This window comes from Aedes albopictus, chromosome 2 (genome assembly GCF_035046485.1).
Source record: "Aedes albopictus strain Foshan chromosome 2, AalbF5, whole genome shotgun sequence".
Taxonomy (NCBI): domain Eukaryota; kingdom Metazoa; phylum Arthropoda; class Insecta; order Diptera; family Culicidae; genus Aedes; species Aedes albopictus.
Window position 1 is genome coordinate 190,466,479 of NC_085137.1, and position 72,089 is coordinate 190,538,567.

A 72,089-nucleotide genomic window follows, 5' to 3' on the forward strand; every position below is an offset into this window, starting at 1 on the left:
ATCATCAATATCTTTTGAACGGAATGACGTAGCACCATTCTCAGTACACGAAAATGTGCGTTTTTTAAAGCTCTAAAACTGTTTCTTAGACAACTTTGATGAGAAATTTGAAAAATAAAAGATAAAGGGTTTAAACTGTTTTGAAAAAATTTGGAGCATTTTCCCATAGTTTTCATAGGGTGACACTAGAACAAACCGTTTTATTTCATCCTATGTGCTCACTCGCAGTGATTGTGATGATACTTTTTTAGCTACGTTACTGCAGAATTATCAGTTTTTTATCACTTCAAAAACATGAGGCAAACAATCATTGAAAATCAAAAAGTCAATGATTTGTTTGAAAGCTCAGTGATGCATCATGACACCTTAAGGACAAGGTATTTGGAGTACATAGCTCAAAATTTCTAGAGCACCGTTTTTAGAACCGTTGAACGGATTTGGATTAAAATGCATCACGCTGTTGACAACCACTGAACAATTAGCGTGATGAATTCTCATCCAAATCCGTTCAACGGTTCTAAAAACGGTGCTCTAGAAATTTTGAGCTATGTACTCCAAATACCTTGTCCTTAAGTGAATGTAACTCTTTGGAAGTGAGTGTTCATGCCGTTGCAACGATTATTTCCGTTCTCTCTATTATCCTGCTTACTCATTTCAAACAAAAAATAATAATGAGAACAATAAGCAACAACAATAATAAGAACAAAACAAGCAGCATTTTAATCTTTGTTTTGAATAGGATGTAATTAGAAACACCTTGTTGAACAGATAGAGTCTGTTCCGTTGCGCCTTTACTGCCTTCTGGAAATACATATATTGTCAATACTATTTTTGGGTTCTCACGAGTCTTGATCTTGGCATGTATGCGATTTAATTTTGCACAAGAGCATTGTACATTCCAGGAATTCTTCATCACAATTGCATACCAATTGTTATACAAAGTATGCATTCAGTGGAATTCAAATTTCCCTGGAAAACGGGAATTCCTTACCAATTCAAAAGTTCCAAGCACATGCGCACATTCAAACGGCATACCACGGCATGTGATGAAGAAACCATCTGTCAATCGGATAATTCCACCCGTGGTCTTCCGCAAACGGCTTCCGGTGTATCAGTAGCAGAAATTCGCCAACGCCGGCTTTCTTTGTTAGGATTATGTAATCTGCGGAATTGAGAAACTGAAAATGGAAAATTCTTTCCGAACAATAAAAGCAATCGGGATGAAGATCTGCACTATCATTAGTTTAATTAGCATATGCTGAAACTTTATCTACCGCAAAAGAAGAACCCACTCTTATTGAGAACAAGTTCCGGCTCCCCAAATCCTTTATCCTATTGTTAGGTGCTGCGGTTTCGTGCTTCAACCATATGCTACTCGCAACCGGGAACCATCTCATCACGCGTTAAGAATGATAGCGCTTCTATACGGCAATTCGCCACACGCTATGTCTGAACGAGCAGATTATAAAAATTGAATGTACATCGGGTTTCTTTCCACCAAACATCAGTATTCAAGCTATATTTTCATTTACAGAAGGTTTTAAAATATTCTATCGGTGAAAATTTTTCCATACATTTTGTATGGGAGCGAAATTGGCCGAAAATGAGACTTTCATGTAAATTTGTATGAAAAACAGCTAAAAAGATGTAAAAATCAAAATTTCCCCGATAAAATATTTTAAAACCTTCTGCAAACGAATATATAGCTTGAATACTGATGTTTGGTGGAAAGAAACCCGATGTACATTCAATTTTTATAATCTGCTGGTTCAGACATAGCGTGCGCCATACACTTTGCATGACTTAGAAGTGTATCAGGATGTGGTAAAAGCAAAAGGAAGGCCATTGCACTGCTGCATTTTGCGATGCATAGTTAGAAGCTTGGGAAAATTCCATACAATCACGAGAATCTACCGAGATTGGCTGGAAATACTGAAAAGATTGATTTTGAGTGGTCTTTAAATATTATTCGGTACTTTTCTTTATAATTGAAGGGCCATAGAGACTCGGGTATGCAACTGAAATAGGTTGCTATAGTGCGGAAAAATATGCCGTAGAAATGGAAAATTAAAAGTGGATTTTATAGTGCAAAGTTGCAATAAAGCCTGAAATTGCAAAATTTTACGTGTCAAGGACTCCACAAATAAGCCATGGTTAGATAGAACAAACGATAAGTATTGCAATCTGTAAAAATAAAATCATACCATATTTTAATAATCGCATGCACATATAATCTTGTTCTTTGAAATGTATATAAATCATAAGAAACTAATGGGCACAACTATAGAAGCTTTGAATGGAGACACCCACTTCTACACAGAAGAACTACACTAAGTCGTCTTTTCGCAGCCTAAAAACGTAATCATTTTGTATAATTTAGCTGAGCATGCACAAACATCAATAACTAAAATGTCCATTTTTGCTCTCATACATAGAATTATTAACATTTGTGCTTTCTTAATTAACTAGTTGGCTACACACACTCCACTCTATAATCATAATCATTTAGAAAAGTTCGATAAAAATAATCTCAAAAACCTTAAATTTCAAAAGCCCGGGTTTCCAGTTATCCCCGATTCAATTGAAATATCGCTTATCTATCTATAACATCAATGGTACAATTTAATAAACACTCACCCGAGGAATCGAGAAGGATATACAATCTAACGAATCATAAATCGATGACGACTCGGAAAGGTACTACACAGGGGTTAAGATGGGTGGGTGACGAAACGTTCAACGTGTCATAAAAGGTAACGATAATTATTAAGTGATAAAGTGAAAGCAGAACCTTTTCAGCTCTCTATCTCTCATTCGAGGGTCAATCGTTGGTGACCGATGGGGATTCGATATCCTTTCTATCATCCTGCCGATGGACGGGTCCTTTTTTCCTTTTCGTAAGCGCACGCCATTCGGAGCATAGAGCTCTCCGCATCCGCATCGGTGAGGATATGTTTAAATCTGTTTAGATTTATCGAAATCGAAGGAAAAGGACGGATTCTGTGACAGTGACGACAGGACATACGGGGTCAGTATGACGGGCAGCTTGTTGTAAGTCTTCAGCTCCGGTAGCGGAATGTTGAGCTGAAAGTGAAGAGGCGGATAAGTGGGGAAAGAGAAACATCAGCTTAAGAGGTTGATGAGGAACGAAGATTGACATTTGGAAGCGGTGTGCACTACTTTCGTTGTGATTGATTGCAATGGAGCAGGGGCAGTAGCGTGCTGTCGTCGCCTTGGTTGATACTTACAAGCTGCTCGGTCGATGATGCTGATGGCTCTTTTTCGTTGGTAAGCGGATCGTTGGACCAGATAGGATCGATCCAATATGGGATGTTCTGGGAAAAGATTAAAAGGGTGAAATATGGTGAATAAAGCAGGCAACAGTTGGAAGGTAATTGAATGTTTGAGCTGCCAGTTATTATACAAAAATTAAAGTTTATCCGATATATACAGTGTATCAAACAATTGTAGGTACAGCATTTTTTTTTTTGTCAAAATAATGTTTCCATCAAATGTTTATAACTTTTTTATACGTCAATCAAAACCGCTGAAGTTTTGACCAATCATGAATCATATATTACTGCTCTATTGGTAAAATTTTGAGCGAGATCGAATAAGTTTTCTGAAAGTTAAAGAACTTTCACTAAAACATATAAGATTTTTGAACACATTTTTAAAACATTATATCTCAATATATAGTCGATGAAACTTTTTCAATCTTTTTTGTGTTACAGCTTATACCTAAGGCTTTCATATGCAGCTTCGTTTGAGGTTTTATATTCACTACAAAAAATGAAAAATTTGCTTATGTAGTTGACGGTATTTAATAAAATACCATATTTTCATTTTCATTTTCATTTTGCAGCATTTGGTGGGGCAATGAGAGCGCAAGTCAGTCCAAAGCCGATGATAAGGAGGGGTAATGGCTGAATAGTCTTTGCTGACCACATAAACGCCATGGGATAGGAAAAGGGTATTTTGGCGTGGGATTAGGGTGTTGGTACAGACTTGACAATATCAATGCTATTCAGATGCAAAATAATTTTAAGGCTCAATAGTGAATCGCATAGCTTCCAAAACCAAAAAAAAAACAATAATCCACAAAATACCAAGCAAGTCAAAGAAAGAAAAAGCGCCCGATTGTCAATTATAACAATTATAACAAACGGAAACTTCTACCCTCTCCGACTCGCCAGTCATCCCGGAAAAAATGTCCCTTCAGTTCTGGAAAATACATTATCCCCAATTAAGCCTTTAATCGAATTGTCCGCGTGGTCTTGTAGTACCCCTGCTAGGTAAGAACCAGTCATTGCCATACATATTAAATGCTAGACATGACCCCATGGATAGCATTTGCATATGTAAAAGCTTTGCTGATATGACTTTCCTATTAGGCAATTCTCTCATCTCATGTTTGTCTTCAAAACCTTGTCAAGCTTAGAAAATTGGAGTTAATAAACAATACATTACAAGGTTCGAATTCCCATAGAATGAGATCATTCATTCGCACTACAACACCATAGGAGATAATATCACATTGGCTGACTACAGTACAAATGCGAAAAATCTCCCTTTTCCCCCTATCCGCAACCCGGGGACGCGCCCTGTTGGATTTCGAAAGCCTCGGAGAATATTACAAACCTTCAATGGCATTCCCATACACTAACCCACATTGCCCATTCAGGGGTCTGACTGGGCCTATTACCCTCCCTCAGTTTGTAATATTCTCACCAACTTGGAATTATATTTTCCCGGCACATAAATGACTTCGACAAATGTTCGATATACTATGCAGTAGCATGATCAGTATAACTATATCAGATGACTTGAAGATCTGATTTTTACAGAATTGCTTGCCATTGATTATACATTTAGCTATTCCAATCATTACTGCAAAGCACATCGACTACATGCCTGAAATCGAAGCTTCCTGGAAGATATAATCCAAGCCCAGGGAATAAAATACCATATTTTGAACATATAATCTGCCAAACGTTTTCTACCAATAAAAGTGCATTAACTGAACGAAAAATGCATAGGACCTACTCTTCACATGTTGTTTAGTAGGTCCTGTATAAAAATATTACATGAAGAGAGATTAAAAACGTTGAAAACACTTGGAACTTTTATTGATTAAAATATGATAAATTTCCAAATGACACTCTGAACATATATATATTTTTCATATTTATCGTAGTGAATATAAAACCTCAAACGAAGCTGCATATGAAAGCCTTAGGTCGCAAAAAATGGAAAAAGTTTCATCGAGTACATATTGAGATATAATGTTTTAAGTGTTTTAATCTTATAAGTTTTACTAAAAGTTCTATAATTTTCAGAAAACTTATTCGATCTCACTCAAAACTTTACCAATGAAGCTTTAATATATGGTCTATGATTGATCAAAATTTCAGCATATTAGATTGGCGTATGAAAAAGTTATGATCACTTGAATGAAACATTATTTTGACCAAAAAATTGCTGTACGGACTGTATGCACTGTACGGACACTGTATGTCGTCATATACTTCGAAAAAGGCAGTTGTAGTACTATGTCTTGCTCTAAACCCAGATTGAAATTCTGTCAATAAGTTGAAGTTTGATAGATGTCTCTGAATTTGTGATTTGAGGATTTTTAAAATACTTTTGATAAACTACTTAGAATACTTATGGGTCTATAAGCCTTAGACTCTAAGGTTGTCGAGAGAATTTCCTGATGCTTTTTTTCCGAATTGGGATTACTTTGGACGATTTCCAACCACGAGGATATTTTGATGTAGAAATAATTAAGTTGAAGATAGATCTAATTTGAGAAACTATTGAAGGAAGAATCAGTCGAATAAACTGGATTGGAATATTATGTATGCCAATTGCATTAGATTTTATAGATTCAATCGCTAAAATGACATCATGATCACTCATCGGTGAAAACTGAAATCCATGAGTATTTTCAGGAGGAATCTGTAAGGTACTATTATCATCAGTGAAATTTGAAGCAAAATATTCATTGATTTCCGCGTTTGTGTTATCAAAATTTCTATTACATGTTTTAGTTTGTTCCATTAGTCCTTAGAAGAGTTAGAAGAGTCGATCCTTTGGGTCACAAGATCGAATTTGGCGTTATGGATAAGTTGTGTAACCTTATTTCGTAACCGTTTATATTGGTTATGATTTACTGTCGACCTATCTAAAACCCATAAACGATATCTACGCAATGTTACGTTCAACCATAGCCCTTTGAATTTCACTATTGAACCAAGGATTACGTTTAGGCTTGGAATGACGCAGTGGAACGAAAGAATCATGTAGATCACTCAATATTGTATTGAAACATCAACTGCTATGTCGGAGTCAGTAATACTGTCAAAAGTGGGCCAATCAATTGAGTTGATGGCCCGTGTCAACCCTCCGAAGTCTACGTTCTTATAAACTCTGTACATGAAATGGTCAGGGATTGATTTTCGTAACAATAAATAATAAAACCTCGTCATTTTATCGAACGGGTGAGGCCTATTAACTTTTTTCACGAACGTCGCATCGGTTTGCTGTCTTCGGAGGTCTGATTCCTTGTAAAATTTTCTACAGAAATCATTCATCGACTTATTTTTAGGGATCTAGGGGTGAGTCCTAGTGATTTTTCTTTGCAGGAGTAAAATTTCCCCATAGTAAATCGTATGAAAAACTAAGAAAGGCGGGCGCTAAAATATAGTTTTTCAGATCGATTTGAAATTTGGCACAGTTTATGTAGGACCAAAGTGGAACTTGTATAGTATACATGAGCTTGAGTTTTACCATTTTTTGTACTTTCCCATATAAACCGTGTACCAGGCTACAACTTATGTTTGGTTTTGAATATTTCGTTTTGATACGCTGCAATCACTAGGCATTGTTAAAAGTAACAAAAAAATCTCAAAACTCACCCTCGACGGCGGCGTGTCCGGTTTTGGTGGCTCGTAGAATTCCGACAAAAGTCCGTATCCAAAACTGTTACAATTCAGGTATTGTAAATCCAATGTGGTAGTGGTAGCCTTTTGTTGTCTGCGTTCGAATATTTTGTTTGTGGAGCTCTGCGAGACACCGGTTTCGGCTGCGGACGCCATCAAGCCGGTGCCACCTGTGGACGATGCCGTAGCCTGTCCAACTGTGGTAACGGGGTTCGTGGTTATGGTTGCAGCTCCAGATAAACCACCCATGCTCATCCCGAACGAAGCGTACTGCTGCTTGGTTTGGGAAGCAAGAAGCTGCTGTTGTTGTTGTTGTTGTTGCTGCAGTTGGCGTTGTTGCAGCATCTGTTGAATCTGCTGCTGCTGAAGTGCCATGCCACCGTAGCCATGATAAAGATTTTCCTTGTTCTGGGCTTTCATAATCATGGTTTGATTATGAGTGGTCGCCATTATTTCGGTGGTCATGGTGGCCGCAGCAGACGATAAGGCCGTAGCCGCGGAGGAAGAGAAACCAGCCAGCCCTCCATAGTTACTATTCAACACCGGGTTGTTGAAACGATTATTCGGGTAGAAGGAAGCTGGCAGTTGTTGGTTTATCTGTTGAGACTGCTGCAGCGGTTGGAGCGGTTTCTGGAACTGCTGTTGATATTGTTGCTGTTGCTGTTGTTGTTGCTGTTGCTGGCGTTGCAACAAATGATGTTGAGCAATGGCTTCTTGGCGACTGTAGAATAAGTTTCTAAAATCATTAGTCATTGACGCGTGGGAAAATTTATTATCGTCCGCTTGCACTTTGGCCTTCACGGGGGTGGTGTTGGCGTTGGTGGTGGTCGTCGAAATGGCCGCCGGGGTAGCATTTTCCTCGGTACTGAAGCAAGCCTTGCTTACTGAAAGGAGATGAAAAATTACAGAGCGGAGATGAGCCGACTCAATTAATAATGGATTGATGTTTTCTGTTAGGGTATTTGCTTACAAATGCAGTCACGGTTCAGCTCGATGTCGGCTCGCTCGTGGAAATAGCTGTTGGTGATGAAAATATCCGGAAAAGCACCGATGAGTGAGGAAACATTCGGATAACCTGTTGATGGGATTGGGAAGGGAAGAGCATCAATCAGCTAATTAATTTATTTGCAATCAATTGGATTGGGCTTCAGAATGAAAAGTTTTGCCTGCAAAAACTTCTCAAAAATAAATGCAATTGAAAATATAGCTGCGAGCCACAGCAACAAATCATTCGCAGTGAGAGGTTTTCATCCAATCCAATTTTAAAAGTGTGGACAGTTGCCTCGAATGAGATAGCTGGAGTATAGTGGAGCAAGAGTGGGGTAGTTTGGCGCTGTATACAGACTAAAGTATTTTTCTGGATTCAACCCAAGTTAAAAATTAATGTGACATAAAAAAAATAGCTGTTTCAGCTGAGACAGACTCATCTGTTTTGATTTTTTTTATCTGTTATGTTTCTTATCTCTTTGGAGATCAAATTAAAAAAGCACAAGTAAACTTTTTTTGAAACACCACCTAATACATGTTGTTGATAATGGTAACCGGCAGCATAACCGGGAGTCGATAAGGAGAGCGTCCAACATAGCTCTGGGGCCCTCCGGCGAGACAGGAGTGTTGGCATAGGCTAAATAGCCCGCAACCCGTAAAAATCCACATTGCGAATAACAAGGAGAAAATACGATTCAATGGCAAAGACACTCGCGGCGAAAAAAGGACTGCGATTGGAAACTTGGAACATTGTAATTGTAATTGTAATTGTAATTGCTCAGTCCACACCCAGGCCGACAACTGTCAGCCCATCTGCTTGTAGGCAGATGTGGACCTACTAAGCCTCCCCCGTTAACATGTCCTACACCGAATTAGCACACCGGGATCTTCCACAGGCAGGCGCTGGCGTTACCAGTCCCAACAAGTGTCAGATACATTAAATAGATGGGGTAGAGGATATAGGAAGATGTGGGAATAGGATGGGCAGAGGTAGAAAATGAAGAGATAGTAGAGAGGTTTCGATTGTGTTGCTGAAACGAGAAAAAGAAAGAATGATAAAGAACATTAGCGATATGTTCATAGATTATGATTTGGTCGATAATTTCTCATCTATTTTGTTTCCATATCGTTGCATCGGTGACCATTTTCATCGCCTTTCTAGTTTTTGTTAGGGCCATCTCGCGTTTTTTCGTCATGTCCTCTTTGCCGGTTGGTGACGTTCGGGATGTAAGTAGAAAAGCATGCATATAATATGATTAGTACGACAGTAATTGTGATTGCTCAGTACTTCCAGCCCATTTGTCCGCAGTACATATCAGGCATCCCGTTTTAACAAGTCCTACACAGAATTCGAAACCCGGATCTCCCACAGACAGTCCTAACTAGTGTCAGATAAGTTCAATTGAGGATAGGAAGCGGCAAAATGAGAAGACAGTAGAAAAGGTTTGGTACATTGGTAGCTGTGTTCATGTGATGTTTGTCTGACATTGAAAAACTATTTTCCGTAGGTGTTTAACTCTCTATCCCAAATTTAATACCGGAAAAATATCTGATCAGATGTATAGTTTGGCAATTCTATGTCCATACATCTTTTATCAAGAAGGAATAATGTTGTTTACTGTTATAAAATAATTCAGTTAAAGGGCAGCTAATGCATTGCAATCCAGAATAAACCTACAGTAAATGTCCCAATAAAAAGTTAACACTAGTTCAACTAACTATACAAACTAAAAAGTGTTATTATATTTTACCAATGATTTCATCCTTATCTTGACCCTAACATAGTTATGCGCTTAGTGGACAATGACCAAAAATAGTGTTGTTTCGACAATAGTCACATACTATGCCCTACGACATTGACGATTCTATTGTCTATGGCTCACCTATTTAGCGCCACCCAGCAGGGACTTGGTCTGGTACCCAATTCAGTATATCCGCTCCACGTAATGTACCGCACCTCTTTCGATTTGTGATATATTACGCGGAACATTACTCTCTTCATTCGGATAGCGGCTATGTAACCCATTGGATTAAAAAACCTCCATCAAACATGAAGCGATTAATCGGAGACTGAAGACTCTATACCAAATTTGGCTCAGAGACAGGTAATCAGTGAAGTAAGTTTTTCTCGTTTGTCAGAGACGATTGATACGTATTAAGACAAACTTTCCACTGCATCTGCCAGCAATAATCGGTGATCGATCAACATTTCGAGTACCTACCCCAATTTACACAAGAATGCCAAGGATCACCGATCATGCTTTACAATACAGTTGGAAAAACTAGAGCAACACCTGGCCACAATGATGCATAAAGCACTAAAGCGGACCGGAAGTGTCGGTGAGCCAGCCCCACCAACTGCGATTGGAAACTTGGAACATGCACGCAAAAAAATCCGTTCTGATAAACGTGAACAAACAAACGCAAATATGAGAACAAGCAAATATACACCGTGAACTGGAACTAGTTCCAGCTGTCAATATGGGCGTTCTAGAAACCGTTACATCTAGTTCACGGTGTACACAGCAAAAATATTCTTGTGATATCACATCATTTTTGCTGCACATCAGTCGCGTTGTAAAAATGATGTACAAATTACGTCCAGTCCACGCCGCAAAATAGCCGCCGCAGCTTGGAAGTGGGTCTAGCAATCGCTAGAACCGAACCGTCAGACAAGTCATATGAAAGTAAAATATTGGCACGGATTCGTACACTGATCCGATGATTGTGAGGCATATCCCTTGCCTCTCAGCTATTTCACCGAGTTGGAAGGTAGATGATGAATATGATACTGGTTCTAGGTATCTGCTGGAACGGGTTTGTTGACACTTTCCGGTGCCATCCAGGGGTACATAGTACGTGTGATAATTGTTGGAAAACGATGTAACCGGGTGAAATTACGTCGAAAAATGATATTACGCGTTGCAAGAAAAATTTGGATTGCTGGAAAATTCAAAACCGCACGGACGGATATTTTCCTCAACAACCATCATAGCTACCCATGCGCGATAAGTGTTGTTTTGTCATTTGACAGAACCTTATCTGAACGAACGAATTTCAAACGTTGGGTGTGAAGGAAATGAAAACCCACAAAAACTCCAGATATTAGCAAGGGTTTCGCAGATTGGTAGTGTTTGGAATCAAGGTTTTTGGGTCATGACTTCATGCATGCATACATTATGTCTAAATGCGACATAGCTGTGGGTGGGTACAGAACACCTAAGCCCAGTAGTTTTGCGACGGATGGTTGATCATATCTATATATATAAAAATGAGTTTGAAGTTCCTTTTAGGCAACAAAACTCAAGAACGGGTGGACTGATCAGCATGAGTCTTGCATGGTTCGATTCGTATTTGTGGTGGCTGTGTTTATATGTACAAAAAGTTACGAAAATCCACTGGAAAAGTAAACAAAATAATAAAGTACTGATTTTTTATGAGCCGGGAACAAATTCAGCGTGATCAAAATTAAATCAATCTAGAGTGCGGTGCTATTTTGAGCTCAACAGTTGTCAAACCACCACAAGACGGCAAAACAAAGTTTGCCGGGACAGCTAGTCTATATATATATAAATGAGTTTAAAGTCCCTTTGAGGCAACAAAACTAACGAACGGCTGAACCGATCAGGATGACTTTTGCATGGTTTGATTCGTATTCATGGTGACTGTGTTTATAAGTTAAAAATAGTTTCAAAAATGAGCCTTAAAGTAAGAAAATTGATAAAGTACTGATTTTTCATGAGTTGGGAAGGAAATCAACACGATTGAAATGAAACCAATCTAGAGTGCGGTGATGTTATGACCTCAACAGTTGTCATACCACCACAGCTTGGCAAGACCAAGTTTGCCGGGACAGCTAGTCTATATATATAAAAATGAATTTGAAGTTCCTTTGAGGCAACATAACTCACGAACGGGTGAACCGATCAGTATGACTCTTGCATGGTTCGATTCGTATTCATGGTGGCTGTGTTTATATGTACAAAAAGTTACGAAAATCAGCTAGAAAAGTAACAAAATTGAAAAATTACTGATTTTCCATGAGCTGGGAAGGAAATCAACACGATCGAAATGAAATCAATCTAGAGTGCGGTGATGTTATGAGCTTAACAGTTGTCAAAGTTCCACAAGACGGCAAGATAAGGTTTGCCGGGCCAGCTAGTATCCTATAAAGGAGTCAACGGTAGGCAGTCCTGAAACTCTTGAAGGCGCTCTCCAGCTTGATAAATTGTGGCACAACTCTGTTGCTGCTGGTTTATAGTAAAGAAATGACCAAGTATATTGTCTTGATAAGATCCGAATGTGTCCTTCTTCAGAAATGGCCACGATTGACGCCTTTGATAACAATTAACAACCCAAAGGATTATTCGCACTTCATCGAGCCAGGACCGGATCGAGCCCTAGACATATATTTGTTTTCCACACCGATCCATAAGGCAGAAAAGCAGTTAAGTAGCAGCACGTTGAGACAAAATCGATGATCAGGGCCAGGCCGGGGCTTGGCTGATTTTGGTCTGATCTGCCGTGTGTAGCATAGTTGTCCCATGTTCTATGGGAATCCCTAATAACATGGGACAATCATGCTACACACGGCAGTAATGCAATTAGAATATGTTTGATACAGTTCAACCACGTTCAACACCACCATGCATATGTTCCTCAATTAAGTGCAACAGTGACAACAGTGCACGCTTCATCGGAGACCTTATCACCAAGCAAACATTGAATAAACGCATACTATGCTCGTTTTCTTCTACGCGGTGATAGCCCTGTGCGCGTTATTTCCGCACCAGAATCCATTTTTTTAAATATTCGCGTAATACATCACCAGAAATTACGCGCCTGGATCTTGGAATAGTAGTTTACGCAACAAGATGCAGAATGAAGATTTTTACAGCACGAGTCGTACATTTATCCAACGAGGCTTGCCGAGTTGGATAATTACGACGAGTGCTGTAAAAATCGAGTTCTGCATCGAGTTGCGTACAACGTTTTTTGCTACTTCATAAATTACCACTTGAGGATAGTTTTATGCGCCTTTACAGCAGCCCAGGTAACCAATAAGTAGTTAAAATGGCATTAATTCGGCACTATATGCGCCTTTACAGCAGGCCATTAAATGCTAATTTGCCCTATATGCGCCATAAGTGCTACTTAAATGCAGGTTTTGGCCCAATTTACGGCTGATTAAATGCTTAAATTTCCTATCCCCCAGATTGTCAAAAATAAAAACAAAATATTACCCCTGCCCATTTTACGGCCCTTTCTCTTCTATTTTTATCGTCACTCTCTTGTGCAAGTTTTGAGGCTTGGGGGCACGTTTTGAAATGCTGTTGATGTTTTTTTTTGCTGATATCGGCGAAATTGGGACTTGATCCATCGATCCTCGGGTTGGCGATGGTGCTGAACCGCGCTACGATGTAAGCTATAGATGATTAAATAATGTGCGTTGGTTTATTGATCAATTTAAAGCTTGAATATTACACCGGCAGTTGATTCGTCAGATATGCTGATAATTAAATTAATGATGTGCTGATGTCAGATGTGCTGATAATTAAATCGAGCATTGGAAAGTAGCCAAATCCAAGGAATTTATTTGTCAAAGTATTTTTTTGAGTTGCTACTCTATAAATGACAGGACAAGCGAATGATAATGGTATCTACAGACGGGGCACGTAAATTAAAAAAAGTGGAAATGTGCTATGGGTTTAGCATCCCTCATCCCACTTAGCAGTTTTATGGCACTAATGCAGCAGTTGCGATACTTGTTGACCAAAACATACCGTGCATCTGAAATGCTACATAACTGCTGTCAGATTTTAAGAAGCACTTCAATTGCTTATATAGGGCAGTTTAGCAGTCGAATTGCTATCATACGGCAGTAAGCAGGTCTAATGCAGATATAAAACAGAAATACGGCTTATTCAAATGCTCATTGGTTACCTGGGAGGTCATTAAATGCTAATCTGCCGTATATCCGCCATTAGTGCTAATTAAATGCAGGTTTTGGCCCAATATACGGCTGATTAAATGCTTATCCCTCCTATCCCCCAGATTGTCAAAAATGAAAACAAATATTTTCCCCTGCCCATTTTACGGCTTTCCTTTCTCTTCTTTTTTCTCACTCTCATATGGAACTTTTGATGCTTGGGGCACGTCCTGAACTGGTGTTGCTGTATTTTTTTGCTGCTTTCGGCCAAGTTGGAATTCGATCCCTCGATCCTCGGGTTGACGATGGTGCTGAACTGCGCTACAGGGTAAGCTATAGATGATCAGATAAAGCGCGTTGGATTTTTGATCTATTTGAGGCATGAGTATTACACCGGCAGTTGCTTCGTTAAATTATGAGCTCGGCAGGTGCTGATAATAAAATCGATCATTGGAAACACAACATGGAATTGATTTGCCAAAGCATTTGCCTTCATTTTCCCATTGATTTTCTTCGTCGTTACCTATGTTTGACTGGACATGCGAATGATGATGGCTTCTACAGCAGTGGCACGTAAATAAGAAAGTGAAAATGTGATGTGGTTTTAGCATCACTCATCTCTCTTAGCAGTTTCATGGCAATAAAGTAGCAGTTATGCTGCGTGTTGACCAAAACATACCGTGCATTTGAAATGCTACGAAAATGCTGTCAGATTTTGAGTAGCATTTGAATTGTTAATATAGGACAGTTTTGCAGTCGAACTGCTATGATACGGCAGTAAGCAGGCCGAATGCAGTTATAAAACAGAAATACGGCTTATTCAAATGCTTATTGGTTACCTGGGAAGTCTGATCATAGCAGGTTATACTGTGGAGTTGTCACAATTTCTCAACCTGCGTCCAGAAAGCATGATCAAAACTGAAAAGTGCTGTAATGGTTCATTACGCAACGCAAATCAGTGCTATAATGAAACATTACAGCACTGTTAATTTGGTGTGGGAAAGTAGGCCTTTTCCCGTCAGATTTGCGGGAGTAAAATGGCCTATTACGATGAGAAGTTGCAAAAAATTGATTTCAATACTCTTTTATCATGTTAAAAGACAGTCAGTATGTGATTTGAACATAAAGAATGTTATATTCAACATATTAGATTGAAAAACTGCATGTCGCAAACATCAGTGCTCTGTTTTCACCATTGTGAAATATTGCCAAGCAGCACCTGCAACATTATACAAAATGTGGCTTTCTATGCTTTGGTCTAAAAGAGTTGCAATAAAAGCACACGCAACTTCAATCTTGTCAGTAGAATTGCATTTAAACTCCAAATATCTTTAAGTTGCAGCTTTGTTTCATAGGAATTACAAAAAAAAACATCGTATTTGACATCGATTTCCCAAGCAGCACCTGCAACATCATCCAGAATGTGGCTTTTTATGCTTTGATCTAAATGAGTTGCACTAGAAGCACACAAAACTTCCATCTTGTCAGTTGAGTTGCATTTAAACCACGAAATTCGTAAAGTTGCGACTTTGTTTCATAGAAATCACAAATTACCACGTGTTTGTGTTTGACATCGGTTCGTGGAGGCGGAGCTTACATATTGATCGCAAGTGATAATACAGTCAGCTTACATTAAATGTGTTATGTAACATGCATGAAACATCTAACTCTGGTTTGTTGGTTCAGATTAGGTTCCAAATGCGTTGCAGAAAACTTGAGCGTCTTTTCATTTTGACGGTTCTCTAACTTGTGACAAAGAAGGTGCAATAAAGTAACAAGTATCTTCAGTAGCTTTTATGGTGCGTTGAGCATCGATTCTCTCACAGAGCTCTTGGTGTAGTATGTAAGGTGAGTTGATAATACTCCTGGTGTCCATGGTTCGAGTCTGGGCACAATCTTTTTTTAATTTTTTATCATTCCCGCTCGTTTATGTTGCATAAGAATTCAGAATCTGCGCTTTTTGGGTTTCAAAGAAGAAGCAATTGTGTTCTGTCGTCCGTCTGGGGTTCGAAGTCTTAACTAAGATCTCGCATCGAACCGATCACACCAAATGTCTGTCCGGAGACAATTGGTGTACTAAAGGAACTTTGGTTCCTTCAGATTGAACTACTTTTGACTTGCAACTATTCCAATGACTAGCGGTGTCTGAAGATCAGAGCGCTATTGGAGGGTTTCGGTATGCCAGCAGACATTGAAACAAATAGTTTGATAGTCCAAAGAAGACTGCCGAGTTTATTGAAATCCTTCTTTTATATCATTTTACATTTGATTATTCTTATGGCCTAAAGGGTAAAACACCTGGGGTTGATGTTTATAAACAATATTTATGGCTTAAACTTCCGCGCGCCCATCCGATAGTATTTTGGTTAACTTGCGCTTTTTGGCTTGCGCTTTACGGTGACTAATGGGGTGTTATTGTAAATACGCTGATGGGTACGCGTTAGCTTGCCTTTGAATGGTTTGACAAATAATTAAGGTAATGCGGGAGTATGTCTAGTACATCCGTAATACGGACAGTGAATAAATTGCACTGAGGTTGCTGTTACTGGCTCAGCAACAAGTCGTGCTTGGGTTATGGAGGCGGAGCTAACATATTCCTCACAAGTGACAATACAGTCAGCTTGCATTAAATGTGCTATGTAACACACATGAAACATCTAATGTCGTTTTCGTTTTTGATTCAGTTCCAACCTGGGTTGGAACTGGATAAGATCACAGTTTCAACCCCAACCCGACTTCGGTTTCGCTTGTACTAAAGTTTGTTTGAGTTTGTTTGACGTTTGTTTGTTTACACATTTTCCGCCAATCCAGTTCCAACCCAGGTTCAAAAACGAATTCGACATAACTGTGGTTTGTTTGTTCAGATTAGGTTCCAAATGTGTTACAGAAAACTTGCGGGTCTTTTCATTTTGACAGCTTTCTAACTTATGGCAAAGAAGATACAATGAAGTAACGCGTAACTTCAGTAGTTTTATGGTGCGTTGAGCAGCAAATCTCTCACAGAGCTTCTGGTGTAGTATGTTAGGTGAGTGGTTAATACTCCTGGTGTCCATGGTTCGAGTCTGGACATTTTTTTTTTCTTTTTTTTATCAATCCCCCTAGCTCAAGTTGCATAACGATTTAGAATTTGCGCTTTTTGCGTTTCAAAGAAGAAGCAATTATGTTATGTTGTCCTTAATACAAACACTGAATAAATTGCACTGATGTTGCTGGTACTGGCTTTGAAACAAGTCGTGTAGCTTGGGTAGCCTTTACTCTCATTTGGTTTTGTTGCTGTTTTAGCAGAAAATTGAAAACTTCCTGAACGATATGTTTGCTCTAATGTGCGGTTAATTAAACACGATGACTCAAGAAATTTTGATAACTATAAAAAACATTGATCATAAGTATCAAAATCGAGAGAAATACACTGATGTTTGTGCTGTATTAATACTTGATGTTTATAAAAACCATTAAACAAAATATGTTTACAAATTAGAACCAACAGTAGATGGCGCGCAGGTGGGCATGTTTGGGTGGGCGTAAAGGGTAGGATCTTACACCCCTGGGAATAAGAGCATCAGCATCCTCGTGCTCATCATTCTACCATGGACAGGGTAGAAAAGTGACAGCAGCGCATAGGCAACCAGTTCGAATTAGAATTAGAAAATAATACATTTAGACACTGTATAAATTGTAAGTGCAGCTGCCAATTGGAATCGCTCACGCAGTGCCCAAGTGAATAAAAGAGCTGTTAATTAGGTCAAGTAGTTGAAGAATAAAAAAAAGACATGCCACGGGATCTCCTTCTTCTTCTTTATGGCTCGACGTCCCCACTGGGACTTGGCTTGCCTCGCTTCAACTTAGTGTTCGTTAGGCAGTCCCACAGTTATTAATTGAAGGGTTTTCTTTGCCTACACAGAAAAAAATATGCAATTAAAATTCAGCTAGAAATCATGCACATAAAGGGAATGCTAGAGTAAGTGCATATTTACATGAAATATCATGTAAAATTACGTTACAATCGTGTAAATTTCCGCTGATAGTCACGTAACCGGTTGGGGTCCATGATGGTTTACGCGATGGTTGGCGGAAATTTACACTATAGTAATGTAATTTTACATTATATCTCATGTAAAAATGCACTAACTCTAGCATTCCCTTTATGTGCATGATTTCTCGCTGAATTTTAATTACATATTTTTTTCTGTGTGCCATTGCATGAACTTGTTTCCACCATCAGCGCAAGAATATAGCTGCAGAATCTTTCCGTAAGGGAATGTTCTGCTCCAGTACTCGACTTCTATTTTCGTCTCCTGGACATCCCACAGCAATACAGGTATGTTCCGTTTTTGTCACTATCCGTTTTTATCACTATCTGTTTTAGTCACTATTCGATTTCGTCAACATTGCATTCCGTTTTTGTCAACACTAATTTTTTTTGTCAAATTTGTTCCCTCGAACACAAGTTATTTATAGTTTAACATTAATCTTGAGGCAATGCATCCATGAATGAATTTGAAACAACTACCAATGATGACATAGAAGACGTATACGCCACAGTAGCTTTCAACACATTTCAAATTCAGCTATAAATAATGTTAATTCATGCTTTCTCTCAAGCATAATTTTACTTCTTATTTGAAAATGAGAAAAATTAAACCAATTATAGTCCAATAGAAAAATTAATCCGCGCCAATTTAATTAATGAAAATCTGACAGGAGGTGGCAGGAGGTAACACGCGAATATCAATATCATCATCAACAAATTTGTCGTTTTGTAAAATGGCTCAATCATTTTCCAAGCGCAACAAAAGTTGCTAATCATGATGGATCAATAATAGATGGGATGTGCATATGAAACCATCAAAGGACGGATTCGATTATCCGGCAATAGGAAAAATCGCCATGGATAATCGAATATTTTTTTTTATTTCATTAGCCTATTGTGTTAGGGTCGATTGATGTCCCTTCCAGGAATTTCTCCAGGATGCCCATCTGAGTATTCCCACAAGAACTTCTTTCTGGAAATCCTTCTTCTCCTTTCTTCTTCTTATTATTATTCTTCTTCTTTACGGCTCTACGTACCAACTGGAACTTGGCCTGCCACTAAAAGTGTTCTTCGAGAACTTATACAGTTTAGGGCTTTCTTTACCTGTCCTTGCCTGAATTTTTACACTACAATCTTTTATAAGTGAAATAAATTTCACGTGTTTTTGTACACGTTTTTCTTGAACTATGCGATGTGCTAAATTCTTCTCTCCTGGTCGCTATTTCTTACCGACGGGGCTGAAACTTCTATCAGAGATCTCTCTTGTCATCCTTGATACCCTGTCTAAATTTTCCAGACCGTAACAGCTATATAACTCCCCGGAGATTTCTATACAGGATTTGAGGAAAGAATTCCTGGAAGATTACTAGACTAAACTTCTGGGAGATTCCCAGGAAACGTAGTAATAAATCGGGGATAATTATTATTGTAATATTATCTTTATTTACGAGATTTTCAGCCCAAGGCTGGTTCATCAAGTAATCATGAGGAAATAAAGAAGAAAGATAGAATCCTCATTTTTATGTTTTGCGCTAACGTAAGAACAAACTGACATTCACAAGACGCGACGCGAGACAAGACATAACACTTATCGTTCTTACAATCGTCAAGGATTTAAAAAATTACCTTTTCTGTCGACCGGTTTCGGGCGCGATGTTGCCCATCTTCGGGACAATGTCCGACGATCGGACATTGTCCCGAAGATGGGCAACATCGCGCCCGAAACCGGTAGACAGAAAAGGTAATTTTTTAAATCCTTGACGATTGTAAGAACGATAAGTGTTATGTCTTGTCTCGCGTCGCGTCTTGTGAAAGATAGAATCGTATTGGAAAATTTCTTGGAACTATTCATAATGAAAGTTCCAGTAGGTGTAGATGTTTCTACTGTGCATAAATACCAAAACAAAGTCAAAAAATATCATGAGAAAATAAAATCTTGAATAATCTCTAGAGCAACTCTTGGATGAATTGGTGAACTAGGACCTAGGTTAAATCCCAGAATGATTTTCATAGCCCACCTTGTGCATAAGGGCCATTCCAGACCCATACCGTACACAACGTCAGCGTGCTGTTCCCAACATAATGCAGAATTATGGTTGATAAATTCCAATTCCTGGAGGATAATTTGAAGGGATCCCCATGAAACTCCAGGAGAAATTTAAAAAGAGACATCTAGATTGATCCGAGAAGAAATTTCTGAAGAAATGATAAGGGGAAGAACTTCTTTTCTCTAAAAATGTTTAGGGGCCGTCCATAAATGACGTAGCATTTTAGGAGAAAGGGGGGTCTCTGATTATGCTACGAGCCATGTTTTAGGTATGCGAAAATAGGCTACGAGGGGGCAGGGGGTGTCAAAAATCGTCTAAAAATGCTACGTCATTTATGGACGACCCCCTATCGAATTCCAAAAGATAAACAAGCGGCATGGTACAAGGTAACCTAGAAGAATTGTGGAGAAACTTCTTGGAGTATTGGATTCTCTGGAGAATCTCAAGTGATTGCTTATAAAAATTCCTGAAGATTTTCTAAAAGTATCCTAGTGAATCCTAAAAGTATCCTAGTGAAGCGAATAAAACACGGCAGGCTGCGGTGGGCTGGGGACGTAGCTCGTTTGCCGGAAGAATGACAAGCTAAAACCATATCCAGCAGAGAACCAGGCAGGGGCCATCGGCTTCGAGATAGGCTGCGCACACGGTGGCTTTTTGCAGTTGAGGAGGACCTAAGGGCTCTGTACTTTCAGGGCGGCTGGAAACGATTGGCTTAGGACCGAGACCAGTGGAGGCAATTGCTTCATTCGGCGGTCTACAAGTTGTAGCCCATCATGTATCAAGTGGTATCCTAGCTGAAACTTTCATAGGAATCTGTTAAGATGATAATCGTTGAGAAACGCGTTCCGGAAGGAAGTAAACATATTCTTTTTTGTTAGGATATCGAAATTACGTTCCTGGAGATTAATCATTCCTGGAAATATTTCATATTTTAAAACGTCGATCCGGGTACTGGAACTGTAATATGTGCCATTCTTGCGTTCAACGAAAATAAATTTCCAAAATTGTGGTCACAAATGTGGTGAAAACCTCTTGACGACGTTACAGTCAGAAAACTGTAATTTGAACTGTGCAACCAAGACGTGCTAAAAGACATCAAAAACAATTAAATTTAATAATAAACTGCATATTTTTACTTTTGGAATGTGCTCTACAGTAAATCCTCCAATTCATATAAAAATGTTGCAAAATATTTTGTCAAAGAAAATTATTCCGTTTTTATCACTATTCCGTTTTTGTCAACTGAAAATCGCGGACCGTATGGATAAAAACGGAACATACCTGTATCACCAAAAATACAACAGAAATCACGCGAAAATGAAAACGAGTTCCGGCACCCCGATAAGAATAAGACAAACTATCATAACAATCGCGAATTATCCGAAAATCAATTTGCAAGCAGTTCGAGGCAAAATTTGCGGAAGGCATACCCAAGAAACAGAAGAAGCTGAATAACAGTTTTTTAAGCTAAAGTTTGCTTAAGAGTGGTTTGTTCCACTCTTATACAGCAAAAATGTTTGTTGGGATAGCACCACCAGCCGTTTCTCAGGACGGTCGCTCTCAAAACAACGCGGAACTCCGAAAACAGAAAACGCGTGACAGTTTTGAAAACGCAGCGACTCGCGCGCACAGCCTGCTACTTAGCACAGTATTGTAAATACTGTTAATTAAAAAGTGAAAATTTTAAAACGGAAAAAACTTACCAAATTCAAAACAGGACGAAATTGACAAATGAAGACCCTGCTTCAAATCGAACACATTCATCGGACTTTTCTGCTTGAGCACCTGTATGATGCGGAAAATGAATTTCATCAGCGGTGTCATCGTCACAGTTTGACTTCCCTTATCTAGTTCAATCTGTAAAAAAGAGCAAACACCAAAAATGAAATAAAACGAATCCACTTCCAATCCCCGTGGGACACTCACCGTTATGGCATGTTTCATATCGTACATTTGCCTTTCGGTTAAATTCTCCTTGAACTTTGCCAGGTAGCTGCGTAGAAAATCACTAATGGGCATCCGTTCCTTGTTGAAATCCAGCAGACAAAGGCAGGCCGCATACGCACGCAGTCGAAAAGCGGGATCGTCCAAACGTGACACCACGACGAAATCGTTTCCTGACTCAAATATTTCCATGTAGGGCAGCGCTTTGATGGCATCGACCATGTTGCTGTAACCGAGGCTGTACGGTTGAATTTGATATCCGTACTTGTTTTTGTGGAAATTTAGAATTTCACTCATCAGAATCATCGATGCACTGGTGCTCGTGAAGTGCTTCACAATATCCTGCACCTGTTCGGCGAAAATCCGAATGGCCACTCTATGGTTGAGGAATATTTTCCGGTCTTCATCGTTCGATTGCTCCATCTGTGGTAAATTAATTGCGTTATTCATTAGAAGAATTGTAACTGTAATTGTAACGAGCAAGCACATGTTTTTATCGAAACCACTCGGCCTAACTGTAAACAAAAATACCTCATGTAAATAATTTGTTCAATTATTGTTCTCACCTCAACAATTCCGGAAATTGCTTCCAGCAGGTCGGCCAGCTTCATCAGTCCATAATCGCTCAAACGACACTGGTACCCAAAGTGGTAGTGATAGGACCTCACGAATTTTTTAAACAGTATCGAGTACTGTGGCGCATTTTTGAACAGCTCCACCACCTCCCCGGCAAAGATGCACGTTTTCTCCACTTCGGTTGAAGATTGCTTCCGTTTGACCATCGAAATCAGCACATCCGTCTCGTTGTACACCTTCGTGACGATCGAATTGTTGTACACCAGCCCGTCGATGATGTCGAAGATATCGCACACGCCGTAATCCGTTACGTCAAAGATCCTATTCTGGGCCTGCGAGAAGATGATTGGCAGCTGAGAGAGCAGAATGGATTTGTTCGCTTGGCCGCGTAAAATTTTCAGCAAGTCACAGGTAAATCTACGGATCTGGGTGCGATGAGTCAGCGTGATGTGCCGATTTTCGCCGTCGCCCATCACTTGAACGACCGGTGAAAGTGCCTCAAAGAGCTCTATCAGCCGGGTATAGCCGTAATCGGCTACACGACATTGTTTGCCAAAGTGATTGTGATAGGCCGGGATGAATCGTGTGAACTTCATTGTCGATTTCGGTGACATCTTTATCAGCTCGACCACTTCGCGCGAAATCTGCTGCAGAAAGTCGTTGTTTGGGCTCTTCGGCATGTAGCGTAGGTTGACCGAGGAGGCATCTGTGGAGAAAGGAATTGTTTCTCAATAGTAAGCATACAAATGATCCACGTTTAGGGTAATTAATGTATTTTGGACAGGCTGAGCACAACTTTGGGAAAATCGTCGCCTAACTTTCTTAGAAAGCAATTCAAAATTTTGCATAGTTACTAATACACTTATAATATGACTGTACTTTGCGTTTCTGGTGAAAAAAACCTGAACAAAAGTTGAGAAAATCACGATTTTCAATCGCCTGTAACAAAGGGAATTTGGACACCCTCGGTAAAAGTGTATTTTGGTGTGGGATAAGGGTGCTGGTACAGACTTCATAATATCAGTGCTATTCAGATGAAAAATAATTTTAAGGCTCAATAGTGAATGGCATATCCTCCAAAACCAAAACAAAAAAAAACAATAACTTACAAAATAACCAGCAAGTCATAGAAAAAAGATTGTCTGATTGTTTATTTTGTCAGTTATAACAAAGCGACACTCCTACCCTTTCCGACTCGCCCGCTACCTCGAAGAAAATGTCCCTTCAATTCCGGAAAATAGACCGGGGATTTCTCCAAGAATTCCCACTATGGATTCCTTTAAGAATTACCACCGGGGGTTTTTCCAGGAATTCCTACAGGAATTCCTTCAGCGAATCCTCAAGAAATTCTTCCGGGGATTCCTCCTAGGATTTCTCCAGGAAATTCACCGGGGATTCCACCGGAGATTCCTCCACGAATTCCCCCAGGGATTTCTCCAGGGATTCCTTAAGAAGTTTCTCTAGGAATTTCACCGGGGACTTCCGCAGGAATTCCTCCGAGAAAACCTCCAGGGATTCTTTCGGGGATTCATTCGGAGACTCCTGCAGAAATCCATCCGGATATTTCTCCTCAAATTCCTCTGGGAATTTCTCCAGGAATTCTTACGGGTACTATTCCAGAAATTTTTCGAGGATTCTTTCAAGAATTCCTCCAGCGATTCATCTAGGAATTTTTTCGGGAACTCCTGCAGGAATTCTACCGGGGATTCTTTCGGGAATTTCTCTGGAGATTTCTTGGAAAAATGCTCCGGGGGTTTTCTTGGGATTCTTTCATGAATTCCTCTAGGGGTTCCTCCGAGAATTCCTCCAGGTATTTCTCCAGCCATTTTTTCAGGGATTCTTCCAGGAATTCCTCTGGAGAAAACTCCAAGAGCTCCTCCAAGAATTTCACCGGGGATTCCTCTAGAAAATCCTCCGGGAATTATTCCAGGAATTTTTCCAGATATAACTTCAGAAATTCCTATAGGAATTCTTTCCTTCAAAAATTCAGGACGAACTCTTGGAGGATTTTCTGGATGAGTCCCTTAAAAGATTCCTGAAGGCATCTCTGATGCAATTACTGGAGGAATTCTCAGAAGAAATCTTTGAGTTATCTCCAGATGAATTCATGGAAGAATCCGCGGAAAAAATGCTGGAGCAAGTTAGGAGGAATTACCATCAGTGGATCCCCTGGAGGAATTCCTGGAAAAATTATCGGAGGAATTCCTGAAGAAGACCCCGGCGGAATTTCTGGTGCAGTCCCCGGAAGAGTTTTTGGAAGAATCTCCAGAGAAGTCCCTGGAAGAATCCCCGAAGCAATCCCTGGAGAAATCCTCGGAGGAATCCCCGGAGGAACTTTTAGAGGAATCACCGGAGGAATTCCTAGGAAAATGCCCGTAAAAGATGCTGGAGAACTACCCGAAGGAATTTCTGGAGAAATTCCCGGTGGGAACTCTTGGAGGAATCCCCAGAGAAATCCCTGGAGGAATCCCTAGAGGAATCTCAGAAAGAATTCCTGATGAAGTCACGGTGAAATTCCTTGAAAAATCACGGGAAAATCTCTGGATGCATGCTCGAAGGAATATATCCCTGTAGGAATTTCTGGAGAAAACCCAGGAGAAATTGTTGGAGCAATCCCTAGAGAAATTCCTGGAAAAATCTCCGAAAAAAAAAGCTTGAGGAATACCCGGAGGAATTTCTGGACGATTTCCCGGAGGAAATTTCGGAGTTATCCACAGAGGCATTCCTGAAAAAAAAACCGGGAATTATTCCAGGTGGTTTCGCTGGAGGAATCCTCATATATTTTTTTTAGGAATTCCTGGTTAAAGCCCAGGAAAAATCCCCTGAGGACTTCCTGGAGGAATTCCCGAGGACTTCCTGAAGGAATCCCTGAAAGATTTTCCTGAAGCAATTCGTAGAGGAATCTCTGGAAGAATTCCTGGAAAAATCTCCGGTGGGAATTCCTGGAGTAATCCATGGTAATAATTAATTATAAAAGGAATTATTTGTGGGAATTTCTGTAGGTATCCCTAGTGAGAATTCCAGATGGAATCCCCGGTGATATTCCCGAAGGAATCTCAGAAATAATTCCTAGATTAATCCCCGGAGAAATTCCTCGAGGTTTCACCAGAGGAATTCCTGGGAGAATCCCCGGAGGAATCTCCGGTGTGAATTCCAAAAGGAAATCTTGGTGGAATCTCCGGTGCTCAAATTCCTGGAGGATTCCCCAATGGGAATTCCTGGAGGATTCCCCGATGGAAATACCTGAAGGATTCCCCGATGGGGATTCTTGGAGAAGGAGAATTCCTGGAGGAATCCCAGGTCAGGATTCCTGGAGGAATCTGTAGTGGAAATTCTTCAAAGAATCCCTGGTGATAATATTAAGAAATCAAAGCTTGTTTTTATCAGAGATGGCGCCACCACATTAAAAGTAAAATCATTTTTCTTGTATGGACAAACCGCTGGCTTGCACTTGTTCCGCATCGCAGCGATTTGTGCCTTGGGGCAAAAAGTTGCAAATTAGAAACAAAATCATTGTACCTATGCGTTTCTTCCGGATTCATTACAGTAACAGAGAATTTATTACGCCACCATACAAATTTCAAGCTGTTTACTTCTTTTTTTTTGACTGGCATTTTCCATCCGTGCTGCGCATGATGTTTCTGAGTGGATAGGTGCAGGCGGCGCCGCTGTATATGTGAAAAGCACGTGGAACACGAGCACCGTCTACGATCGCATAGCGTAACCTTCGCCGTTACTTTACACTGTTATCACGTTTACCGAATTTATCAGAAAAGCGCCTCTACCGGCACTCTAACAAAAACGCAGCTGATTGCTTCCTATTGCTGAAAAAATCTCTCGTGGGAGTTTTTGGAGGAATCCTCAGCGCAAAGTCCTGGAGGAATTGCTAGCCAAATCTACTTCACTGTATTTGTTCTCCATTTCCTTCCTTATGGGTGGTATGCAGATGGCAATAAATTTCTTGGCCTATCTCGATGCGTGTTAAATTCAGGCAAGGAATCGCTCAAGAAATAATAAAGCGTCGCTTTTTTCCGGATCCTAGTACGGAGCTGAAACGAAACGTCAAATCAAATAAGGCTTGCTGTGTTAAATTTCTTTACCATTCCGGTCATGGAAAGATAATGCACTTAACGAAAATTACTTGAGCGATTCCGTTTGAAGTGCATACTTCGCATTAAATTTTTTAGCAGTCTCTCCCGGAGAATTCTCCGGTAGTTTCTTCCAACAGTTCTATGGCAACCCCTTAATGATAATTTAAAACATTTTTCAAGAGTTTAATAAGATTTCTGTTCGACTTTCAGTAATTCTCTTGCAAAATAGCTGAACAAGACTTTTGTCTGCTTCTTGTCAAGTGTATGTACAAATTAGCACTTTTATCTGTATAATGTGTTTTGACGTAGGACTACGTCTCTCTTTTCTATACCGGGTGTCATTCTAAATTTTCAGAAATCGGCCGCGTTACGTTTGAAGTGGAGATTTTGAGCGTTAATAACTCAGCCATTTCTCGTTGAATTTTCAAAATTTTCGCTCCAATTGATTGGAAATCTTTACACCAATTATGTCCAATATTAACATTTGCTGATTTTCAATAACAAACTATTGAAAAATTGGGAAAAGTGAACCCATGTTTATTCCAGCCAATCACGATCGAGCACATTTTGGATGCTCCCGTCGAATATAAAAGCTACTGCTTCTTCGCATCTTCCCTCATTTGTCTTTGTCGTCTCGAGGTGAACGCATCGAACGAGAGCTGCTCACTTTCTTTGTTTGCGTTTTCGCTCATTCTTCTTTGACGGCCGTGTCGGCTCGGTGTCGGTGCGGTGGTTGTCGGCAAGGGTGCTGTTGTACATTCGCCTTCTAACCGTCTAACGCAACAGACCAAGGAAGAAATACTTTTCATCGATTGTTCGGCGGTGGTGGCAGAGGCAGCAGCAAAATCCGGAATCGCACTCACGGCAGCAAGCGGCGGGCCAATTTTCGACGGCTTCCAGCAAACAGCACGGAGAAATCCAACACGCATTGCGTGGCATGATAAATTCATGTCAATTTTCTGTCTGAAATCGTCCAATGTTCAAACGGTTCTTTTCAGAACCATAGAAAATTATTCCTCAAGAGTTGTGATTCAGATAATTATTTAATTTCATCGCTCGGTAGAAGTGTGGTGCAACCGAAAAGTGAAAAATTGTATGTTTGGTTGCCCCGCAACAATAATGATGATTCCACCAGGAATTTAGCAACGTTTTATCATACCCAGACCATTTCTCGTGAAACATTGTTTGATTTAACCATTTTTCGAATTTAAATTATCCAAATCTTCCAATATTTTGGTTACTTTTTATTCGTTAAATGAAAATTTTCCCATTTCTCGGTTGATTAACCGTTTCAAGCGTCTGGTGCATGCGGGGCGGGGCATGTAATCGAAATAAACTGGTATCCAGTCAAATGGGAGGAGCTTCATCTGCTAATCTAGGGACATAAAAGCTGTTCCCCCTGATTTCTTTCGTTATTTTCGTTGGATCAGTCAAGCAGGGTGGATGTCACCTCCACAGCTGAGCAGTGGCACATCAACCCAGCCGCAACTCTCGGCTATCGTGCGGATAGCACCAGGAATCATCCATGGCAGAAAGCGGCCTACCAGTTTTCGGTGGCATCCTGTATTTAGCATTAAGGAGAAAACCAACACGCATTGCGAGACATGATGTTTTCATGCCATTTCGTTCCTAAAATCGTCAAATAATCAAACGGTCCTTTTCAGGACCACCGAAAATATTTCCTCAAGAGTTGTAAATCAGATAATTTCATTCCACCAATCGAGAAAAATGTGGTTCAATCGAAAAATGAAAAATTGAATTCCGGTCACTAATCGTTCCACCCAGAATTTAGCAATGCATTGTCCTATCAGAACCATTTTTCGTGAAACATTGGGGAGCGTCCAGAAATTGCGTCACGTTTAAAGGGGGGGGGGGGGGGGGTGTCAGCAAAGTGTGACAACCCATACACAAATTTCAGAGGTTCCATACAAAAAGTGTGACATAGGGATGAGGAGGGGTTGAAAATGACTAATTTTTGGGTGCCTTAATTTAAGGACGATCCCTTGTTTAATTCTAGCATTTTTCGAATTAAAATGATCTAAATCTTTTGATATTTTGGTTACTTTATTTTGTTAAATGAAATTTCTCTCATTTCTTGGTTGAAAATCATTTGAAGCGTCCGAAGCATGCGGGGCGGGTCATGCAATCGGAACAAACTGGAAAGCCAGCCGAATGGGAGGAGCTTCATCTGCTAATCTAGGGGCATAAAAGCTGTTTCCTCTGATTTCTTTTGTCATTTTCATTGGATCAGTCAGGGCGGGTGGAGGTGGATATTATCACGTCCACGGTTGCGCAGCAGCACGTCAACTGCGACGAGTGATAGCACCAGGAATCTCATCCACTGATCACGGCTGCGGTAGGCCCGGCAATGGAAGTTACCTCCGCAGCTGGGTAGCTGCGCACCAACCCAGCGACGGCTCTCGGCTATCTATCTGATAGAACCAGGAATCTCATTCACGGCAGCAGGCGGCGGCAGGTTTCGCTGGCTTCCCGCATTCAGTGTGGATAATTTTCAACTGTCTTTCTAAAATCAACCGTTATTTGAACGGACCTTTTCAGGACCAGAGAAAATTATTCCTTAAGAGTTATGAATCGGATAATTTTCGGATATATTTCAACGATCGGTAAAAGTGTATTGCATTCGAAAAGTGAATGGTTGAATGCTTGGTGGCTCAGAAACAGCAAAATCGATCACTAATCTTTCTACCCGAAATTTAGCAATGCGTTATCTTATTCGGAGAATTGTACCTGAAACATTGTTTCATTCTAATATTTATCGAATTAAAATGATCTTAATTTTTCAATACTTCGATTAGTTTATCCGTTCGATTCGAAATTGTCTCAAAGAACGGTTGCAGTAATTTGAAGCGTCTGACACAATGTGGGCGGGTCATGCAAACGGAATAAACTGGGAAGCCCGCCGAATGGGAGGAGCTTCATCTGCTAATCTAGGGGCATAAAAGCTGTTTCCTCAGACAACTTTCGTCATTTTCCATGGATCAGTCAAGGAGAGTGGAGATGCCACCTCCCAGCTAGGCAGCAGCACACAAACTCAGCGATGACTCTCGGCTATCGTGGTGGCAGCATTATAAATCTCATCCACGACAGCAAACGGCCGCATTCAGTATGGGTTAAATCGCATTGCGTGATGAATTCATGCAATTGTCTTGCCAATATCTTCCGTTTTATAAATGGTCTTTTCCAGGATCAGCGAAAATGATTCCTCAAGAGTTATGATTCGGATAATTAAAAGCGACGACAGTGAAGTGGCTACTAATGTTCTTCCTGGATGAAAACAACGTATTGTCGAAAGAGTTTCACCAGGGTGTCGACTACCTGGAAAAACCTGGAAAGTCAGGGAAAGTCAGGGAATTTATTTTTAGACCTGGAAAATCAGGGAAAGTCAGGGAATTTTGTTGATAGTCAGGGAATTTTTTTAATGATTATCATAAAAGGATGTTTTTGAGTTATACATATTCCCACAGTTAAAGAATTTCAAAAACTAGTTAAATTGTTTCTTTATTGCGAAATTGGAAGATTTTCCTCATTTTTTTGGTTTTTGATTTTTTCATAAAATAACGAAGCAATATTTTCAAAATCGGTTTTCGTGCACATGTAGAGTATGGATCAAGGTATTTTCTGATTTTTTAGTGGTGGAAAATGTTTTCCATTTTTGCAGAAACCATTTTTTGTGTTATTTTGTTAAAAAATGGTTTCTGCAAAAACAAAAAACATTTTCCACCAGAAAAAAAATCAGGAGATACCTTGATCCATACTCTACATGTGCACGAAAACCGATGTTGAAAATATTTTATAAAAAATCAAAAACCACAAAGTGAGGAAATGGATCCAGTTTCGCCTTAAACTGTTACATCCATGATTCTGGTTTACGATCAAATCAATGTATGAACTTCATCCTGATTTTTTTTAGTATTCAGTTAACATAATGCTGTTCTGAATTTTATCATGAAGACTTATTTCATGTATAAAATACAAGTCCGGTTTAAAAATGCAAGCAATTTCTTCGATCCTTGGTGTATTGGTATATTAATGGCCTTGTGGAAAACTATGTTTCAGGTTCTTGATAGTTTTATGTGAAGTCTAAAGAAATATATTACAAGATGTGGGTTCTGAAAAAAAACACAGAATCTTACCGCTCTGCAAGAAATCCTTTAAAGATCTAAATCTACCGTAAAGGAACCATCAAGAATTTCGATGAGAATATGGGAAGAATCATGTAACGAGTTTGCCTAAGATCTCAAAAAAAAAAAATGCAAATTTATTGAAACTCAAGAAGATAAAAGCACAAAACAAAAAGACATTCTCTTTAATGCTGGTTGATCCATTCCTGAAAAGCATTTGAAATGTTTCAGCAATTTCAAAATGATAACTATGTAACGAAGACGGGATTATCAATCTTCTAAAAGTCCTTCGAGTGAAATTCATGTTGCAATTCCTAGTTATTGAAGAATTTCGAAACATAACCTGCTAGACATCCTGTAATCTTATTTTAGGATTCAACAGATTTTCCATCAATGTTTAGAGGCATAAGAAAGTTTAGCAAGAAAATCCGTACGACTTTTCGAAAGCGCTTGATGGATATTTTAAAAAGTATTTTTGGGACATAATTTCTAAGTGTGACGAATTTTTGATAAAAAAAATCTAAATGAGTTCTAAGTGAGTTTGTCAGCATTGTGGCAGACCTCTTAGAGAATATTTCATGAAAAGTTACACGATTCATGAAGGTCTTTTTGACAAATTAGGAAAGTTTATAAACTGCATTCAGATATTGCCAATACATTTACTGTACTTATTCACATCAGTGTACAATTTCCGCATCCAAGAAGCTGAGGAATCACCCGACGCGCTGCACTACCCTCGAGCAGGTCTTACCTCGTTGGCTGCCAAACACTGAAAGTGGCGGTGCTTTGTCTGGCACGGACACGAGCATAGCTACGGCGCTTGTAACGCATCAAGAATGTGCGTACAAGGTGTAGCCCATTAGAAGCCGTGACAGCCGTTACCAGCAGTGTTGTCATCTCCATTTTGCTATACCACACAATCAGTATCAGAAATAATTTTGCTGAACTTTTAGATGAATCCGTGCTGAAGGATTCATGTAGAGTGCTCGGCGGATTTTATTTTTAAGATTTTTTTTTCATTATGAAATTTAAATATACATACATGCAAAATTTGCGGCAAAATTGCAGCCATCTGGAGTAGCCCATAGAGTAGTTCTAACTAATAAAACAAAATCAAGATGTCATCTTAATGATGTTCTGAGGGTATGTCTTTCGAATATCCTAGTTGTAATTATCATTAAAAACGGCTACGCAGTCTCGAAATTAGCAAACGATGTTTATTACTTGCCCAACGTTTCGACACCGGGTTAGTGTCTTCTTCAGGGGGAACTAAAATTTAATACATGTACTAATTGGTCTGTTACATAATTTTGTCACGGTAACTTACACTAATTTGGTCGTTTTTGGTCTTGTGTTTCGTCTAATTGTAACTGTCCTGTCATTAATTTGTTGGTACATGCTGTAAAATTATAGTCATTATAAATGTTGTCTAGTTACTTGTCTGATCTAATAAAATTTACGGAAACTAATTGTCTTATACTTATTTTGCTTGTTATAACTTTCAACGGACATTTGGTAATGGCGCAATTTTGCCTTTATCATCCCCTCAATTATGTTTAATTTGTTGGTAGCGATGATAGTTGAAACGATACAGTCGAACCTCCACTAGAATACCTAGTTGTAATTTTGGCGTTTTTGAAAGAATTATTTGTTGATCTTCTGAAAGCATTTTCATCTAAATTATATAGTTTTTGGTGGACGTGCCAAAAGTTATTTCCAACACAGTGTATCAGATAGAAGATTCTGAACAAATACTGCCAATATGCCTTAAATCTATTGGAAAAAAAAATCTGGTTCAGTTTACTTGTTTTTTTTTTCTTTCTATGTTTTCACTCCTAGAAAAACCAGGAAAATTCATGAGAATTTTATTTTATCTCATGAGCAGACACCCTTAAGCTTTGATTTAAATGACCTGGAATTTTCAGTGAAAATGACTGGAAAGTCAGGGAAAGTCAGGGAAATTGATTTTTAAAATTGAGTCGACACCCTGTTCACGTTAAACTTTCGTTGAAAAGATCTATTTAACGCCGTTCAATTATCTAATAATTTTATCCGCTCGATGAAAATTCTCTCGTAGAACAGTAATTTAACCATTTCTCTTCAAAACGAAATAACTCTTGAACTAGTCAACATCTTCCCAAATAACAGAACCAGCTGAATAACAGCTTCTTGAGCTAAAGTAAGCTTAAGAGTGATTTGTTTTACTCTTATACAGCTAAAATGTTTTGGGGTTATGAATGCGTTCAGCGAAAGCGATCACACAACAACTTTACTCAACATATCAGTCCACCATTTGTATTATCATAACAACAAACATTGTATTATGGAAATATAAAAGTCGGAATCTCGTTCCAGCCTTTGTCCTACGTCAACATTGCGGTTATGTCTCAGACATTACCCACTCCTAGTTTTTTACAAGTCGAGTAAGCGCTTTCGTTTCATCATACTTCGGCTCAGAGTACAGGATGAAAAACACGTTTTTTTTTGCTGAATAATGTAATCATCAGTTGTTAACCATAATGTTCTGTGGTAACTCACCACTGCTGAATAAGTGTCGAAGACATTTACAATACGCGCGACGTGAGACGAGACATAACACTTATACTGCCGTGAGTCGCAAGTCAGTCCCATATGTAAAAAGTAGGCAATGAGAAAATGGCATCTGAAGTTTTTCTGTATAGAGAGAAGTGGAAGGGAGCCTACCGTTTCTAGATTTATTGATCACCAGAAAGGAAAACGACACGTTGAAGTTCGGTATATACCGCAAACCCACATCAACGGATAGGTACTGTCTATCCGGTTGGAATCAAGACAGACATTCAATCGAAAATTGCCATTTTCTTGGCAAACAAGTGTCGCAACTGTTTCGCATCTAGTGCGCTGTGTTGCTGACAACAACGGGAAGGATGCGCACTACTTTTGACATGATTAAAAAACGTCGCGAGTTGGGTCGCGTCGCGACTTGATTGTGCGAAGTCCGGTTTGGTGGCGGCCCGACAATATATTACATCTGACTCCAATCACTTTGGCGCTCAGAAGCAAGCTGCTTTTCACTCCATGGCACACCGGCTGTACAATATACCCATGGAGCGCGACGAGTTTGAAGAAGAAAAAAGTCGTGTTTATACAGCAGCTGAGGTGAACGGATACGACAGGCCTTTTGTGAACAAAATTATGAAGAAGCACAAACGGAAAAACCACCGTAGGAACATTACCACCCTTCAACAGAACCCAGAAAAAATCAGAAGAATTTGCTTCCCGTTTTACCCCAGGATAACCAATCAAACAAAAACAGCCCTTCGCCGACAAAATCTACAAGTTGTACATAAAAATGACAAGGCCTTACGTGACCTTTTATGCAACCTGAAGGACAAGGTACCGCCGGATGAACAATCCGGAATATACGAGATACAATGTAAGGACTGCCCGGCAGTTTACATTGGCCAAACTCGCCGGAAAGTAAAGGTTCGTTTAAAAGAGCACAAAAATGCTGTCCAGTCTTTCAAAGCAACCGAATCCAGCGTGGCAGCACATACAATAGACTCCCAGCATGAAATTGATTGGAATAATGCCAAACTCGTCAAAAGCGCAAGAAAAACGTTGCACACGCTTGGGAGTCAATGTTATCAGCAACACACTAAGGCCGTTGATGAATGAAGACGACCCGCTCATTGCGTCGTGTCTTTTTAATCTGGTAGAAACGACACCCCAGTAGCATCTCTTCATTTCGGACGTGTACGAACATCGTACGAAAACTGAAGGCAATCAGTCAGACATTGTCCTGTTGATGGGCGACATCGCGCCCGAAACCGGTCGACGAAAGGTAAATTTTAATATCTTGACGATTGTAAGTACTATAAATGCTATGTCTCGTCTCACGTCGCGCGTATTGTGAATGTCGTTACTGTTCTTACGTTGGCACAAATCACGAAAATTTGAAAGTGTCGAAGTATGATCATTATTAAACCACGAGTAGTTTTGATTTGAGTGCTTCAATTCATTATCCCTAGGATGGCGCAGATAGGAAGGCATGTGACTGGTCTCGAATACGAATCTTGATTTAAGTAAATTTATGTGTATGTAGTTATTATTTCATAATAGTTGTTCATAGCATAATTGCCAATCGTAAACACTCGTGAAATTAAAAAAAAAATGCATTTGGGTAATTCTCGCTGAGACCGGCCCACTATTTGCACCTTGTCTTCGAAAATGTTTAAGATGCCGATTTTCTGAAAGCCCTCGCCTAAAAAGTAAGAAAAATGCATTTGGTTACTCAAATTGATGGACCCCCCGTTAGTTAAAGCCACAACAATTTTTGCAGACCCCTCGATTTTGGTCAAATGGTGGCTCACTTAAACCGTTATAACTCGAAAATTTCTTCAACAACCACCTCAAAACGAATTGTTGTTGAAAAGAGGAATGATAGAGCTACTATTTACAATAATAAAAAGTTGGGTCAGCCATATTGATTTTGGCCACCATCTTGGATTTTTATACCAAAACATTTTTTTTCACCATGAGGGCAACCACCGATTTTTACAATTTTGCATCAATTGAAAGCTGGGACATTTATACATAACATATCAAAAAATTAGAGATGTCTTTTTCTTCTTTCAAAAGTTATCTGCCGTTTTGTAGATCATGTCACTTTTGCGCACTGGGCCCGGTGCCGGCCGTTTACATAAATACAGCGTTATTTCGCAGTGTTTACCAACACGAATTTAAACTCTGAACCCAATAATGGAAAGCTGAAGGTTTAAGCTTTTCAAAACACTAAAAAAGTTATAAAAACAATGCCCGCATCATTGAGAAACAGTCAAAAACGGAAACGAACCTCCGATTTGGCTAAATTTTGCGACACGCGCCTTTGTGTATACATGCAGGCGTAAACTCGTATGCTGTTGCATGTCGTTGCTGGTGCGCATGGAAATGTATGGAGAAAACGTGGCTTAATTTACAAAACTGCAGATAACTTTTGAAAGAAGAAAAAGACATCTGTAATTTTTTGATATGTTATGTATAAATGTCCCAGCTTTCAATTGATGCAAAAATTTTGAAAATCGGTGGTTGCCCTCATGGTGAAAAAAATGTTTTGGTATAAAAACCCAAGATGGCGGCCAAAATAGGCCCATATAGCCGAGGCGGTAAACGCACGGGTATTCAGCATGACCATGCTGAGGGTGACGGGTTCGATTCCCGGTCGGTCCAGGATCTTTTCGTAAAGGAAATTTCCTTGACTTCCTTGTTCATAGAGTATCTTCGTGCCTGCCACACGATATACACATGCAAAATGGTCATTGGCAGAGGAAGCTCTCAGTTAATAACTGTGGAAGTGCTCATAGAACACTAAGCTGAGAAGCAGGCTTTGTCCCAGTGAGGGCGTTACGCCAAGAAGAGAAGAGAAGAGGAGGATGGCGGCCAAAATCATTATGGCCGACTCAACTTTTTATTATTGTAAATAGTAGCTCTATCATTCCTCTTTTCAACAACAATTCGTTTTGAGGTGGTTGTTAGAGAAACTTTCGAGTTATAACGGTTTAAGTGAGCCACCATTTGACCAAAATCGAGGGGTCTGCAAAAATTGTTGTGACTCTAACTAACGGGGGGTCTATCAATTGGAGTAACCAAATGCATTTTTCTTACTTTTTAGGCGAGGGCTTTCAGAAAATCGGCACCTTAAACATTTTTGAAGACAAGGTGTAAATAGTGGGCCGGTCTCAGCGAGAAATACCCATTTAATTTATTTTTAATAGTTTTTGCTAAGGTTGAATAACAGCTTTACTATATACTTGTAAAACACGTTTACTGCCGCTCTACGCATAGTTGTCCCATGTTATATGGGATTCCCACATAACAAGGGACAATCGGGCGTAGAACGGCAGCATAACAACAAACACTTCAGTTGGTCTTGGTACACAACACTATGCTTTATAATTTCTCCATATTTATGTGAGCAAGACCCAAAAAAAGGTTGTATTATCCAAATGTTATTCAGCATCATGTTGAATACTTTCGCCATAAAGGTGTTTGTTAAAAGAGTGATTGTTAGTTGGGGTGTTTCCTACCTTTCGTTCTCCATCATAGCTCAACAGCTCAGCATGATCCATCTTACGATGGGTTGATGAGCTGCCTGGTTGTTGCAGATGAACAACTAATCGTGTAGCGTTGCATCGATGTGGGACTGCCGATGCTACTCATCAAACAAACGATAGATTCAATTAAAACCACACCTTTGAAGGATTCCCCAGAGAGAACTCGTGGAGGAACCCCATAGGGAAGTCTTGGAGAGACCCAAACGAATCCTCAAAACAAACTACCGGAGGAATCTTATGGATTAAAACACTTATGAATGAAAGCACCCGGAGGAAACTTCAGAAGCAACTTCTGGTAAATACCCAAAAAGAAATTAACGGAACGGAATTTCCAAAGCGATATTCTGGAAGGATCTCCAAAAGGAATTCCAGGGGCAAACCTCAAATTGCATTACCATAAGGAAGACCTGGAGCAATCTGCAAAGGGAACTTCAATGAATTCCCCAAAAGGAACTCCTGGCGGAATCTCCAACAGGTACTCAGTACGAGATAAAATTTCTGGCAGAGTATCAAAAGGGTACTCTTAGCGGAATTGCTAAACGAAATTCCTGGCTGTTAACCTAGAGAGAATTACTGGCGAATGCCCCTGACTCAATTCTAGACGGAGTCCCCTGAAGAATTTGGCTGGAGTCCTTAGACGAAATTCCCGGCGGAATCCTCAGATGGGATTCCGCTGGAATTCCAAGAGGAAATTTCCAGCGGAATGGCGGGAACGAGTTCCCGGTTCCCTATAAGGACATCCTCAGAGGGGATTCCTGGCCGAATCTTTAGATGGAATTTCTGGCGGAGTCTTCAGAGGCGGGATAAACAGATGGATTCGGGTGGAATCCAGATGAAATTAGCGACAGAATTCCTGGAGGAATCTCAAGGGGAAATTCACAGTGGAAACTCCAGAGGGAATTCTGGCGGAATATCTAGAGGGGATTCCCGGCGTGATCCACAAACGGATTCGGGCGGAGTCCCAAGATGGAATAACCGACAGAATTACCGGCGGAATCCCTAGAGGAAATATCCGGCCAAAACCGAAGAACTCTTGACGGAATCTCCAATGGGAATTTCTATCAAAATCCCACGAAAGTATTACTGACCGAAATGCCAGAAAGATTTATTGGCATATAACATCCGGGAAACATCCAAGTCTTAAGTTAATTTTCCTGCTTTTCATTGTATTCAATTCAAATACGGGTTCATCTTGATTTTCCTTGCAATAATCATGCGTTCAAGCAAGCAATCAAGGCAGTCACACAGTGATAAAAATACTAAGTAGATCGGCACCAACTAGCCAGCTGTCATTGGGTTTTTCTATATGGCGGATTGTGCAATCTGACATATTGGATTACCGCCCTGTTATTTACCTTGCATGCATCACTTGAATGAATCACGCGGAACAAAAAACTGACAGCGCAACTCATCAAAAATATTCATCAAAGGCGTTTGGTTAATTTACCAACACAGCTCTCATAAGAAAAGCATGGAGTGTGCAACAATTAGTGAGTTTTTAAGGTGCGCAAGGCAATTCACCCTATAACTGTGTGCGTTCAATATGCAAACGTTGCTCAAATGCGCTTCCAACGCGGTAACACAGTGTTACAAATGGCAACTTGACTGTTTCCACCCAAAAAACACCGATCGACCAAACTTGATGGTTCGGTATTCAAAATAAAGGGTGTATGCCGAAAATTAATTCTTCCTAGAAGATATAAACCAATCCCAGAAAAATTTCAAAGAGTGTTGTTAGTTTCAATAACTTACCATCGTTATCCTTGGTTGAATTCAGCTCGTGATCCAACCAGGTAAGCACTTTGATTCCAAAGTTATTGTTAGTGATCTGCACTCCCCGGATGCTACAGAGCAGATGTTCCAACGGGACACCGTTCTCATTCGGTACGATTTTGATCTGCAGCTCGTTCTCGATGCAGTACAAAATACTCGCTACCGGGATGTCGTCCTTGTGGGTCTTCAACAGTGAATAGATTACCGACTGCAGCTGACTGATGCTCATCATCACGTTCGGCAGAGGTTCAATCTCCTGTTCGGCCCAGCCTTTCTCTTTCTCTTGCTTGAAGTGATAGATACAGTACGGGACACTATGCTGGGACGACTCAACCAGCGGATTGTTCTGCAACGAGTTGATCACGTCCGGTTGAAGGCTAATGTACTTCTCTTCGTTCTTGTCCAGTGTAATGGTGCATACGTCCGGCATGCGATAGAGATCTAGGACACTGATCGAAGATTTGAAGCGTGATTGGAATAGCTCGCGGAATTTGTTGATCGGCAGACTGTAGTACGGGACGTCCTTCAGGAGACCGGCGACTTGGCATCGCAGTGCCGAGGACTCGGCCGATGATGGGTCTTTGATATAGGATACTACCATGCGTTTGTGACCAATCTTCTTGCGATGTAGATTTGCCACGACCAATTTGGCGAACTGTTGAAGGATGTATAGAATTAGCTTAGAAACGTACAATACAACCTGGAGCGTACCTGTGTTGAAGGAACCTTAACCTTCGCCAGCGAAGGGCTCTCAATAGTCAACGACAAAACCGGTGTGATAGATTTTAGCTGACACAGCAAATATTGGTGCATCTTGTGTTCCTCAATCGACGGGTCCAGATTGCTGATTTGGAGCACGACCATTTCTTTATGGTCCGCGGTAGACTGCATGGCTCCACCGTAGGAGTAATTGTAAGTAGTACTTCCAGCACCGCTACTGCTCCCAGTACTGCTACTGCTGCACTGGCTTATGTTGCTTGAGCTGCCGGAGCTATTGGTGCTGTAAAACGTGGTGTTCTTGCCGGAATCCGATCCGCTGCTGTTCAGGGACGAGTTCAGGGATTTGTTGGCGGCCCCACCACTGTTGCTACCGAAGTTGACGTTAGCTGATGCTGGAATCAAATGGTTGCTCTGATTGGTGCACTGTGATGGGTGCCGATTCGGGTACGGTGCGAAGCGCTGCCTCTGGTTGAAGTTGCCGTGCATTTGCGGAACGTACGGGGTCTGGAAGAATTAAAATAATTGATAGCAACAGCTCGTTTGCACCTATTTATACGTTCATAGAAAGATGCATTATTTTATAATTGATCACCTTCACAGTTTTTGCGTCTAAATTTTAAATAGGCATTGCTTCAAACATGTACGACTATGGTTTTCATTAGGCAATGAGGAATAAATTATAACTGCGAATAATTTTATTGTTATTACTATCACATAAATATCATTTAAATTAAATTAAATCAATAATTCAGCTTTCGGGGTGGAATTGATCAGTCAGTGAAGTGCCTTTTTAAAGAACAGAAATTATTGTATGCATCTGAAATAAATGACTCAGAATATGAAAAACTATATAAATCTTTTGCATGTTTTCTGATTTTTCAGCTATTTAAATTTAAAGTTTCAATTAAAAAAAAGGCCGGAAAATAATGTACACCGGGGTAAGTACAAACGGGTGAGGTAAGATGTAAAACCGGGTGAATGTGATGGTATCTAACCATGAACAACAAGTTTAACGTCAGAACACATAGTTTTAGAATCAAACAATTTTTTGGGAAAGAATAATTTAGAGATTTGTATTGAAATCGTATCCAACAAATAACTTTTTAACTTATCCCGAAATACCCTATTGAATTTCCATGCTAAATATGTGATCACTTCCGAAAAGTGCATTTTTTAGCATAAATTCCAATATTTCTATATTGTTTTATGACGAAATCGGATTTAACGAATACTTGGCAGCTGTAAACATTCATACGAATGTTTATTACGTGTGCGACACTGCTATGGCAGCAAAGTTTGAAAGAGTCTTTCAAGTTCGCCAACCGAGTAGTTTGATAATATAATGAGTAAAATACAGAAATAAGTGACTAATTTATTATTAAACATATCTACTTGTCACCCAATAAATCTTGATTTAGATGATTTTTATGAAAACGGATAATTTCGTAAATACATAATTGCATTGTAAACCTAAACGATTCTTTGATTAAACTTTTTACGCCTAAAACGCCGACTTTTTCATTTTTTTGTAAAAAAAAATCCATCAAATTTACAGTTCAGTAGACGTGTGCGCCGAAGCAGTTTTCACCGGCGGCGGCGTTTACAGTATTACGCGGCTGCGGCGGCGTAATCGGCGTGACATTATTTTTTTAAGTGAAGTGCTAAAAATCGTTGATACAGAATGATTTGTTTCCGGTACTTAAGTACAATATTCATCTATTTTGTGTGAAAGGTGTAAACGTACGTTAATCAGAGATTTTAATAAAAACCATCCTTGCAAGAATTATGCTATTAATTTTAGAGAAAATCCTTGATGACGTTTACCAGGAAATTTATGAAGGATTCCTCTCGATAGAAATTCACAACGTTGCACGTCTCTTCTAAGGATACTCTTTTCTAAAACTTATTTTAGATCATTATAAAATCTGATTTTTTGTTTAGTTCTGTTAGGGCTCTTTTCAGGAATTCCTCGAAGGATTCTTTCATGTCTTCAAGAATTCCTCCAGAAAATTCTCAATAGATTCTTCTGGAAGTTCCTCCAGGAGCTTCCTGGAAAATCCTCAGATATTCCTCCACGGGTGGGATCGCAAACTTCTCTAGAGATTTACAGAAACCTTCCTTTCCTTCATGGATTCCTTCAGATTTTTTTTCGGCGACCCTTAAAAAATCCCTCTAAAGATTCTTTCAGGAGTTCCATTAGAAATCACTTCAGGATTTATCTCTTACGTTTCTCCAGGAATATATCAAGAATATCTCTTCTTGGAATTACAGCACAGCATTCTCCAGTTTTCACATGTTCTTCTAGGGAAATTCTACCATGGAGTGTTATCCATTAACACTATGCATACATTGTGCAAGGAATTCTTTCAAGAATCCAGAAGTATGTCCAGGAGTTCTTCCAGGGTTTGTTCCAAATCATTCTTCAACAATTCATTTGGGAATTTATTCACCTACCTTTGTCTGCAATTTTTGCACGAATTCCCGATGAATTGTTTTCAAGGATTCTTTCAGAAACTTCTTCATGATTTAATTCAGAAATTCCTCAATGATGTTCTTTCAAAATGCCTTCAGCAAGTTTATCAGAAACTAATCCAGGATTTTTTCCTTAATTTTTCCAAAAAAAAATTTCATACAATTCTTCTAGAAATTCCTCCAAAGCCATCTCAGGAGTTGGGGCAATTAAACCGCTGCGTCCAATTAACTGAACTGTTGTGGTGTATCGCAGGAGCTCCTTTAATGATTGTTTTTTAAATTGTTTCATGAAAATAAATCTCATCAGGCAATTTCTAAACATTTCTATTCAAATTCTTTCAGATAACACTCCAAGAATAACTCCTACAAGTTTTATGCAATTTCATACAATACTTCTCTAAATATCTGGGGAGTAATATCTCAAAGAATTCCCGGAGGAATCTCCAAAGGAATCACAGCAAATATTTCTGAAACAACCGTACGAGGCATTCCAAAGAGAAACCTTCTAAGCATTTCTTCGGTAGTCCCTGGCGATATTTTCAAAGAGGTTCCTTGGAAGAAAATCATGGAAAATTGTTTGAAATAATCTCTTACTACAGAAGGAATGTTAAGTGATATTTCAAATGGAATTCTTTAGTAGGTTTTAGATGGAATCCATGGAGTAATTTCTGAAAGAATCCTTGAAGAAATTTTTGAACAAATTGTTTCCTAATTCCTGAAGATTATATGAAAGAATTTCAAGGAATTTTTTGAAATGAAAAGGTGCTAAAGGAATTTCTGGAAACTCTTCCTCAGAATCCCTTGATGGAATCCCTACAAGGATTTATTAATAAATATTTAGAAAAATTCCAAGACATATCGACAATGATTTTTCATAAGCATATAACTGACTTGATCGATTTCTCTTCGTCGACTCTCTTTTTCGCTAATAACTTGATCAAAACAAACAAAATCATTAGTCTTTTTGTTTCTATAGCAAAATGTAGTTGTCTTCTTCGCATTTTAACCAAAAAATCTTTGGGATACTCAATACCTATTCTGTGATAAGTGATAACACAAAGAGAGGATCGATGAAGAGAACTCGAAAATGTCAGTTAGGCCCTAATGAAAAATCAGTGTCGAAATCTTTTAACAAAATTCATGGAGGATGTTCAGAAAGAATTCCCGAAGGAATTCATGAACATTGTTTTAAAAGAATCCCTGGAAGAATGTCTGGAGAAATACTCTAACTTCTATAAAGATTCCTAGAAATTTCCAAAGGAATATACTTTCTGGGAATTGTTACTGAAGATATTTCTAAATTTCTTAGAGAATCCGAAGAAAAATTCTTAATGGTATCTTTGGAAGATTTTCAGGAGGAATTACTGGTGAAATACGTGAAGGAAAACTCGGAGGAACTCATGAACAATATGATTTTTTTTTTTTCAGAAATCACTAAAAGCATATGAATCATTCCATATGAAGTGACCGAGAAAAAGTGAAAACGTGTTATCGACCATCACGAATTTTGACCAAATTTTGTTGGAATGTTTGTTTAAATGAAGGAAGATTAAATCCAAATTTTGGTGCCGATCGGATCACCCCTCGGCCCGTGGCAGTCCTCCCGTCTTTGCCAATACAAGGAAAATCCAAGTTTTCCCTTCCTTGTCTTAATTTATTGCTTTGAAACTATAACATATACACATTTTTGACCTTCGGCTTTTTTGAAGAAAATTGTCAGAGGAATCCAGGAAAAATATTATTTTTTTTATATAGTGTTATTTTTCAATTTTTGTCGAATAAGTAAATTTTGATTACAAAAATTTTGATTCAAACGTGTTTAGGGGTTTAGGTTTAGCCCCCCCCCCCCCACGTGGTCATTAGTCCATACAAAATTTTTCATTTGTCCATACAAAATGGTCATCGGCCGAACCCCCCTAATGACCACGTGGTTTATGGACAGCCCCTTATCAGATATTTTCCAGTCGAAAAAGCTTAACTCGCCGAGGTCTTTTAGGCCGCTCCAAAGATACAGCGTTTTTAAGCTTGGAAAACGGTTTTCTCTAATATATAAAATTAGTTGTAAGTTCGACTGTAAGTTTCGCTAAAAAAAACAATAGTTGATGGAATTTAAAGGTGATTTGGTGATTTGGCGCTGCACAGTGGCGGGCCTTAATACAAAAGTCGGACAAAACCTCAAATGTTAACCGAAATTGCTAAAATTCACAGGTTATGATGATTTTAGTTACCTAAATCTACTTTTCATATATTTTGATTTTACTATATTAGGGTGGTTCAAAATTTTGGAAGCTGCTGATTATGTAAAGTATGTAAAAATAATCGATAATAAGCTATCACGATGTGCTTTCTGAACGTAGATTTTGATTAACCTTTTGATTTGGGGGTTCTTCAATCATGTATTGGTATTGAAATAAACAATAATTGTGTATTTGTTGCTGTTAGGGTGGTCCAAAATGTTCAAAACTACATAAATCATTAGAAAAAATCATTTCCTACGTTTTCTTTCAATGGATCAATTCAACACACCAATGGTGGCTGCCAAGATGTGGTCTATTCTCAGGTACTGCCCATAGAGCACGTGACATTTTACGATGGGTAATCGGAGGTGTGTTAATGCAATCGTTATGGGGTCAGATAGTCTAATATAGTGAACTGCGTAAAATTTGAACTGCTTTTTATCAATCTCGTTTCAACAACTTCATTATGCTCTTCAGAGTTTGGATTGTAAGGTACATCGATCTCTGCTATCAACCGAAACAACCCTATCTATAATGAATTGGCAATTCATATTCGCAATATTAAAGGGAGTTTTTGTTAAACGATCATCAGAGATCGGGAATCATATTCATGAACAGTAGAGTTCCAGCAAATATTTTCAAAATCTTTATCACTCTGTGTGTCGTTCAGTAGAAATGTGTTTAGAAAAAACCGCATGAATAACATACAATAAAACATCAAGTTTAAAAAACCAATATAGGGGGTTTCACTAAAGAGCGTAAAATGTTCGTTTCATAAAATTGCGATTAAAATATTCAAAGGTTGCCTTGGTGATCGCGACGTTTACGCAGAAAAATATTTAACATAGCGTTTTACGCCGTTTAGTGAATTCCTTTTATATGTTATAGATGATTGTTGCTTTGAACTGAAGCGACGTTCGTGTGGAAAAGAAACGCGTAGATGTCGACGAATCTGTGTCACTATATTTTGAAACTTCGATAGAAGATCGTGAAGAGATTGCTTCCAAGGTTGTTGAGCAACTCTAACGATAAGGATGAATCGAATAAATGACCAGTTTAAAAAAAGCAATGAGCAATGGTTTGTAGTTATTTTTACATGTTTTTTTTTACGGTTGTTTTTGACTTTCTTTTATTTTGAAGGTTAATAGAGTTAGTTGTATCTGGTGAAGCAACATGTAGGTAGTGTCTAAGTAAATAAAGGCTTATTCATACTTAGTCATCACTCTTTTCCTCTCCAGCTTACTGGTTTTAACAGAAGCACCCACCTTCTTGTGTTTTTCTGTCAAAAAATAAAATAATATTTATAAAAATAAAAAATATATATTAAAGCTGTGACCATTACATTATCAGAATCCCCCCCCCCCCCCCTCCTCCTATGACGATCTGACTTGGTGAAAGTCTCTTACAAGAATGAAAATTACACTAAATTGTTAGTATTCTGAAGTCAATTTGAACTATGTTTAGATAAAATTTAAACTTCAAACAATATCACTTCCTCCACTACCACGCGGCTCCATTGTGACATGACTGAAAAAAAAATTTTTTTTTCGCGCTTAGCGCAAAAACGCGCAATCAGTGGTCTATATAGCCAAAAACTAGACATAATTGCACGTCAGATCCGGGATATGGCGTCGTTTTCTGATGTTTCCTAAACAAGTACTGGATCTCTTTAACCCTAAAAGGGATACCTGGGGTCCATTGGACCCCAGACGCCTTTCAGAGCTCGTCTTTGATGGAACACACTCAGCGAGGTGACGAAACTGAGGCCATGAAGGTATCCCTTTTAGGGTTAATACGAAGTATTTCTCCAAAATTTCATAAAAGTCAATATTTTTGCATATTGTAAAAACATAATAGATTTGTGAATGAATTCCAAACAATCCCTGAAATGCCATGGTTATTCATACCCAAAAACACAAAAAATATTATTAAAAATTTGGTCAAAAAAACTTCAATCTATTAGACAATGTTTGGTCAATCATGAACTACATGACAGTATTATGCAAACGTCAAACTAAAACATAAACGACCCAAACTATTCGAGTAACCACTTTTCCTACAACAGTACCCATAATAGATTTGAATCAACCAATGCATCGGTGCATGGTTCAAATGACGAAAATATTGTCTAAAATTGTTTAATGCTCTAAGATGCCGAGCTTGAACGCCGAGTAAATGTTTAATTTTAAGAGATCATCTATCGTCCTCATTTATATTCACATCCTGTGCATTAACAAAGCTCCATTGATCATTGTTGGATCCCTAACTATATCTTTTGAAAATTTCTAGAATGCTTCCTTTAGTTTTTAACGAACAACTCACTGTTTTCTGCAAAAACGTTGTAAAGATATTGACGGAAGATACACAGTACAGTAAAAATTACTCTGGACTTCTTAATTATTATTTTTTATTTATTTTTCTTGTATTACACTGCCGTTAATCGCAAGTCAGCGCCATCTGGATTTTCGGCACAAATGAGTTAATGGTCATTTTCGACCTTTCTTCCGATGATCTTTCAGCTGCGTGAATAAAAATATATAGTTTGTTCAGTAAAATTGAAAAACAACACCAAGTCGAATTGTCCCATAATGAAATGTAATCGCAAGTCAGTCCCATTACGAACTAATGGACCCTCCAGTACAAAACCTAACACAGTTTTAGCCAGTTTTATATTTATCACTGTTATGTTTTCACGTTTGAAGCAATGCGTGAAAGTTTCATGATGATCGCAGAAGTTTTCAATTCATGGCGATTTTTTGAAGTTTCACATAGAAATCGAATTTGAAAACTTCAGAATTCATTTTCTCAATGCCTACTTTTTGCAGATGGGACTGACTTGCGATTCACGGCAGTACAGGCAAAATAATAAGTTTTTGCCTTGTATTCAAACAACCTTCCCCACTATTGCTCACGAAAGTTTCCACCCCCAAGTGATAGTAAAAAGTCTAAACTTCCATCTGCCGACTGAGCCATCTGCGCCATTCTTCCCCATAATCATTCAATTAACTCACCTGGAAGTTCTTGTAATATTTGGCATTTCCACCTCCGGTGCCATTGTGCCTAGAGTAGTGAAATTTGGCATTCTCCGCAGCAAGATTGGCTACCAAATCTGGTACCGCCCTGAGGGACTGATTGAAGCAGTTGCTGCTGTTGCTCATGATGGTCAAATCTGAAATGGAAGGTGAACCCGTAGGTAAGAGACATTTTGCTTTGGAAACTAGAACAATAAACTAATCACACTTACCTTTTGTACGTTAGGCAATCGGTAACGTTTAACAATCGGCGACGAAGTTTATGAAATTTTGAGGGCAACAGTCAACCAATACTCACTTACTGTTAATTGTAATGTAAAACTAAAGTAAGATTCACAGGTTTAAAATAAAATTGGTTGATGGTATTAAATAATTGGTATAAACAATAAAACGTTTGAAACTATAACAAAGTAATACACAATAACGGTTGCTCTTGTTGATCGCGTGACTGCATGGGAAGCAATGGCCAACAGAAAAACAATAGCCTCGAGTCCCATCAAACCGCTGAGATCTCACCCTAACTTGAGCGCGACAACGCATCTCACTCTCAGTCTGTACGACCGCATCCCCAAACAAGAGCCACGCATTACGAGACTCCCATTCCGGGAATAACCGAACTGTATCATAAATTACAAACAATCGATCTCGTTTGTCGCATGCTTGTCAGTTATCCCTCCGGACGGTGGTGGTTCAGGTGTGTGGACTGAGGGAGGAGCTGTGAGTGCACGGTCCGAGACGGAATGAGCAAATTAAGGCGCCCATAAACAATACAATATCACCCGACTTACATCTCTTTAAATCGTGCGTCTGCGAGACGCAACGGTATGTCTCAATGCAGGAGCAGTGGTTCTCAAGTTATGAGATGCGTCCCATCATTATGGAAGAACACGGGATTCAAATCGCAAAGTTTAGAAGGTACGCAACGGTATCACACGTTGTGAACATGCCACATACTGCACAAAAAAAAAAACAAAAAATTAAATGTATTCGCACTACTAACATCACGGAAAGTGTCTCACTTTTGTTTTAATTTTAATTTAAAACTTGAGCAAGTGACAAATGAAGACCTCAGTCGCTAATCTACATCCATATTGATGTTTAAAATGTAAATGGTAAAAAAGATTGCAAAAATTTGGAGCACGGACACCAGTGAGCTTCGCTCATAGAACTACACACTTAGATTCCGATCTTCCTGCTCAGTATTTTATCATATTTTTACTGAGTTCTCAACAGCAGATTTAATTCGATAGATTCGATAATCAAAATCTACCGTTCACCAGTAACGATATTTACCCACGGTGTCTAAAACCATTATTAACAAAATAAAATTCCCATCTAAGCGGTACCCACCATTCGAAAGATATAGTATCCAGGTATCATCTCTGAAATTTTGGAAATGTTTCATCGAGGGAATTGATAGTTTAAGCGATTTGAAATTTTAGGGACGATTTTCAATGAAATTCTCTTTGAACTATTAATATTCAATCGTGGTTGTATCACGATCATTGCCATCGACCTGTCCCTCATAAATTTGAAATTCAACATTCGAAACGTATGGTATGCGAGTATTCTTACAGAAAATTTGAGATCATTTTATCTACGAAATCAAAAGTTATCGTGAAATGATTTTATAATCCAAATTCATAGGTTTTTACAGTATTTATATAGCAATTAAACAGTTAGGTACTATTTAGTACAAATAACCAAAACCAATTCAAATGCCCGCTATTGTAGTCAATCACAGCATTCAATAGTTGGATGAAATAGGATTTCGATGTCTGGAGCTTACGATATCTCTCCTATGTTTCTGAAAAATTGCTGGGAAAGCTCTCAGTAGCTTGCTCTCCGAACACACCAAGAGATTTTCCAGTATGTATAATCTCAGACCAGCAACTGGAACTACAAAATATGAAACTTTGAGAAATTCGGCAAATTGAGGGTCTCCCATATAGTTTTAAACCTAGCCTTCACCGTGGTATAATCTGAATCCAATTTATCTATGAAACACGCTCTGTAGATGTCTTTGTAGAGTTTTAATGCCTGAAATATAATTGTTATTAAACCATCATAGATAATTAAACGCTTACATTTTCAAAGATCGTGTAGCTTAGGACCTCCTTCAAGAACAATCAAAGTGTCCATTAAGTTGTGACCTATTTTTCCTGTGAAGCCATACGTTCGTTGCTGATGTCTCACAACAGCCATCAAGGACCACAACTGTATATTTTCAGAACTTGCTTTTTTTGGCGGCTTTGTACAATGCGTTTCAAGAGTTATGTGCAAAGCAGGTGGGAGAGTGGCAGTCAATATCAACTCCTGATCAAAACCATTACCTACGGGCTCATTTACACAACAAACATGACGTTTCGCTCACAAACTCAGATGTTTTCGCGTGCAATAATGATGCTAACGCTACATTATACCATGCCGAGAGGCTGATAAAAAAAATCGCCCAACAATTTTCTTTAATTGCTGACTCGCTTCTACACATTACAAAAATACTGCTTTCATTTCTCAATATTTGATAAACGTTGTTACAAATATACCACCTTGATTGCAAAGTTTGGAACAATTTCTTAAAAGTTTCATGTTTAGTGGTTCCACGTAGAACAATTCTGAGAATACTGGGAAATCTCTTGGTGTGTTCAGAGTGCAAGCTACATACAGAGAGCGTTCCCAGCGATACCCCTACTCACGTTTTCAAGAGCACCAATCTTTAAAATTCGTAAACAAATGCGCTCGATTTGTAAAAGATGCCTCTTTTTGCAAGTGAGCAAAGCCAGGATAAACAAGTGCGGCCTGGTTCAATGCTTCGTTCGTCAGATTTGTGCCTCTAAAGTATGTATGCAAAACTTCAAAAGGATTTCTTGATGTTGCACCTTAAGATCTTTGATATTTTCTTTTCCTGCATCCAACCAAAGTTAGAGTAAATTTTAAAAAATCTAATAAATTGAGGAAAAATCGAAGTTTTTTACTGTTTTCATCGAAAAAGGATCAATTATTTCTCAAAAAAATAAGACTATCTCGAAAAACATTTGACAATGCACAATGGTCCGAATCCACGTTTTAGCTGGTAAAAAATCGCTATCTCTATTGTTGTTAATTTTAGGTGTTTGGTGTCTTCAGAGAAGTTGTTTGCATTTATTTGCTGCATCTTTTCCAAAAATTTTTGATTAGGGTTGTCCTCGTATTAACTGAAATCTGGCATAGAACTATTTTTATTATTTGATTTAGAATATGTGAGCTACGGAGCATTTGAAGAGCAAGTAATAACGCATGTTTGTACTGAACATTGTATGTTTCCTAATATTGTTGTTACCGCAACCACTGTGCGGTGCGGCAGCTACCTCAGTGTGTGAAGCAACCGGCTTGTACCTACGCACCAACACACTATATGCAGATTGATTGTGGCTAAAACTTCTACAATAATAATGGTACACACGCATTGTGCCGTATCCGTATGCCTATTCAGTAGTTAGTGCAGTTGGTCATGTTGAGCACGTAGTAAGTGCTCGCAATAATAAATAAAATTACTGTGTAATATAGAGTGTAATTAGATTTGTAGCGCTAATAACCTGAAATCGTTACACGGAAATGTAAGTATATTAAATTCTTTTCTATGTACAGTTAAATAAAAACGAAATATATTTGCAGCTTTGAAGCTGCCCAGTTTGGCAACTATCAGGACTGTGTTTCCTTTCTACTTGTGCCAACACTTGTCATTCACATGTTATGGGCAGTTTTGACTTAAAAACAACGATGTCTTAGAATGCTTATATCTCATGGAGATGGTAATATAAAAAATTCTTTAGGCGGCATTTGGAAGGTCACATATATAAAGCCAATTTTGGAGCAAAAATTACGAGAACGTTATTTTTTATGTTAGAATAAATCGACTCCAAAAATCCCCTTAAAAAATCGAAAAATTACATATAACTCATACAATTTTAAAGATAGAGTCAAACTGTCTTCGTAAAAAAATGTAGGTTTTTACCATACCTATAAGTTTCTCATACAGGAGTTTGTTTTTGTAAAACGTAAAAGAAAAGCTTGAAATTGATGATTTGTTTCTAAAGAATATAATCGTTCTGATTTCCTAGAAAAACATAGCATGTAACCCTAATAATCAAAATATCAATTTCAAGCTTTTATTTTTAGGTTTTGCAAAAAAAAAAAACTCGTGAAGACTTGTAGGTATGGTAGAAACCTACATTTTATACGAAGACAGTTTGACTCTATCTTTAAAATTGTATGAGTTATATGTAATTTTTCTATTTTTTAAGGGGATTTTTGGAAACGATTTATTCTAATTTAAAAAAATAAAGTTCTCGTAGTTTTTGCTCCAAAATTGGCTTTATATGTGACCTTCCAAATGCCGCCTAAAGAACTTTTTTATATTGCCATCTCCATGAGATACAAGCATTCTAAAACATCGCTGTTTTTAAGTCAAAACTGCCGGCTGTTCGGGCTCTAAAGAAGTTGATCATCAATATTAATTTCTATTCCCGATCAGCCTAGATAGCCGTGTAGTGGCGGTAGCAGTTCCCTCAACTGGCTAAGAATATCACTACGGATTGCCTGATCCGGTGGTAAAAGTCCACCAAACAAGCGACCCCTAATTCATGGTGTTAAGCGTACCGTGCCTAGGAATGAATGGTTAGGGGGGTCTTATAAAAACTTAACCGTGAACGGAGCCTGTGGAGTACCAGGGCACCCTCCACAGTATGTTGCCCTTACTGTGTTAAACGGAGCAATGACGCAGTGGACCTTATTTGTCTCCGGGATAATCGGCCACTTTTCTTACGTCTCAATTCCGAGGCTTAATAAAAGTGGGTAAATGATTTTTTTTTTTATGACAGGAATTAAGCTCGTACAGGTAAACCTTCATCACGCAAAAGGTGCTTCTGCTGTGTTGAGTCGAAGGTTTAAAAAAGAAGGACTAGAAGTGGCGCTTATTCAAGAGCCATGGTCCAATAAACGAAATATTCTTGGAGTTCTGACACAAAATAGTAAACTATTTTATGATGAGCAACAAGATTCACCCAGAACCGCTGTCTTAGTACGCAAAACGATAAAATGCTATCCTATTACAGAGTTTATCAGAAAGGACATTGTTGCGGTCATGGTAGAGGTACCAACCACTAGGGGTAAAACTTAGATCGCTGTGGCTTCAGCTTACTTTCCTGGTGATGTTCATGAGGCACCTCCTCCTGAGATCGCATCATTTGTCCAATTCTGTAAAGAAAACAACAAATCGTTTATCATTGGCTGTGACGCCAATGCACATCACACGGTTTGGGGTAGTACGGATATTAACAGTCGAGGTGAGTCACTATTAGAGTATCTGTCTTCGAACAATATAGACATTTGCAATAATGGTGATAAACCTACTTTCTCAAATGTAATCAGACAAGAGGTCTTGGATCTAACACTGTGCAATGCTGCAATCTTTGACAAGATCACAAACTGGCACGTGTCAGATGAGATTTCTCTATCTGATCATAAACACATAATCTTCAATTGGAGTGGTGGAGATTATTCTAGAACCGCATTTAGAAATCCCAGGAGGACAAACTGGGATCAATATGTAGAATTGTTGAATACGCATTCATTTACAATGGGAGAAACTATTGATTCAACCCAAAAGTTAGAATCATTTTCTCAAAGGGTAAATGAAAGTATCATCAATTCCTTTAACAGAAGTTGTCCCACCATACAATCGTCTTCTACTAGAGACGTGCCATGGTGGAACTTTAAACTGGATCGCCTTAGAAAATTTTCTCGTAAAATGTTCAATAGAGCGAAACAAACGGGAGATTGGACTCAGTACAGGAAAGCCCTGACTGATTACAACAACGAAATACGAAAATCGAAAAGAAAATCTTGGATGCTGACATGTGAAAACATAAACAGCACTCCTGTAGTTGCAAGACTACAGAAAACGCTTGCAAAAGATCATTCAAATGAATTGGGAAACCTGAAGCGCGACGATGGAGCTTTTACCAAAACTCCTCGTGAAACATTGGATTTAATGATGGAAACCCATTTTCCAGGTTCGGTTCTAGGTGTGGATTCCAATGATACTATATCTCTGGAAGGTGAAGGATGTCCTAGTATAAACTCATCGGAGTCAACTAGTACAATAAACACCGCCTCAGATTTAGCTGATGAAATCTTCACGAAGGCCAGAGTGGAAAATGCAATTAGATCTTTTCAGCCTTTAAAATCTGCAGGAGTTGATGGAATATTTCCAGCACTGATTCAAAATGGAGAAGCGGTGTTGGTTCCACCACTAATTGAGATGTTCAAGGCTAGTTTAAGATTGAATTACGTTCCATCAAAATGGAGACTTGTAAAAGTTATCTTTATACCAAAAAAGGGGAAGCGAGACAAGACGCATCCCAAAGCATACAGGCCAATTAGTCTTTCTTCAGTTTTGTTGAAGACTATGGAAAAGGTTTTGAAGGATTTTATCAATTCTTCTTACATAAAAGAGCATCCCCTATCTGACTTCCAGTTTGCTTATCAATCTGGTAAGTCAACGGTTACGGCACTTCATTCGCTAGTAACAAAGGTGGAAAAAACGTTTTCAGCAAAAGAAATAGCTCTATGCGCCTTTTTAGACATAGAAGGAGCATTTGATAATGCCTCCTATTCATCTATGAAGCGTGCCATGGAGAACAAAAACTTCGACCAATGTATCATACATTGGATTTATACTGTGCTTGCAAAAAGAGAAATCATCTCTGAGCTGGGAAGTTCTTCTATAACAGTAAGGGCAACGAAAGGTTGCCCTCAAGGAGGAGTCCTCTCACCACTAATGAGGTCCTTGGTTGTAGACGATCTTCTAAGAAGCTTGAAGGAAAAAGGTTTCGAAGTTGTGGGCTTTGCAGACGATATAGTCATAATAGTGAGAGGAAGGTATGACGAAACTGTTTCGGAGAGAATGCAAAGGGCTCTAAACTATACACATTCATGGTGTATTAAGGAGGGCCTTAGCATCAACCCGTCAAAAGTCGTAATTGTCCCTTTCACTAGAAGAAGGAAGATCAACCTAAAAGCTTTTCGGCTTGGAGGGATACAAATTCATCCTAGTGATCGAGTCAAATACTTAGGTTTGATACTGGATGCTAAACTGAACTGGAATGCTCAAATTGAGTCCGTGATCGGTAAGGCAACAAGTGCGTTCTGGTTATGCTCCAAAACTATTGGCAGGAAGTGGGGCTTGAAACCAAAAATGATAATGTGGATTTATACTGCCGTAATCCGCCCAAAAGTGACGTATGCTTCGTTTGTCTGGTGGCCAAAAACAAAAGAGGCTACCACGCAATCAAAGCTTGCGAAAATTCAACGTCTTGCGTCCATTGCTGTTACAGGAGCGATGCGAAGCACACCATCAAAAGCTTTAGATGCGATTCTCAATCTGCTACCCTTGCACGAATACGTGCAATTAGAAGCAGAAAAGGAATTGCTGAGACTTGAACGAGTTGAAAAGTTTATGCCAGGTGATCTTGTAGGTCACCTGAGCATTTCACAATATTTCCAAAATAGGCCAGTAATGAAAATGATTAACGACTGGATGAAATCTGTGGAGAACCATGATGTTCCTTACAAGTTGCACGAAACAACTCGTGCAGATTGGGAAGTCGGAGGTCCCACTGTTCGTCAAGGATCAATCAAATTCTATACAGATGGCTCAAAAGTTGGAATAAAAACGGGAGCAGGAATCTACGGCCCTGGAATACAAATTTCAGTGGCGATGGGACACTATCCTACGGTGTTTCAAGCAGAGATTCTTGCTATTTTGAAATGCACAAACATCTGCCTTGAGAGAAAATACAGATATGCAAATATTTGTATTTTCTCAGATAGTCAAGCTGCACTAAAAGCATTGTGCGCTTACAAATGTACTTCAAAGCTTGTCTGGGAATGCATTCTTTCACTGCGCAGGCTGTGCCAAGGGAATTCAGTAAACTTATACTGGGTTCCAGGTCACTGTGGCATTGAAGGGAATGAAATGGCAGACGAGCTTGCTAAAAATGGTTCCAATTTACAGTTTGCTGGCCCAGAACCATTCTGTGGTATATCAAACTGTACAATTAAAATGGATCTGAAACGTTGGGCTGAGCAGAGGGTGATATCCAATTGGATGGATGTCAAAAATTGCAATCAGTCAAAACGATTTATAACACCAAATGCTTATAAAACCAAAAAGCTCTTAGAGCTCAACAAGAGAGCTCTATGTACATACACTGGCCTAGTAACTGGACACTGCCCGAGCAGGTATCACTTGAAAAATATAGGCCATATTCAGAGTGATATCTGTCGTTTCTGTAATATGGAACGTGAAACCTCGGAACATCTGCTTTGCAGTTGTGGTGCTTTATACACGCGCAGGCAAAGATTTCTAAATAGTGGTTGCTTGCAACCCAGTGAGATCTGGTCTGCAAAACCTGGGAAGGTCTTGGAGTTTATCAATTCCATTGCACCTGACTGGGAGACGACGCGTCGTGGCAGTAGCTGATTACTTGACACATGGTAATAAGCTGGCTAGATGCGAATATCAAAACGGGACATGCCACAAAAGTTCAGCCTATTGGACGCAGTGGCTTAATTTCCCCAACAGGGGAGAAAAAAAAAAAAAAAAAAAAGTCAAAACTGCCCATAACATGTGAATGACAAGACTAAGCAACATGCAATGTTCAGAACAAACATACGTTATTACTTGCTCTTCAAATGCTCCGAAGCTCACATTTTCTAAAAAAAATCAAATAAATTGTGAAATACCCGTTTTTGGAGGGATAACCCTAAATCCAAACTAAAAATTGACCTACCACGTTCAAATTAAGAGCTAGATAAAAGGTGTCTTCGGCAAAGTTGCTGGCAATAGCATTGCCTACAAGTTTGCCGAAGAACTCGATCGCATATGACTCAAAATTAAAAAGTTCTATGCCAGATTTGAGTTAAGACGAGGACCACTCTAATCAAAAATTTTTGGAAAAGATGCAGCAAATAAATGCAAACAACTTCTCTGAAGACACCGAACGCCTAAAATGAACCATAACAGAGATAGCAATTTTTTCCTGCTCAAACGTAGATTCGGACCATTGTGCAATGCCCAATTTTTTTTCCTTATTTTTTCGATTTTTCAATTTGCTTTAACTTTAGCGTAGTTTAATATAGGAAAAAAATACGTAAGGTTAATCCATTGAAACTTGTACGTGAAAAATATTTTTGAATTAAAAAAGTCTCAAAATTTTTTTTTCAGATTGTTTTGAAAATCGATGCAAGAAAAAATAATAAAAAATAGCTAGATGCATTTAACCATCCTGGGCTGGCAAATTTTGGGGCTAGAAGCCAACTTTCTACAAAAAAAATAGCAAGAAAGCGAAAGGCAAGATTTTTGGAAAATTGAAATTATATGACGTCTAACATGGACCGCGATGGATATTACTCTCAGAGTATTTGTTTTATAAAAGTTCTTCAAATATCCTGAAACATCTTCGAAGGCATCATTTCAATTCAACAAACCGTTATAAGCTTAGTTATAATTTTTTAAAGAAGAAAATAATGTTTCTTATGCTTTTTTCAAAAGGTACGTGAAGAAAAATATAAAATTAAAAACATGAAAAACATTTTCTACAGAAGCTCATGCATAAGCGAAATTTAATTTGAATTGAAAAAAAGGTCGCGTCTAAGCGATTCGATGCCCCTGTCCCATTTTACCCAATGCAACCTGAAAACAATGAAAAATCTAAGTTTTATCATAGCTTTAGGAGTGTTTTTAATTAAACCTATCGTCTGTCTGATGAGTTACACCGGTGAAGTCACGACGAAGCCACACTACTCGTTGTTCGTTCATCTGCAACAGAAAGGGACAACGCACAAATCGGACAGCTGACAGGCCTAAGGGCCTTTGTCTTGCGTTGATAATCCCACCAAAAGGTAATTTTGATGAGTAGTGCTGTCAGATATTTACTCATGATTTGTGGAATTGCTGCAAGATTTCCCAATATATTGCCGGTCAGGAATGCTGGACGATTCCTTGGAAAGGGAAGGTGGTGGATTCTCCGAATGTTTGGAGCAAATCGAACGTCACATTTGAAGCAAATTCAATCCATTTTTGAAACAAACTTGCATCTTCTGCCAGGTTATGTTAGAAACAAATGTAAAAAAAAATGTTTTTTGTGGCAGGTAGGCCCTACGGAAATATTTGTTTTCCAATTCACAAAGCCATTTCCTTCTCTATGAAAACCCACTTCCCGCGTGGTACTTTCAATGCCAACATCATGTAGATAACATACGCTCCCGAAATCAATGGGGTTTCGTGGAAACTTTTGGTGAAATTTGACTTTTTTTGCAAGAGGAAATCTTGTTTGGTGCTGCAGCTTTAACTTGAGAGTTTTGTTTATGTTCTCGACGGCGGAACGGGAGGCTCTTCAATGGGTATTGTAGAAATCAATATGTAATTGAGTTAGTTTTAAAAATTAATATTTCAGTTTTAAATATTTTATCAGTTTACCGAATAAACATGAATATTTTTGTTTCAAACGAGCGAAATTTGTGTCCGTATGATGAAAAATTTGATGGGACTGCTAGAGGGTTCCCCAGAAGAAATTGCTGGAGATTTGGAGACTTCTTCAGCAGTTCCTTCTGGAGATTTCGCTAGGGCTAGGAACTACCTCTGAAAGTTCCTCCAGGAGTTCCTTCTGTGGAAAACTCCAGGTTTTTCTTTTAGGGATTTTCCTAGAGTTCTTATAGGAGTTCTACCTGAAGATTCCTCCTGAACTTCTTTCTGAAGACTTTTTTAGGAGTTCCTTCAAGAAATTTCCCAATAGTTCCTCTGGAGATTTCTCTAAAAAATCCCTCCGGGGATTCTTTCTGGAATGCCTTCTGGAGATTTCTCTTCGAGTCTTCTCTGGAGATTTTTTCAGGGGTTCTCTTTGGGGATTCCTCCAAGGTTTTTGCTCTGGAGATTCCTCCAGAGCTATTCCCTCTTTAGATTCCTCCAAGGATTCCCTGTGAGGATTCCTCCAGGGATTCCTCTAGGGATTCGCTCTGGAGGTTCACATAGAGGTTCGCTCTGGGGATTACTCCATGGGTTCCCTCTGGTAATTCATCCTGGGGTTTCATCTAGTAATTCTTTTAGAGAATCCCTCCCTGAATGCATTCAGTAACACTAATTGCTAAATTCTAGCACAGTTTTCTGAAATATCCTGCAACTTGTTAACGAGCACAAGTTTGTGCTAGATTTCAAATAATATTACAACAAAAATCAGTTTTGGTGGTTTTTGCTTTGCTGTATGTGATTGGGGTATAGGGATTCCCTCTGGAATTTCCTCCATCTAGGGATTCCTTAAGAAAAAAAAACCCTCGAGAGATTCTTCAACGGGATCCTCAACAACAAATTCTCAAAGCGTTCTCTCTGGCGATTCTGCAAGGAGTTTCCTCTTGGGATTCTTCCAAGAGTTGCCTCTGGGGCTTCCTCTAAGAGTTCATTCTAGCGATACCTGCAAAAGTTGTTCCAGGAGTTCTACCTGAGGGTTTCTTCGGAAGTTCCTTCTGAAGGTTTCTGCGGGAGCTCCATCAAGGAATTGTTCCAGAAGTTCTAAAGATCTCTCCGATTTTTCAGATGTTTTTCTTGGAAATTCCCCCTGGATTTTCTTCTGAAGACTTCCCCAGGACATTCCTCCAGGAGTTCCCTCGGATGTTTTCCCTGATGATTCCTCCAGGATTTTCTTCTGGAATACCTCCAGAAGTTTCCTTTGGCGATTCCTCCAAGGATCTCATTAGAAGTTCCTTCTGGGGATTGCTCTAGCTAGAGGAGTTCATTTTAGTGATACATGTAGGATTTATTTTAGATGTTCTTCCTGGGGGTTCTTTGAGGAGTTCCTTTTGAGGATTCCTCAGGAATTTCGCTTGAGAAGTTTCGTAGAGTATCCCATCTGTTGGTTTATTCAGAAGCTGTTTCTGGAGATTCCACGAGAAATGCCCTCTGAGGATTCTACTGGTAATTCATTCATGAGCATTCTCAGAATGTACTCCTAGAGAAAGTCCTGAAGGAAGTCTCCAAGGGGTCTCCACACGGATACCCTAGGGAATTCTGGGGAACCCCAAGAAGGAAGTCTTGGAGGAACTTCGAAGTGATTTCACAGTGATTTCTCGTGAAATCTCAAATGAGAATTCCTTTTGGAATCTCCATATGGAATTTTCGGCAGAATCCTCAGAGGGTAATTTCCAGAGAGAAGTCCTGGAGAAATTACCAGAGAGGATTTTTCAGGGAATCTTTAGAAGAAACTTCTTGATAAATCCACAGTGAGAACAACTGCAGATATCTCCAGAAGCAACTTCTGGAGTTCCCCAGTGGGAGCTACTAGAGGAACTCCCAGAAAGAACATTCACCGTCCCAAATAGGAACTCGCAGATGAATTCTCAGAAGCAATTACTGGAGGAATTTCCAAAGAAAACTTCCACTGACTTCCCCAAAAGAAACTCGTAGAGGAATGTCTAAATGCAACTACTGGATGAATCTCCAGAGGAAACTTTTGGAAGAATACCCATAGAGGAATCCCCTAAGAGAACTCCTCTAGTAATCCCTAGAGGACAATCCTCTAGTAATCCTTAGGGGAAATCCTGATAGAATTTCCAGAAGAAACTTCGGAGTAAGGTACAGAGGGCAATCCTGTAGGAGATCTATGGGAAGAAATTCTCAGAAAAAACTCTTGGAGGAGTCTCCAGACAGAATATCTAGAGGAGACTCCAGACAACTGCTGAAGAATTTCCTAGAGGAACACCTGTAAGGATTTGCCAGGATTTACCGTGCTAGGAATCCTATAAAAAAATGTTGTGGGTAAACCTCTAACAATTTCTTATGAGGAATTCTCCAGCAATACCATCCGAGATTTTCCTGGCATTTATAGAAATAATCCCCAAAAATATGGACCATGGACGACTTTTTCGTAAAATTTACACTACCTAGGGGGATTAGGGGCATAATGGACACCCTAAGCAAATGAGTATGTTAGGCCTGCATAACAGAGTAAAACTTAACATATTATCAATTACCTTACAACTTTAACTTGTTTTCTACGTATTTCATTCATTTATAGCAGGTAGAATGTTTTTATTGTGAAGAAATAATGAATTATAAACCGTGTGTTTTTCAGGGCTGGCAGGAAAGGTACGGGGCGAAATGGACACCCATCGGGGCATAATGGACACCCCTGCATATTTTATGCTAATTCTTTGGTTACATCGACCAAAAAAGAAATTTGCCAACGGAGATCAATACTACAGATATAATACTACATCTTAGACGAGTTTACATAGCATCAAAGTTAATTAAATTAACTTTAGGCTAAAATAATCGGATACATTTTTTCCAAACTCTCTAAAACGCCTAACAGTATGCAATGCGCGTGCATCCATTAGTAATTGCCAGTGTTCATTTCGCCCCGAATCGACTACAACATTAAAATTGCTATTTTAAGTAAATTCTGATCAAAAATAAAACACCTAATCCATTGCTAAATCTTCGTATACATGTAGATAAGGTAACAATTCACTTGCTTTTATGGTGTACACACTTAAACACTCGTAATACCTTATTTGATGCTGCTTCGAAATTATAGGAATTTCACCATATGGAAAACATATTTCAATTTCAATGATATTCTGATTATTTTGGAGCATTATAAATGGTACTTTTGAAAAATAGAATCATGACTTGTTTCTTTACACTTATGCATCAAAAGTTTTACATAAAACTCAACGGTTTCGGCAAAAACAGGGGTGTCCATTTCGCCCCGGGTGTCCATTATGCCCCTAATCCCCCTATAGGTTTATGGATCATATCCCAAATTTCTTGGATAATTTCCTAAATTGAATTGACCATTTCTAAAATTTTATTAATCGATTCCAAAATTTGATGAATTCCTATGTTTATGACTCGTTTTCCTTATTTTTATATTCATATTAATCGATTTCCATTTTTTTAAAGATCATTCCAAGAATCGTTTCAGAAATTTTGGAATTTTTACTGCTAAATTTTACGAGAATAAGAGATCATTCGACAATAGTTTATGGATCCAAATTACTGTTCTATGCTTCAATGGAATATCGAAAAATTATGAATGGCATTTGTCATGGATCATTTCATAAATTTAACGGCGCAAAAAATGGGCTGCCGTTATATTAACGAAACCGAAGAGGCAAGACGGCATTCCCAGTTCTTAGTTGAATTTTGTTGGTAAGTTGCGAATCACTGCCCTAGCTCAGTCTCCCTTCCCTTACAAGGTAAGCAAAACGATTCGCCGTCTCCATAACTTCATGCCTGAAATTATTAATTAAAAATCAAAATTATTTAAATAGCGCCATGCTTTGTGGCGGGGCTGGTGAGTTATTAATTTTCTCCCTTCTACATTCGCGTGGCGGCAATACCAGCAGCGATCGCAAACACTCATTTTGGGAGACGACTACTCCAAGCCCAATCCAAGCGATCAACAACTTGTCGTCGTTATAGTCACGAACAGCGCAAATCACGTGCATTATAAATTCCTTTGTTGTTCCCCATCATTCGATCGACATTCCTCGGCAGTCGTCGCCGCTCCTGAGAGAACTTCGATGTAGCTAGCGGTGGGACCTCATCGGGAGATCCTTCCACCGCGCTCGCTCTACTGACGAACGGGCCAACTGAGGCAGTCAGTGCTTTATCCCCCTGTGATTTGGATTCCTCGCGTTGCCACTTTTGGTCAGTTATGAATTAATTATGAGTTAATAATTTTCCTGAATCACGACTGAGTCGAACGTTTGTACGGAGGAAAGATAAATTGTCACTTGTCGGTTTTTATTCCCAGCCTTATCCCTGCAGAAAGGCGAATAGGATTGGAACCTTTGCGTCGTACACGTGAAGAATTTCGCATTTTGTTTCCCAGAATGTCTACCCAACCTCTGATAAACGGTACGGTAGGTAGTGAAATGATGAGCGATGAAGTTTGAATTGTGATTGATGATCTTGTCACTGGCTGGTAGTACGGAATGGCACCATTGCTTAGGACAAACGTTTCAATTTATGAGCTACAAATAAATTAGGCTGTAGTTGGAATGAGGCACAAGAAATTCATCTTCCTACAGAAACTGTAAACAATAGATAGAGTCAAATTTCTTATACCGCCCTGTCACCAACTTTACGCTCACCGAATTTCCTCGGATATTACGTTCAATTCATTTAATTTTTAGGTGGTCTTAACCCTTTATAAGGCAGTGGCAACTATATTGCCACCTACTGTTTGTATTTTTTTCTGTTTTATAACAATTCATTTCGAACTTTTTTTTTTGGTTTACGCAAAATTGGGACTACTAACAACGCCTGGTATTTTTTTGGTACTAAACAAAGCTTTAACAACAATTTAAGAGCCATTTGTAGTCTCAAAAATGACTAATTTTGACCCCTTGAAGAAAATTAGCTCAAACTTATTGTAAAATTATAGATTTGGTAAATATTTTAAGAAATAATCAAATTCTGGGTTGACATGAGCTGAATTACACAGTTTATATTATGGGTTAGGCCCCAATCCACTCTAAAATCTCTTTTCCGGCTTTTTGTCGAAGTCAAAAGAAGAAAAGTACCCTAAACGGGCAGTGGCAAGAATATTGCCACCAGCGCTGGTGTCCTAAACGGGCAGTGGCAACTATATTGCCACCTCAAAAGTTCGTTTTTGGGGTTAACGGGCAGTGGCAACTATATTGCCACCAGCGTTTTTGGCCTAAACGGGCAGTGGCAACTATATTGCCACCTAGATTTTTGAGAGTTTCTTTCAAACAAAAATTGTTTTGTACATGTAATCATGTATATAATCATTTCCATAATAGTACGCTTTGACAACTCTTCTAGTTTTCTCGGCCTTATAAAGGGTTAAGCTACTGTCGAGTCATCTATTGGACGCCGCCACAACCTTTGATAAAAATCTCTCACACTCTCGTTCTGATGTCAAAGCACGTAAGCAGGTTCGTATCTCAATATTTTAGGTAATTAATCTAGCACCAACTCTTTGATTTGCGGCTCAGTCGCGACGTTGCCTGATAAATCGAGTCGCCAACGACAGATAAGGATAACTTGAACTCAATTCAATTCTCTCGATGTCGTCATCAATTCACAGAAGATGACACCGTACACTGCGTAGAAGACTGAAAATTCGTTTGTGTTTGATGGTGTTTGACGTCGAATTCAAACAAATCTCATCAAAAACAGCAAGGCTGCTGGGAAGGACGAGATCCCGGTCGAACTTCTTAAGCACGGAAGCGAGCAGCTACATCAATCAATCCACCAGATTATTATAAAGATTTGGGAGGATGAAGAATTGCCCACCAGTTGGTTGGATGGCCTCATATGCCCAATCTACAAGAAAGGGCACAGACTGGAGTGTGCCAATTACAGAGGGATTACCCTTTTAAATTCGGCGTATAAGATACTGTCGCGTGTCCTGTTCAACAGACTGCGACCTCTTGAGGAGTCCTTCGTCGGCGAATACCAGGCTGGTTTTCGTGAGGGCCGATCAACGACGGATCAAATGTTTACCCTGCGGATGATCCTAGATAAATTTCGGGAATATAACTTGCAGACTCACCATCTGTTCATTGATTTTAAAGCAGCGTACGATTCAGTGAAAAGAAATGAGCTTTGGCAGATAATGTCAGAACATGGTTTTCCGGCGAAACTAATTAGGCTGATACGCGCAACGCTGGATGGATCAAAATCAAGTATTCGGATCGCGGACGAAGTGTCTACGTCGTTTGTGACCTTGGATGGATTGAAGCAGGGAGATGCTCTTTCAAATTTATTGTTCAACATTGCACTCGAAGGAGCGATTAGGAGGTCAGGCGTGCAGAGGAATGGCTCTATCATCACACGGTCGCACATGCTCCTCGGTTTTGCGGACGATATTGATCTCATCGGCATCGATCGTAGGGCAGTGGAGGAAGCTTATGCTCCTCTGAAGAGAGAGACAGCGAGGATAGGCTTGACGATTAACTCTACCAAGACGAAGTACATGATAGCGGGTAGAGACAGAAGCAGGCCTAGTGGTGTTAGTGCTGAGGTAGTGATTGATGGGGAAGTGTTTGAAGTTGTTGAAGAATTTGTTTATCTTGGAACACTTGTGACATGTGACAATGACGTTTCCCGTGAAGTGAAAAGGCGTATTGCAGCTGCGAATAGGGCCTTTTACGGATTGCGTAGCCAGCTTAGGTCCCGTAACTTGCAAACGCAAACAAAATTCGCTCTGTATAAGACGCTGATTCTTCCGGTTGCCCTCTACGGTCACGAAGCGTGGACGTTAAAGGAGGTAGACCGAAAAGCTTTTGGAGTTTTTGAGCGCAAAGTGCTGCGGACAATTCTCGGTGGGAAACAAGAAAATGGAGTGTGGCGCAGACGCATGAATCACGAGTTGTACCAAGTGTACGAAGATGCGAATATTGTGAAACGTATAAAATACGGCAGACTTCAGTGGGCTGGACACGTAGTGCGAATGTCGGAAGAAAGAATAGCGAAAACAATATTCAGCAGAGAACCCGGTAGAGGTAGGCGACTTCGTGGGCGGCCGCGAACTCGCTGGCTGCACGCGGTTGAAGAAGATCTACGATCCCTACACGTTCGGGGAAACTGGAGGAACATCGCCCAAGACCGACGAAGATGGTGCTCTACTATACGCTCGGCATTGGAGTAAAGTTACTTTGTAGCCAACAAGGTATCAAGGTATCAAGGTATCTCATCAAAAGTATGCCTTTTGATTATTTCTGTGCAGATGAAAACGAGCGAAACCCCATAGTCGGCAAATAATTAGGTAGCCCTGGTCGTGGCACGTTTCATCAATGTCTTTTATTGTCGAACTTTATCACAACCATCTTTTGGGCTCAATGTTGTACAATACCAGGAAAGAAGTTTATTAGTGGTCTGACGGCGCCTAATATCCCAACTCCAGCTAAATAGGTAGCCAAAGCATGCAATAAATCGTCGGCGTCACGTCACCTACCATACCATATACCATACCATATGGAACATCTGGAACAGAGACAATTACGTAATGACTCGGATCGGACGTATCGCGTGATGACATCTTGGCGTTGGCATCATCCTTTCTTATACTTCGTGCTTTTACATCATCACCGGCAAGGCGTCATCTCCGACACTGACTGGCATCGTCATTCATTGTCCTTTTTATCGTTTCGACGATTATTTTCTATCCACTTCGTTCAGTATATTTATGTTCATAGACTTTCAGGCAACGAATTGATGCAGAATATATTGGTTTTTGTGTTGATGCGTTCGTTCCCAGGTAACCAACAAACAGAATGACACTTATTTAGCGCTACATGTGCTTTAACAACTGGACACTAAATGCTAATTAGCAATATATGCGACTTTATTGATAATTATTAACAGAGTTTGGTCCAAAATATGACTGATTGAATGCTTATCTCTCCCGTTCCCGCTTCCATTAATCCTTGCCTTAACTTTCCAATTCTTTGTTACTGAGGGAATTAGATTTGATATGTGGCCATGAAGTACCCCTAACCCATTGGGGCCGGAGTGCCCGAGCAGAAGGGCATACCTTGCAAATACCATGCGAAGAGCAACATGCTAAAATTGTTATTGCTGCGTTATTCTACTAAATGTTATGAGAACATCACAATAAAAGTTGGAGGTATTTGAGCAGAGTTTGGTATTGATGTAGTATTTGTTAGTTTAGCAGTGAAAATAACCGAAGAACAAGATTTGCTATTACATCATGAAGTCATTGAACAAATGAAACATTTAATAACAAGAAATGTTATTAGACTGTTGTTCAATAACCTTGGGATAACAAATACAGCACTTGAAATTTTAGGTATGCATTAATTATTCAAATAACAATACTTGTTATTCTCGAGGTGTTATTTATACAAAAATTTGGTATTCGTTTTTGTTATTTTGCCTCTTATTACCACCTAATGAAGGGCATATCAAGGTATGATAGTATTTAAGATAAATACCTTGATATGTTATTCTCTTGTTATTTTCTTCTGCTGGGGTGGTCATATGTGTCCCTGACGATGAAAAAAATGTGTTTGAGATCAGCAAGGTAAATTCTAATTTTTCTAATTCGTCTTATGTTCCACGTTTTGTCGGGTTCCTAGCTGCAGCATTACCGCTCGTGCAGCGTTCTCCTCCTCCAAAATCTCTCTGCACTCATCGTCGAGCTATTCGTTCTGTCAACTGTTTTCCACTTAAATGGTAATTACCCGATGGTCGTCCCAGCGGCGTCGTTGATAGCTGCTTTACTGTACTCGAAGACGGCTAATAACAAGACAGACAGCTCCCACCCTGTCGCAGGCGACATGGTTGAAACGCCACCAACGATTCACAGGAACAACAAAGCATGATTGTGTGCATGAACATGAAAATACCTACACGGAAATTGCAGCATCGCACGCACACTCATTTATGATGTTGTTCCCTGAAGTCGTTCGCAGCGCTAGTGTGCTTGTAGCTCGCAGAGTATATGGAGCAAGAGGGTAGATGTCTGTCTTGTTATTAGCCGTCTTCGCTGTACTCCAACAGTTCAGCACATCGTGTTTACCACCTGTTCAAAGAAATCATAGAATTTGAGTTTTGGAATTGCCCTATGAAGATTATCCCGATTCAAGATGGATGAAGTGAAGGCCTGTAAAAAGTGCTCTCTGTGTATCGATTTCAAAGTCAAACTGATTACAGTCTGCGAAGGAGATTGCGCTGGCTTTTCCATACTAACCGCGTCAGTTTGGGTGAAGATGATTTGTGTGTTATAATGTCGTCCAACTTTAACTGGATGCGTGATGGCTGTCTGTATAGCTTTCTGAGGAAGCGAGACGGCATTAACTCCGAATTTACGATCAGCCATGATACAAACGATGAGAGCAAGGTTCGAAAGATGAATGATGAATTGAAACTCCTGAAACTAGCAGTGGCAGATATTCAAAAATTGTTAACAAAGATCGTACAACACTACATTTGACTCCCATGGGTCCCTAAAGCCCTATCTAAATTTTTGGTCTAAACCACAAACGATGGTCCAAGAATACGTATTTACTAATTTTCTAATGTTTTTTATTCATTGTGGTTAAAAATGATCATTTTTTAATTTGTATCGGAGAGTAGTTTGACTATTTCTATGAAATCTTTACAAAATATTTAATTTAGAAAAGCCAGAAGAAATTTGGAAAATGTTTAGTATTATTAAATACACTATCCTAAATGTTTAGTATTATTAAATACAGCTATCCCGGTAAACGTCGTTATGCCTGCCTACTGTGTTTTTTGACATGCAGCTCTGTAGAAAAATGCCCCTAAAAATGGGATTTCAAATTTTCTCGTTTTCGGTGTGTTCCTGGTCGGTTTACCCAATTATTTTTTCGTACGAACACGTCGGAGCCCTGCGCGCATGAAACACTGAAAGAACGGTGCAGATCCGTTGACCCGTTTCCGAGCCTATTCGTGACATACAAACACCATTCCATTTTATTTATATAGATAGGAAATCGTCCAGATGTTGGCTGATTTTCGACCGTCTATATTATTAATTTGCACAAAATTTTTATAGAATTTGCTATCAGTTTTGATATTCAAACAAGTGGAGTACACGCTAAAATAGTATAGGACATCTACCAAAAGTATCGGGAATAAATTACAATTTTCGGTGAGGAAGTCACAAGAAATCCTGAAAGAAGTTTATTAGGAAGCTTTGAGGAAAAGTCTGGCAAATGGCCAGTTTGCATGCATCCGCCAAAAATGTTGTCATTGCTAAGGGATCTGTGAAAATATCGCCAAAGAATCTCCCCGAGTTTGCTGGTTCGCTATCATCATCTCAACTGGGCTAACTGAGTTACTAGAATGGCCAGAAAATTATCTTTAATCTACGACCGCTAGCACCGATCAACAAGTGAGAAGTTGCTTCTCACGCAGTATCGACAAAATTTGAAATTGAATCAACAATGTTATATGTTGGTTATTATTTTTCAATAATTTTTTAAACGCGCTTATATCTAATTTTAACCATGCTACAATGATAAAATATTTTTGACTAGATGCAGGATAATGTTAAACTAACTACAATTGTAACAAAAAGTATATTTGTCTACTTAAGATAATGACTCATTTTGTTTTAATAAGATCGCATTCATAACAAAGTGTAATATGAATTTTAGCCTCAGGATTACTGGTTTCTTAACTTAATTATATTACACTGAGTTATCAAACAGCATTTTATAACATATTGTGAAACATCACAATGATCATGGTTTGTTATAATTATGTTATATTTTTGTTACAATTGTGGTGGACTCGACTATCTTGATGCAAAAATCTTGTATCTTGTGGTCCTCTAACCCGAGGAGAATTTCGAAATGATAACAACGGAATCACAAAACCTGTTTTTATATCTTGGTTTGTTATTATTAATTTATAGAGGTATTACCATTCCATAACATGTTTTGCTGGACAATTTCATTTTGTTATGATCGTACTATTGGTATATTTTCTTTGAATTACATTTCAATAACATGTTTTGCTGTAGCACAAGTTCAGTTATTATTGGGTTATTAAGACTGTACAAATATGTGATCATTAATAGCAAAGCAACAACAAGCTTTGCAATCAAACTACACCATTCGAGATTAACGTTGTCCATATCATTCCATGAGGAACTGATGAGAAAATATTATTTTATTAGAATTAGAATTATTTTATTAGAAGAAAAACTTGATTATTTTCAGACATTTTATTGCTGCAAGGTCACTTTGATTTTGATATATTTTATAACTGCTTTTGTTTTTTTATTGTTACAAATAACTTATTTATTTCAAAATTAGTTATTGAAATATTTTTCAAATTCGCTAATATTAAGTTGTTATTGCAACTAACAAAACGTGATGATGATTAACCTGGGCTTGTTAGGGGAATATCTGTAAATAAAAAGAAAATCGGTCGAGTCAAGTACAAGACACTGAAGACGACCTTACAGTTGAGGTCGAAATACGTATCTGTCAAAGGATGCAAATTCTTAGTGGAATTCAAAGGAACCGTACTTAACCCGATTTTCTTTTTATTTAACAAAACGTGTTATTTGACTGGTCTTCCAGGATCATTTTTTTTGCTTTTTTTCCTCCCCTGTTGGGGAAATTAAGCCACTGCGTCCAATAGGCTGAACTTTTGTGGTATGATCATTTTTTTGTTATGATTTTTGTTATTTTACCGCTTATGACAGACAAGTTTATAACATTAAATATTATGTTAATACCATGAAAACAACTCTTTCTGCTACTCAGTTATTTTGTCGAAATAACATATTTTATTATGCTGTTGTAATTCCCTTCTGCTCGGGAAGTCTCTGACACTATTGGATTGGTTATCAATAGCCCAATAGCCAACAGTTATACAGTCAGGTCAGGAAGGTACTATTTGTCCAATAAAGTCAAAAAAATTCCATTACGAAAAGTTCCTGAACCGACTAGGAATCAAACCCATCATCTTCAACAAAGTATTCCTGAATACCTACCTGCTTACAGTTTTGATTATAATCAATTATAATAACATAATTATGTGGACCTCAACAACCTATCAATATCCTTTTTAGAAAAAACTTACGTACGGGAGAAAACTTCAAGGGAAAGTTCTTTATCTATTACTAGTAGCTCTCAGACTGTCCTATATCCCGCACGCCATTTGGTAACACCCTTGAAGGCGGTAAATGAGCAATCCATAAACACCACATGTGCTCAAGTATCTTGGATGGATAATCGATGGAATTTTCTTATTAGTGGGAGTATCACATGTTTCCTTTGAAGCATATATCTATCTTTGGGTGCTGTTGTTACTGAAAGAAGAACGGCTAGAACGTGTCCAATTGAGCCTTTAATCGTCTGGAAGGATGTATCCAAACGATGAACAACCGGCGCGGCACTTCGGGTTGTATAAAAAGTGCCTGCCCTGTCACGCGCCATTTCTCTAGATACGACAGGACACCGAGTGCGAACAATAGAGGTAATAGCTATCAGTTGGTGGTTTTAATTAGAGCCTTCACGACGCGACGTAGGGGAAAAAGTGGAAGATGCACTATTGGTAAGCATTGCTCTTCAACTTCATAAACACTAGAGTAATCTATGTGCAAGAGATCGCATTTTACCCCAACCTACCCTGAACGTATCTCATCGAGGTTCAGGCATCCTGGTGGCAGGGCGGTTCATAATTGCACAATGATTACTTCCTATGATGGTTCAAGATTAAATGCCAAACGAAAGCGTTTATCTGACATTTGCACAAAAGCACGACAGAGACGAGGACGCGACGAGTGGAGGTCTCTAAAACGGAACGACACTTTTTCGTGCTTTAAAATTGCTGCCATTGCTTTTGTGCTGCACGCGGGAACCGCTCGCAGCTCGGTGGCTCCTGGTTGTCCTGCGATGATGGCGACGGATACTAATTAAGAAGAAGATGGAAATTTATGGTTGATGTTGATGTCCTTTGGGAATGTTATAGCTGTTCGTAAGGGAAATACACACAATGATTATTTTTATTTATTTGTAGTTGACTGATCTTTTGGACAGCGTAAAACAGATTTAAATAACATTGATTGTAGTCTAATTTGGTTTCAACTTCAAGGACCAGCAAGCATACATGTTAATGCTGTCTGGTGCTGATTTGTGCATGTGATTTTAATTTTCTAAATTCTTTTTTTTTTGTTTTTGTCAAATCTATTGGTGTCCGTCAATTATTAAGTTTTTAAATATTCTTCCTATGAATGTTTACGATTGAAAACGAGAAAAACAACTCACTCCATTCAACTCAACCAAAATGATTTCATTAAAAACCTGAGAAACTCCCACCCTTGCCCAACGATTTGAATTCCGTTGGTTGGTCAGTGCTAAACGTAGCCCGAAGCTGTTATCGTTCGTGCAGATTGATGGGTTTATGTGATTTATTAGATATGAAACGATGAACGGATTAGAAACCATCAGTTTTTTTTTATCCACTATCCAACTATCGTTTGATATCTACGCCGACCGAGAGGACTTCTCTGATTCGCATTCAGCATGATTGAATCTGCCTGGTTTCCAAGTCCAAGCGGTTAGAAATTCAACCGAGACGTGGTAGTGCGGTGGTGATAGAGTTATGAAGAGATGCGGGAAAGCAAACACCAATCGAAAGAAGGATACCGAATGCTGCTGATGAAATTTGTCTGTTTCCTAAGGCATGCATAACGGGAAGCGAATGCAAATTGAATTCAAAATGAACCGTAACCAAGTGTTTTCCCTACAAGCACATTGGTTAGTGATCGGTGTTTGGATACACTGATCATTTGGAAAGAAATAAAAGCGTTTTTAATCATTTCTACAATTTTGTCCAAAAAATCGTCAAGAGGATGTGTGTTTTATTCACAATATTAAAGCTTTACGGGGCGTTATCAGAATCATCATTCATTGCTCTCAAACTTTGAAGATGCAAATCTCGAGTTGTACTTCATGAAATGGGCTGAAAATGTGTCATTTGTATATTCTCATCTCAATCGACTAAGTTTTCCGTTAGATCAGTCCACTGGAACTGGAGATTGGCATCGTCATAGTTTCAAGGGTAATGATGATCAGAGAGATTGAAGATAGCAAAATAAACACCGTGTCCCGTATCACTTTAACCACTCCGACCAGAAAAGACACATACCGATGGTTGGAGAATATACAAACAGAACTGACGAATGAAGTCTTCAGAACGTATGACAAAAACAAGTTGTACATATAGAGAAAACTGCCGCAACATGGAACCCGATAGAACGTCGAACGGTCCACATAAAAGCGAAAGCAGCAAACGTCTCGTTGGCGTTTAAATGAAAAAAAAACGAAACTCGAAGAAATGGTAGAACATAAGGTCTTACTTACCGTGTAAAAAAAAAGAAAACCGAGTTAATTCGGGTACCAGTATTAAAAACAAAAACTTAGAGCAATCTGAAATTATCCGAACCTTCAGATATCTAGGGAAGTTTCAATAGATTTTTTGTTTTCCCCTGAT

At 39.0% G+C, this 72,089-nt stretch overlaps 1 protein-coding gene across 1 annotated transcript; it reads right to left on the minus strand.

Moving 5' to 3' along the window:
* Positions 1 to 2,208: 2,208 nt before the first annotated feature.
* LOC109419060 (meiosis regulator and mRNA stability factor 1) lies at positions 2,209 to 47,725 on the minus strand. Its single transcript, XM_029873565.2, has 11 exons — positions 47,230 to 47,725; positions 46,997 to 47,154; positions 39,268 to 39,780; positions 38,536 to 39,211; positions 22,449 to 23,164; positions 21,865 to 22,305; positions 21,642 to 21,795; positions 7,915 to 8,019; positions 6,921 to 7,828; positions 3,249 to 3,335; positions 2,209 to 3,084 (listed from the first exon to the last, which is right to left on the minus strand). The coding sequence occupies exons 2-11, from the start codon at positions 47,141 to 47,143 to the stop codon at positions 2,956 to 2,958; spliced, it is 3,876 nt and encodes a 1,291-aa protein (XP_029729425.2). The 5' UTR covers positions 47,144 to 47,154; positions 47,230 to 47,725; the 3' UTR covers positions 2,209 to 2,955.
* Between the last annotated feature and the right edge of the window lie 24,364 nt (positions 47,726 to 72,089).

What these genes read in the sequence shown, in the direction of transcription:
- LOC109419060 (XM_029873565.2), bottom strand. Translation starts at nt 47,143, where the DNA reads ATGAGCAACAGCAGCAACTGCTTCAATCAGTCCCTCAGGGCGGTACCA. An exon ending in TTCAACCAAGGATAACGATG is followed by an intron (nt 23,165 to 38,535) that starts GTAAGTTATTGA and finishes CTTTCTCCACAG; the next exon opens with ATGCCTCCTCGGTCAACCTA. An exon ending in CATCATCGACCGAGCAGCTT is followed by an intron (nt 3,085 to 3,248) that starts GTAAGTATCAAC and finishes CTTCACTTTCAG; the next exon opens with CTCAACATTCCGCTACCGGA.